The following is a 64046-nucleotide window of genomic DNA, read 5'->3' as shown; positions in this document are numbered from 1 at the left end:
ATTAAGATGCGCATACGAGAACGGAACGAGAAATTATACGTCACTGCTTTGTGCATGACATCCGCGCGAACCGATGACGTCATCGGTTGCCTGGTCGTACGGCAGTCGTTTTGAACGTGATCAAGGTGACTGACTCGTAGTTGATTTCCGAGAGCTTTTCTTGCTGTCAATTTTGATTAATTTTTACTGACATTGATAACACGTTTTATATTAGAGTGATTTTGTATATTTATGATAAAATAAGAAATATTGGATGCATTTTAGCTGATATTTATATACTTTCTGAAAACGCATGATATTGTTCTGCTGAAAGAGGTCGGCAAACAGGCTTGGGACCTCAGCAGAGTGGATGGAAATAGCGAGAGCTCTGTCAAATGTCTGGGAACTAACTACTAATTCAGATTCCGGACGTTAAATGACATAAATTTTATTGGATAGTTATAGTTGCCCAATGAGAGACGGATTTACATGGTTCTGGTTTCAGTTACGTTCCCGTTGTGGGCGCTTGTACTTAATCGTTTTCTGACACCCGTGAACGTAACGCAAACGAAATTAGAACAACACGTTACGTTCCCGTTACGTACGCAAATCTTAAACTCTCTAATGAAGACTTGTTTACGGAAAGCGAATTTTAGAATGTTTTCATATTACGTCCCTTAGTAACGTGCATTTGGGTCGGAGTCCCGGCCCAGTGGAGCAATCCTCGGGGGCGGAGCTACGTCACAGACGTTCCACGTTGCTAAGACGCGCACCACTGTACCATGCATTTCTATGGGCTCTGTGCGCGCTGCTGTGGAACGCCGGTCGAGCCGGTGAAAATTCGAGAAAACAATACAAACTCAACTTTGAAGTAATCCCGAACAATCAAATTTATATATGTTACACACGTAGGGCTAATCTTGTTGCACTGTTCAGAGGAGTCTCAACAATCATCCCAAAGTACCGTTAAATGCGAGTTTTGGGCCTTTGTTTTCACCGCCGCAGGTTGCCAGGCGGTGAAAATGCCCGGATGTCCGCCCCGAGGATATGGCAATCCTCGGGGCGGAGTACGTCACAGACGTTCTACGTTGCTAAGACGCGCACCACTGTACCACGTATTTCTACGGGCTTTGGAGCCGGTGAAAACTCGAGAAAACAACACAAACTCAACTTTGAAGTAATCCTGAACAACCAAATCCATATATGTTACACACGTGGGGCTAATCTTGTTACACTGTTCAGGGGACTCTCAACAGCCATCGCAAAGTACCGTTTTCTGTGAGTTTTTGGTCTTTGTTTTCACCGCGAGGGTTGCCAGGCGGTAGAAAATGCCCGGATGTCCACTAATAACTAAACTTTGAAGTAATCCTAAACAATCAAATTTAAATATGTTACATATGTAGGGATAATCTTGTTACACTGTTCAGGGGGGGGTGGGGGGGGGGGTGGAGTGGTGTCAACAACCATCCCAAAATACTGTTTTCTGAGAATTCATTGGCATTTGTTTTCACCATGATGGTTGCCAGGCGGTGAAAATGCCTAACCCGAGAATAAATGCGTACAGTGGAAACTGTGTTGGCTTGGATGTCGAGGCAACAAAGCTACGATATCCATACATCATGCAACTCACTGATATTCAGACCAAAGCTATTCAAGCTATAGCTATACTTAGTGCCGAGTCTGATGTGTTCGGTTTTAGTCGCACTGGAAATAGTAAATTCTTATTTTGTTATGCTTTACCGGCCTTGCGACCATGGAGCGTGGTAATAGTGTTATTAGAAGAGTAGGTGTTATACCTCAGAGCTCATGATGTCACTGCAACATATATCGACAGAAATGAAGCCGAATACATCATAAAATGCAAATCCAAGCGCTTTCCGGCAGTCATTGTGTAAGAAAGCTTTCTATATACTTTCTATCGCGCAACCACGTGACATACACGATTATGAATATAATTACCGCACGGGGTTGTAGTAAGGAAGGAATGTCCGAACGGAACAACACCGTGTAGGCGGACAATGGTGCTGGGACAGCGCTTCCTGTGACGATACAACGACCTGCGTCCTACCACTCTCACTTGCAGAGTCTTCTTGACCTAGGGAGCCACAGAGAGCTGCAACTAGACTCTGCCACAGGCGACATTTTACACAAAAATTGTTGGTATTCCACGTATTTTTTTAATTCATTTGTTTCTAAGCTTTTGTTGAAAAAAAAGTTTGTTATTTAAAATAAATATGTCAAATATGTTTACATTCAGTGCTAAAATCTTTTCAAAATCTTAAAATAATGACAAAGTAGATCGTGCGGTAGGAGACGTATGTGAATCGTCAGTTCAAATCGTATGTGCGTTCGCGTCGTTGCCTCGGGGTGACGCGGGCGCCTCGCGCCTGCTCAGTTTTCGTTCGCCTGCTATATCACAACTGGGCGATGTTAGGAAAAAGATAGCGAACTAGGAAATCGATAAGTACAAACGTGTTTAGGTAATTTTCTCAAACATAAATTTTATACAGTTTATACGATTTTCGCTTGCATAGCAACAGACCAATACATCTACTTTCTGCCACGTCGTTTGGGGAACCCCCACGGAGCGACGCGAACACATTCATGGCAAAGCAAAATGTAGGTCCGGTCATTAATATTTAAATTAGCCTGTGGCAGAGACTAGTGGGACGTTCCCTGGCGACTACCTAGCTTAGTGACCCATAGTCTCTGTGACGGAGAATGGCGTCCTACTCGCCATTCGCAGGGACGCCGGAAACCAGCACGCGAATGATACGCTATGGCCATCTGACGCATGCGCAGATGACGATTCCTCGCTTTAAATGTATTCCATTCATACTGACAGTAAAAGCGATAAATACGGCTCCAGCGTTTCAAAGTACTGTAAAATATGTTGAAAAGCGACATGCAATTTTAGCGAATTGCGGTAATTTGAAAATGATTAATAGCGAAAGGTTGATATAGCGAATCTCTCTTGTCATTGTTGTTTGGTAATTCACAATAAATTTATATTTATATTTGACCTCTTGGCAAGACTTTTTGATGACGTGGCAGATATAAAAAGACACCATCTCTTGCATGGATGAAGTTGTTACAGTAGTTAATGTTTGTATACTATGAAATGACCCCGCCCTTTTTTGAGGTACGGTAAAAATAGGTTAGAGATTATAAGCAAAGTATGTTTCATACCAGATTATTATAATGTTCGCGTGAACAAATATGCTTTTCCATGCGTCGAACTTTGGATCAACGGGCGCTTCAAAAACGTCATAAACGGATACAAATATTGAAGAAGGACACGCTGAGGTATTACAGAGCTGGGGCAGATGATGAAATCACTCTTAATGAAAACAGAACGGCGTTTAGAAGGTGAGGAATACGTTTGGAGGACGGTGTTGGTGGCAACGTATATTGTTCGAGTCGAATGTATAAAATACATTGTTTATTTAAGAATTCAAACGCCGCGCGACGACGAGTGTCAATGCTAATACTAAACTTGTACTTCTTATAACACAACGTTGAGGGCACTTCTACCTGTCACAGATAAATATAGCTACACACATGTATCTATATTTGCATACAAACGGCACTGAGTTGAATTTTATTATCATTCGAAAGCACAATTTGATCTCAAAGCCGCCATTTTACCATGATATACCACTGTACAAAACTAACCAATGGGAAACGTTCTTTTAATCCCATTTAGATTAAAGTTATTGCCAAGATTGTTACGAGATGTTTCAAAGAGAGATTTGTCAACTACAATTTTGGGCGACCGTATAGACTTCCCAGTGTGCATCGCGCCTTGCGCTTACCAACGAATGGCTTGTGGTCATGTATGTAAATTAATTTGTGCTATGTAGAATACTCAAGTATATCGTGTCGATTTTACATACACACTGGTTTCAAGAAAAAAAAGTTGCAGACTGTTGTGAACTGAAAATCATTGTTGTAGTCATGGCATCCGATCGTTTTCTATTGTTAAAAATATGAATTCTTGGCCTACCCAATAGTGGGTGTGTTTTTTTAAAATATGAGCGTGGTCATTTTTGTGACTCGATGTTTTCGTTACTCGTTACTCGTAACTCGATATCCGTAACTCGAACGATTCAGCATCTCGGTTTTGCAAAAGTGGGCGTGGTTATTTTTGTAATTTGATGTTTTCGTAATTCGACGCTCGTAACTCAATGTCCCTAACTCGAACAATTCGGCACCTCTTCATCTAGTAACTGTGAGGGCGTGCTCACCAGACGCTGTCTGGAGCCAAATGTTTAGGATTGGTGTCTGTTACTAGTAGATGAGCATCTACTAACTGTGGCAAGGCTCGTTACCGTGGCAGTGAGTTTAGAGCCTAAGTATGCGCATGCGTGTAAGTATGCGTGTATGCTTGTTTAATGCTTGCTTATTTAATACTTTCCAGTAAGTCAGTTTCTCGACATTATCGAATAAACTCACAAAAAATATGCTCATTTTGACGAAACAAAAACAATATCACTATGCAAACCATTCCAAGAATCATTGTGAACAGTGCTTGTGAATGTTCTACATAGAGATAAGATTCATTTTTGACCCCATGAAAAATTAGCTTCGTCCATAATATTAATACAACCTGCGGGTAACTTGAAGTTAAATTCAAGTTCACAGCAAAAATACACTTTGTATTATGCTTGTTTTAAACAAATGATAAGTATCACCTAGAAACCAGTAAGCGAGTTGTGCGATTGTTTACCATTTTTTTGCAAATTAAGATCATGCTCTACTAAAAATAATGCTAAGAGCATATAAACATACAATTTTTAAACATTAAAAAAATGTTGGACATTGTTTTTACTTTTGGTACCCATTTTGAATGACGTATGGTTTTTATTATGAAATTGTTATTTTTTATTACTGAGTGTAGTATAATTGTTCAAAAAATATATTGCCACATCTCCAAACAAAACAACATATCTAACCTATTCACCCCTATGAGAAAGAATGGTTCACTCCACTGCGTTCACACCAGGTCATTGAGAAATTGAGTTAGCGAGAGGGTGACACACATACCGGACACAGACACGATTTCACGCACACACGAGGCAATACATCTCGCGACACTATGGCGAATGCTGGAGACATAGACACGGAGTCAGAAGAGAATGCGTTCGAACAGCGAATGATGCAGATATTGAATAACGGGGTTATCTCACTTGGTATATCTATCGGCTCTGCTTCCGGGCTTTTCGAAACAATGGCGGAGTTGGATGAGCCGAGATCATCGTCTGAAATTGCTGAAGCAGCCTGTCTTAAGGAAAGGTAAACTATGAAATAACCCTATTGCACTTTATTTAGCCAATATCCAATGTATAGATGAGCTGTCGAGATAAACAACCAATATAGCTGGGTGTGGCTGGATCAGTGGTATAAAAATATTTTTTGTGTTGATATGTCAGCCCGGCCCTCATACACATGTGCTCCCCTTGACAGAAATATTAAAGCGTGGGAGTCGTCACCTGCGCATGCGTCAGATGGCCTTTGTTTACAAACAAACGTCTACCCATGAGCCTTTGCGTTTTAGCGTGTGTTGTTATCGTCATTTGGGACTCAATTCCCGCGCGTGACTGAAATGTCTTCCATACCTTTCAAATTCGACGGTTTCTATTGATGAGGGCGCTGTGGGTTTTACATTACTTGGGAGATTTGACAGTCAAATGCTAGTTCGATATATTTCAATGCTACAATATAACTAGCCTGTCCCACAATTCAAAACAGATACGTCAGAGAATGGCTTGGTGCTATGGTTACCAGTAACATAGTGGAAGTCGACCCCGATAGGAATACATATTTCCTTCCACTTCATAGAGCTAAGTCTTTATCAAGAAAGAAAGGGGACGGTTCTGTAGCCACATTTTCAGATGGTGTTCCGTTACTAACTGGAGTTTTCCAAGACATTTTGGATTGTATGAAGAAAGATGGACCTAAAGGTGTATATATGACATTATATTTTTCTTTATCTTGGCATGGCGTTGTATTGATCACAGTAGAAATACTCCGTCACCGTAGCCATACTTGTAGATAATCCTATGTAGACGTGTGTAGGCACGCGTGATTATAAAGTTATTATTGATGAGTTTGAATCCAAACGTTGATTCACGTTGTCGTATAGTAATAGGAGAATAATTACGTATGTTTTTTGTAGGTGTGTCATATTCTAGATATCCAACATACACAAAATACTCTGATGAAATGGCGTCACTAAAACTCCAGAAATTGCCGCAAGGTTATTTATTTACATCGGAGGAAGTCCAATCCAAACTAGGTACAGTAATACATATTTCTGTTTTTTTTTTATTCTAAGTATGTCCGAAACAAGATGTGTGTTAATAATAAATCCAATTTAATTTGTTCTTTTGTCAGTAAGTGTCCTTATCGATCAGACTTGTCTAATTGGTCGTGTTATGTTCGTTCAGTTCCAGGGGCTGTTGCTTGTGACGTTGGTTGTGGTAGCGGAATACCAGTGTGTACATTAGCACAGTTATATCCTGCATGTAAATTCTATGGTGTTGACCTATCCGAGAAGGCCATTACTGCGGCTCAGAATCGAGCACTTGAGATGAAACTCACAAACGTCACTTTTATCCAATGCGATGCATCCAGTATGGCGGAAGATTGGATTGAAAAATTCGACATAGTCGTCACCATGGCTGTTGTACACGATCTACCTCGACCTGACCTCGTTCATCACGAGATTATGCGCATATTGAAGGATGATGGTATATACATTATGGAGGATATAGATTGCCATAGCAACCATTCCGATAATATTGGCAATCCCCGTGCTGCTCTTTATTACACTTGGAGTATGTTTCGTTGCATGGCAACATCTCTGTATTTTGACAATAGTTTTGGTTTAGGAGCAATGTGGGGGAAGGAACGTGCGATAGAGTTCCTAGAAAAGATGGGTTTAGAATGTTTTTCGTCTTATTCTTTAGATAATGTAAGCAGGATAGTTTATTTGTCGAAAAAGAAAATGCTCGCTGATTAAATATTTGTTGTGGTATACACAATATATCAGTTTCAGACATTAATTAATAATAATTTTTCTGGTTATTTTTTATTGTTATATTAATATTAAAATATATTAGATTGAATCACACTACGTTGTTTTGATAACGTCATTCCACATTTAAAAGAGCGTACACTCCATGCAAGTGTCGTTTAGCTATATAATACAGTTATTTTTTCTGGGTGATATGTCATTCTAAGTTGTCAATGCCAATGTAAATCATATGCAATGTGTGAAGCATTTACATTAATACAATATATAATTTTATTGTCTATGCAAAAGATAATATTGACAGTAAAGTTGGTATAAAGTATTTCCTGACTATTGCAGATGACAATTATGTTATCCCAAACTGCTCGAATAATCCAGCGGCCAAAATCCAGAGGAGGTTTATTCAAGGATTTTTTGCACCCCTGTGAGAAAAAGTATACCACAATAAATATATATATGTGACAATTGCCATTCTAAAATTGAATCTTGTGGTACTAGGTTGATGGTAGATCTTGACCGCATATAACCCCGAAATGACGTAATTGTTTCAACTTCAACCAACTTCAGAAACATCATGTAACATATCAAATAAAAAGTATTTTTAAGTAAAATTTTTTATTTTGAAATAGAATCACTGATTATAGCCGGGGGCTTGTGAGTTATCCTTGCTTTTGTTATGAAATTTTGTCATTTTTTTTTGAATTTATGAATTACAAACGGAAATGTGTGTATGTAATTTTTATGCATCAAAATAAAATTATATGCAGAAATGTATTCTGGAAACATATTCGCAATTCAACGAAGTATTGTATGTTTCATTGCACTATGTAAAGAGAAACTGGGTTTAAGCTTTCGAATTTGTAATACTTTGTCGCTGTTATTGTCATGTAACAATATAGTACCTATTAATTAACCCTCCCCAGTATCAAATGTGAATAATCCTAGACAAAGTGTAACCATAACAGGACACATATTACCCATTTTAAATCTTACCAATTGTAGACCAAATCTAGTCCTACAACAAACATATGACGCTAGTTGTACACTAAACGTGCATATCAGATTTGTCTAATTCTAGTTCAATTGTTTTTCAATCCTAGACAATATCTGGCCAGTCATACACCATACGTGTCATTGTTTTTCATCGTTACACAGCAGAGTAACTTATCAAACCAGGTAAAGCATCTGTCAGTATTTTTCCAAAATGCCGATCACCAGAAACTTCGCATGTTACTGAAGGTCAGCTAATACCTTCTTTAATTTTGACGTCTGTGTATGACCTCGCCCACATTTGTATTTGTTGTTATTAGACGTTTTCGATTTCCCAGTGCCTGCATGAAAGATGAAATTGATACCCTAGTAAAAAATATATCGACACATGCCTTAAAGTTATATTCGTTATTCGTGTACTGTACCAAACGCAACAGCTGTTGTATTTACTTTACCAATAATTAAACATAACCGACCAGTTCTGTAGATTCGTCTGCGATTTGTTATAATTTTCGGGTGTCATACAAAATCAATATTCTTGAGTTGTTTTCAATATTTACATTGCGATTGACATTGAACATTTCGTACTTCCCAGGAATTTACACTGCAAGGCGTAACATATATATGGTAGTGAAGTCATGTAACCTTTCAGCGTCTTTAGATTCATTGATTTACATGTTGAAACACTTGTGAAAAGTTACAATAATAGTTTACAGATTAGCACGACGAAGCAATGGCTTGTATATAATTCATCTAACAGACTAGTACATAATTGTAAATATTACTACCATACACAATATGATATAAGATATGATATCATATCATTTGAATATTTTCATTTATCCTGGATAGCACACCCAGTAAGAAAATACTGGTCCAATTTATTCGCCTCTGGACATGCTGTTAGCCGGATAACTTCGCTCGCGTCTACGGCCCCCGTGTCGTTCTATGTCAGAACGATCGATACAAACCTCATTTTCCTTTTTTTGCAACAGATGTTGCAATGTCATATTCTACCCACAATTCCTTGCTGGATAATTGTGGAGCACGCTCAAAAGTTAAATATTTATAACGATTTGGTTTCAGCAATTTTGGCTACATCTTTGTCTCTATTGGACATGTGTTTTGGTGGTAAAACGTTCATCATTTCGCTGATGTGCCTGGACAGATTTTGTTTAAAATACAAAGAACAAAAAAGTAATAAAGATCACATTTGCAATTTATTCTAAATTTATCTAGAAGAGTATTGGGCATTATTGAGTTTACAGTTTCTAATGCTGGAGAAACGTTCATATTATAGCATCAATAATTTTATTCTCTGTACGATAAATATTAAGTATATGCTGGTTTTTCAGATACGTTTACAAACATGTGCTTTTCCTTCTTCTCATTTTAATACCAAGAATTCTTCAAAAGTGATAGAGAGAATTATAACAATCACAGACCGATACAGACCTAAGAAATTTTTTTGCACGAAATTTCCAGGCCCAACTGGGTAGTCTAATCTAATGGTCAACCCTGAAATGTACTAGTATGTTGCATTTCAATCAACAGCGGCCGAGAAAATAAAGACATGCATGGTGTTGAGTACTCTATCGACCTTCCCACTTGAAGATGTTTCGCGAAGTAGTCCAGATGCACTCAAGTGGTTTCAGCTGTATGTGTGGCGCTACGGCGATATTACGGTAGAAATGATTAGAAGAGCGGAACAGGCTGGATTTAAAGCCCTGGTCATCACTGTGGATCTACCATGTCCGGGGAAGCGACGAGGAGATGCCATGGCCTGTGGTAACAGTGTCCCGCCAGGTGTACGCTTGGTGCACATACCAGACAAATATAAGGTGACTTTATAAATAATCACAGTAGACTAATATTAGTTACAGTCCCGCTTTATATGATATGTATAAAACTTCTCACTCAACCCCTGTAAGCGTCACTACGACTTGGGATTTTGCAAAGGTTCATGGAAAATCTTACCTCACAGAATCCTGGAAAATAAAGTGGCCTTGAGTGATTAGACCAATAATAAATATGTTTGATTTTGTTGATTAGTCGCAAAGTGGAGTCTAGATTCAGGATTTGTTGCCAAAACAACTGATTTTATCATATTGATTAACAATTAGTGGGCGAAGTTCTGCAAAAAATACAAAGTGGGCAATCAACTCTACTTGATCCAACAATTAGAATAATTAGAATGCTACTGCCGAATAATACTTTGGAATCACTTGTTAACAGGTAGTTTCATAAAGTGCTAATGTCAATAAACTGTTACTGCCGGTACTATATAAGTTTAACATTCAGATATATTGAGTATGACTCTAAGTTCAGTGATTATTTTCCAAGGATATACTAAGTACTTGATTATGACTCGAAATGATTTCATGGCGTGTTCCACGTTTGGAGCAGGATGCACTCACTCCATACGAGTCCTTGACAACGTTTCATGTATACCATGAGGTCTATATGTGTCTTTCTCTTACTGATTTGACGACATAATATGCTGTTCCGTTCTTGTTGGTTGGTTAATTCAGAGGCGGCGGCACGAAATGTTGCATGGGTGAGCGGGATCTGCTCACCAACCTTGCACCGAAGGCGCGACTTTACTAGTGGGTCCGGGGGCATGCCCCTTTAAAAAATTCAAATGTATATCCTCTGATCAGAAACGCTATTTTCTGCCTTTTGCGAGTCAAATTTTGCTGACACAGAGAGTTTTAGCTTGATTTTGGAGGGGCCACGCCCCCTCTGCCCCCCCGTGCCAACGCCACTGTAATTGTCAGTCGGACTTTTAATAAAGTGTGTAATTTTCACCTTACAATGACTAAATTCCGCGTTGCTAAATGAGTACCTCATAATCTGATAATACTATAGTGTTATTATGAATAAGATTATACATTAGGTTATCATTTACACCCGATGTGATCACTTCTGCAGTCGACGCCATCAAAGATAAAGGCAGAGTATGGCGGTGTAGGTGGCATGTTAGACCCCTCCTTGAAGTGGGACATTATAAAATGGATGCGAAAAATCACCAAACTGCCAATAGTACTGAAAGGAATTCTAAGCCCAGAAGACGCACTGCTTGCCGTGAAACACAAAGTAGACGGTATCATAGTATCAAACCATGGAGGGCGACAGTTGGACACAGTCCCTGCAACGGTACGTATTCAAAGTAAAGCCAACACACTCATAGCATAGCTGGTAGAAGACTAACGTTTCAGTATTCCATATCTTCCATATCATAATGGATGTTTGGCACCCTGATATCCCAGTACTATACTTAAGTCTTGTTTCTAAGTTGAGTTTGACTTTGTAGAGGAATTTAATTTCGATGTGGTTGCTGATCGAATAGAAATCGACATGTCGTTAATAATACGAGTTCACCCACCCGTTACCTGTTGCCATTTTTTCGTTTAATGTCCGATATTTCAATTAGAGTAATGAAAGTCTTACATCTGAATACTCTAATGGGGTTTATTCCTGCTTTAATTATTTCGTTTTTAGATCGAAGTGTTGCCACAAATTGTTAAAGCTTTGAATGGTCAAATTGAGGTTTACTTGGATGGTGGCATACGCACTGGTACTGACGTGTTCAAGTCATTAGCACTTGGAGCAAGGGCTGTATTCATTGGTAGACCTATTGTATATGGACTTGCCTATGCTGTAAGTTAAATACGCGTGTATTACAAATACATGCCTGCACACATATTCTCACATGAAAGCTCTGTAGTAATGCGACAATACGTCATAGCCTCGCCCTGACTTTTGTTAATTTCAAGACTAATGCAATGTGTCCTGTGGCCTTAATTTCACAGGGCTGATTTGCCGTGAAGATACCGAGAATTACTTCATGGACACGTGACTAATTTGCATAGTTTTTCGTGGCTTCACACACTTGGTTGAGCAAGAATATGGAAATTTTATTCTTCAAATTACACAATTATGACAATATTTACGAGGGGCGGGGACAAAATAAACCTTGGCAGTTGAAGTGAAGCAACAAATGCCGAAACGACTTTAGAAGACTATTTTATAAATTGTATCTCATTTGCAAATCACTTGTAGACAATTTCAATGTTACTCATATATATATACACAATATGTAATAATTTAAGATATATTAAATATATAATTATTGATATATTGATAAGTAGACACTTGTTACATGATACAACAGTAGTTTAATTCAATGACGGAACCCAAGGTAACCTTGATAGTTTGTGTTTGTTCATTATAGCTTAAATTATGAATTTAACATTGCATTGTCGTTTTGTTTATATGTTGCTAGGGAGAAGAGGGCGCAGCCCAAGTCCTCGAAATCTTGCAGAATGAACTTAGCCGATCAATGGCATTGTCTGGTTAGTTTCATTTGGTATTTAAATGCTTTCATCTAGTCATTTTATATGCAAATGACCAGTCTGAGTAAACACCAGTTTGCTAGCGAATATTGTACATATATATTGTCAATGAGAAGCGTCCACGTTAACAGAACTAATTCCAACATTCACCAACATGACAATAATCAATGGATTGAGGGCGCCGGTATGAATACGTTACAACTAACAGGACTTAGTATTATTTAGAACTGCTTTATTTACCGATGGTTCTTCCAATATATTCATTACGTTCCCATGGTAATAGTTATATTGTAGTACACATTATATACTTAATTTTAACTCATCAATGGTAATTGTTGTTTCCAGGCTGTACAACGATCAGCGATATCAACTCTTCGTGTGTACGCCATGAATACTGCTTCTCAAAACTGTGACAACGTAAAGTAGACTTCAGCCCGATTGGGTCTTGGTAATGTCTGTGCATTGTCAAAAAAGTTTAAATACACTGCCCATTCATCTGCTATCGCTCGCCTTTTTTATATTCAAATTAGTTGAATACTAGTAATTCTTAACTATTCAGGGAATGAAATGGTGATATCTTCTCCATCACAATATTAATATAAATTGTATATTAGTGGAGGCAAATATGGTTGACATGGTTACTGCGACGAATAAATCTATATTTAAGCAATATGGTAGTCCATGGTAATAATAATCTTACTAATATGCACAAATCTTTCGCTCACTCAATCAAGACAAAGAATGTGAATGAAAGCAACGAAACACATCATCTGGCCAATCACAGTTTGTGTATCATTCGTTTTGTTTAGTTTTGTACGTGCATTTAGCATGTCTCTTCTCTATTGTTCCAAGTATGACGTTTGTTTTCAGTTTCTCACCCCATGGAGTACCTCACTCTATGCTCACACCTTTTCTCCAGTATCGGTCAGTTTCATTGTTGCAAAATATCCAAATTTCCTTGTTAACTGGGAAGTTTCTGACCAGACCAACGTTGTTTTCCCATGTGGAACGTGCGAGTACAACTTTCTCCTCAGTTCTTAAAAAGAGACAAATTTTTGTGAAAGACCACGGACATAAACTAACATTTCTTCAGATCAGCTAAGATGTGGAGTGATCATTTTACTGGCTCAGACAAGGAGGTGGCCATGCTCGTTAGGGTCATTTTTTATCCGTACAAAATAGAAACAGAAAATTCTCGAAAAATTGGTGAAATAGACTTTAACAATTATGAAATCAATTTTAATTAAAATATACGCATTCTCATTGGTCGATCGGTATCACGTGCGGCAGTGCCTGAACTAAGTGCCCGAGCATACGAACAAGAGTGTGTGCGTGTGCGTATTGTGTGTGCGTGTGCGAGCGAGCGCTTGTCGTTTGTGTGTCAAATAAACGTTATGACGACTTCCATTTGACTTCAAACCTACCAAGTGACCACAATTTAACCAAGAGACGACCCTCACTATTTTTCATAATGCAAGTCAAATTTTCATAGCTTATGGTTAGTAAAGGGAGTAGGTAAGGTGCACTTTATATTAAAGGGCGGTAGTCGTTGCGTCACGCATGCGCGATAAATATGGGTCTCATATAAACAAAGTCGGCGATCTTAGCTGTTTTGCAGACCAACGAGTACGAAATGAGACATTACCAAGCTTTTATAAGGTATAATTTTTTAGGTGATTGGAAGGTATCGAAGGAGTCACCGGCGGTAATTAGTGCCAATCGCGCCCAGGTCAAACCTTATACTTGTGATTTCCATTAGAACACAAATGTCGCACATGCGCGGCGCGACGACCACCGCCCTTTAATATTAATATAACTGAACCATAATAAATCCATCAATTCAAGGCTTGTGTGTCACGGTGCTGGACTACATGTGATAATGGTTGCCGAAGTGTGCGACATTAGTGTTAATAAACATCAATATTCCCATAATGCAATTCGCTTTTCTATCGAACTCACGAGTACGAGTTTTGCCCTGGGCGCCACTTGCACGCATCATCACCGGCTACTCCTTTGATACCTTCCAAACACCAAACAATATATCTCATTAAAGCTTGGTAACCTCTAAGTGTGTACTAGTTGGTGTGCGCAACAGTCAAAATCGCCTTCTTTGTTTATATGAGACCCAATAGCTCGCGCATGCGCGGCGCGACAACTAACATAATGTGTGGCGTACTGTTTAGCTGGTTCGTCCTGCGTCAGGGGATTGTGTGTTCAATTCCTGGGTGATTGACTGCTCCCTCAGCAGTAATAAAAATAGTACATGTTGCACATTTGCCGAGCTTGTGGAATTCCTAGTCAGGAGAACGGCGTCCAGTTTTAGTGGACGTCAGATTGTCGTCTCCGTGTGTTGATCATGTCCACATTGCACGTGAACAATCACAGAATCCTCGTTGTAATGAGTAGCGAATTATCACGGGGTAACTGGAACTTTGTTCTCATTTTAGATATGCAGGTTCATATGGCCATTGATCCCATTATAAAATAAAACAGTATGTGGTGGTAACCATGTGACCTTGCGAATTAGAACTCCACTCTGTGGTGTTGCTTCTAGTACTGCAACTTATAATTTTGAATTTTCATTTATTTTTATAAATATATATGGTTCACAAGTCACTGACATTTACAGTCTCAAGAAAAAAGAGAGAGATGGTTTTGCATCGTGATTCCTCGTGATCTTGCCATAAATTGAATTGAACAAAATTTGTGATTAAGCTAGAAAAGTTAATAATAGTCTTAGAAGCTAATCTTTGGGGACAATATCTAATTGAACAAAATGTGACGAATTGAAATTACATTGACAAATTTGAAACAATCATGCCTATGGTTATATTATTAGGTCTCGATATTTCTGGCATTAGCTGAGCAATTTTGTTTTGAATTGGAAAAAATAACAAGGTTCAGACCACTGTAAGGCACCTGCTCTATGGATTAATAGTTGTATTAAAACAATTTAAATTAACTTATGTACACGTACAGCTAAACACGCGAGGAAGGCTCACTTACGTAACCCAACCAATTGTATTTTACATTGACATATCTCATTTGAATAAATTTAAATACACAAATCATGCCTGAGATTACCTTCTTCTATGCTACACATTTGAATCAAAATACGACATTATCATCAAGGGAACCAGTCTGGACTACGACTGTCTAATCCCGCGAGAGTTGAACTTTGTCGCGTGAGATATTGTATGACGAACAAGTCACATAGGAGGAACACTGCCACGTCATCATAAGCATCCTAAAAATCTCGAAATCAGAAAAGGGGGATGAGGTTTAACGAAACGAAAATACTAGAGGCGTGAAAAATCAGAATGCATGTTGAGAGAGCGATAGGGTGGATACAAACTTCAGATGTATGCCCATATTCAAACTTTGTCCATGAAATCATTTACCAGTGAAATGGCTATCGTTGCAGCTGGTATCTGACATTTTCTGTCTGTTTAGTTGGAAGAAATGAATCTTTATTTTAAAGAAAGTATGACGGTGAAAGAAAATATAATACACAGCAATGTAAGGTCATATTATGTTTTTATTACAGTAGAAAATGTACAGGGAACAGTTTGTACATATAGTTTGCTAGACACAAGAGCAGGACATGTACACATCAATATTATTATGGGTAGTGTGGTTTTTCAATTCCTGGTACTTTGAGAAAAAAAATCAAAAGTGAATTACAATTGTATGTGTACAACAGTACGACAGCGGCGCTTACTCGATATTTCATGAACGTCAGGCTTCAAGGGACAATCATTCAGTTCATCAGCAAGCTCTACAATAAGCCTTCTCATTCGAGTGTTACACCAAGTTATGCCACGCTCCTGGACGAATTTGTGACGTCATGAAACTTTCGGCGAACCAAATTAATTCATGAAGTTAATCCTCGGTGATCATTCAAAAACAACACCACTTGCAGTGCGCCCACAGGCGTTCAAACCTTGAAATGGTTATACAAATAAGCAGCCATAAAGATCTCGATAGTCAGGAATACAAGACACAGTAAATCGTAGTGGCCCAAACGTAGTTAGAACATTATCGTACTTTTCATACTCGTTACCATTACAAATTACTTTGTAACTTGTTTGGCGCGTATACGACAAAATTTGGTTTAATACCCCGCACCACAACAGCTACAAAATAATTCGGAATGCATCTTAAGAAATTGACTAAGTGACTAAATCGCCATAAATACTAGTATGCCATATATATATATATGTGTTCAAACCTGGAGGAAAGTCCAGAGAAAAGTAACGTAGACTGATGTCACTTCCTTATGGCATTCTGTGTCAATAGTGTCTTTACCGTGACACCAACGGCAGACAATGATATCCATAAGGTTCTTATTCCTTAATTCACCTTCCATTAGTTATACCAGATAGAGGTAATGTACTAGCACCTCTCGTTATAAATGAGATTGTGTTTTGTATCGTGAAAACCTGGTATCGTATCGTGTCGTTGCGGATCACCTGACTAGCGAGTGCATGTATTTCCTCTTTTGTGTTGATATACACATTAATTATGTTTGCGTGATAGTATCATATCTGTATTGTGCTCGTAAATGATTGTCAGTTGTATGCTAAACAAGTTGTATTTATTTCGGAAATAAATTCGTGATTTGGCATTTTCACGAATCCTGGACTTCGGTGTGTTTATCTCAAAAATCATCCGTGTTCATAGGTCAAACTAAACTAATATTAAGTAGGGTACATCCACTAAACCCACTTCAATTCTTTGTAATATTTGACTTACATGTGCTATGTCATAGTTCTGTTTTTAGATGACCTTGGTTTTAAAATATGACCCCGAATGACGTAAAGTCATACGAAGATCTTCGTACATATATATATACAGCGGAAGTCGATTCAAATCGGCAGTTCAACACGAGCAGCGTGCAATTTTTTGTTTTTTGTTGATTTACTGAAACAATAATTTGATGCTTATCAATGGTACAGTCAGTATACTATTGTGTCAATAGAGACCTGTCGACAAACGGGTGGCGCGTGTTTATAAACACTGGGCGGCGATCTGGCTTCTAACATTTAGAGTATTTAGAGTATATTTATAATAATCTTCGGCTCTGACTTTCTTTTGAGTCAATATGTTGTACCAATACACTGCTGTATTTTGACTCATTTAATTAGAAATACAGTCGGGGTCATTATTGAATTGTCGAACTGCATATATTTTCAGTGTAAATCAAATGTTCCTGAATGGAGGTGGTTCACGTAGTCAATGAATGCACTATTATATTAAGCTAGGCAATGAGCGTCATTGTTGATTTTGGCGTTAACAGATCTGTGTTATAGCGACCTCAAGTTATGATTAGCGTGCAGCGGGTATATGTATGTATCACGCCTTAGATTATGTTTTGCGTCGAATAGAGTGCAATTATGTTGAGCAAACATTTATACTAGGGCAGTTAGTAAAAAAAGCCACGTGTATTGACTGACGCGTGTGCTTGTAGCCTTGGTAACCAAGCATAACATTGATGTCACGTGACACATGGCTTTCAATGCAGGTATCACCACCATAACGAGGTCGTGTCAAGGTGATTTAACGCAACCACAAAGTCTATCCCATGACCCCATAAGCGGAGGCTTCTCGCTCCACAGCGTTTGGTTCGAGCTATCGCTATATCGAGTAAGACGGAATAGGTGAGTTGGTTTATTTAGAAATATTACTGATATGGCAGATTACACGTTATTTGGATATACATAATATATATAATGATTCACACGACAATGAATTCGGGAATAGAGTGCAACACACGGTATATTCCATTGGTGTCACAGCGCACAGGGTGAATACATTGAATATGGACAATACTAAGCATTGTACAGTCTTTATAATTTTACTTTCACTTTTACATGTAGATCGCCTTACGGATATATGAAGAGATAAAATATGGTGTTCGGTTGATCGCAAGACGTCACTTCCGCTTCCTTTGGCTTATTCAATTACAAGACAGCCTTACGTTCCTCAACGTGGGTGGGTGATTATTTGTTGTTATATTGTCGGTATGTCCATTTCATGTAAAATGAAAGGGTCAATATAACGAATATTTAGCTTTTCAATATCGATACGCTCCCGTTTCATAACTGATTTTGTCGTTGCCAGCGAGGCCACGGCGTCATGCAAACAATTCATATACCATCACGGCGTGTCATTCTCCGTCATAAATTCCGTGTACCGTATATATTGGTAGTAAAGAAATAACTACTCATCAGGGGCAGGTATATCACGAGATTTTGACAAGTTTCACTACATGTGCTTACGAGCTAGTATAACGAGTGTGTATGTGGATTGAACTGGTCAAAATCGAGACACAGAAATGCCTTTAATGACTATGTTAAAAAGTGATACAGCATCTGAAACGTTGTTGTAATTGCAACCCTGTTAATTTTAGTTACACCGAGCGGCACGAAAATTTTGTCGTTGTGCGGTGTATTCGTGTAGTTTCTGATGGCGGCAGCCTCAGTCTGTTTATGTATCTCAATCGACATCATTTCAAATAATAGAGACGCCAATTGGCACCGTAAGCCTGATTGCGTTTTGAAGATTGAAAGAATTCCTATTTTTCTCATGCTTCTCTTTTGAACTCGAAATACCCGGGTAGCATTGTTATCCGCTACGCCTGTAGCGCACAAATATTATTTTAGCCGATTTCCATTGACAAAGAAATTCAACACTTTTGTGTTTTATTCATGTTTGGGCCTACCTCTACACACATGGGAAACCGTGGTATATATGGATTTGAATTACGGAAACCGTGGTATAAAGGGAATTGAAATACTGTTATAATAATTTTCATTATAACATTAGTTTTACAAATAAAGAACCTTAATTTTTGCTCCTTTACAGCATGTAAACATGGCACGGGGTGTACCCGATGATGAGTTAGACAAGTATGGCGAAAAACAGAAAGAAATATTACAGAAACTGTTTGAAAGAGATTGTCCAAGTTTCGCGGTAAGTTGAGAACACACATCGATCAATTCGTCTCCAATCGCGGCCATCGTGAATAATCGGTATTACATATCACATATCACCTTTTATTCTTTTGAGTGTTCTGAACGCATGGAACCGGGAACAGCCACTGGTGGCGCTGTATACAATCGAAACCTACTAGTATTTAGGCTTGCCTACGCTCATGCAGACTTACAGTGTAAGTGTGATAGAAAGCGTATACAGTCTTCAAATTACCACAATAGACCGTAGTGCACATATCTTTTTGACCACTGACTTTATGTTCGTATAACATAAATCTGGTTTCTTGCAATATTTTAATTAAGAGAAATCTACAAAAGGAGTATATTTATTTTACTGTTGTTCAAAACGCCTAAAGGGGTAAAGGGAGCGTTATGCGATATTTGATTTTAATTATTCACGTTTCTTATGCGATGGCAGCGATTGGTCATGGGTTTCGATCCGCTATTTACAATATTGTGAGCATGTTTGTGTGTGATTGTGATGTGTTCGCAAACTTGTTCATAACTACAGACATACTTGGCATTTCGTGTACAGCGTTATCTTGTTGTGAACAATGTAGTAGGAACTATATAATAAGGCCGTCCGACATGAATAAACATATCAATTGTATCGTATGTATTTTGATGGTTTTACATTAATATGTACAGGACTTGGACGATTACAGTTTTATCCCGACATGTATCAAGGCGTTCGAGACCGTAACATTGGATGAAGCATACCCACAAGACAAAGATATAGCATCACGCTGTTACTCCAACATAAGGAGCTTGTTAACAGGACTAGGGTGGGTACATTTAGGTGAAATTATGAAAGCTATTTCATACTGAACTATCAGGGGATAAATTCTTCTACTCTCGGGTTCTCCACACTTGTTAGGGGGAATCTCGTCTCGTCTCTCTATCGCGTCCCCTTGAGGTACGGGATCAGGAATGTCACTTAAGCTTTACAGTCAAATAAGACACACACAACGAAATACGTTTCAACTCTCGTCTTAGTCAGTCAGTCGAGCACTCTATAAGACACAGCGCCCTGGGGAAAAATCCCCAAAACTATCGCAAGGCTGACCCAAGACTCTGTCCAAGACTGTGTCAAGACTCTTTAGGACTGGACTCTTAGACTGCGTCTATCGTGGAGTACTTGCCAAGACCAACTCAAACTCTCTTTATTCATTTTCAAAACTCTAACCAATTACAATGCAGTAAAAAGACTCTAGGGCGTAACCTTCAATCATAAAGCCAATCACACTAAGTACTGAATACGTCATATCTTTTGATTAATCGTTCACTACATTAATAACTACGAATACCAACTGTCAGAATTAGTAGTCCGAATAGCGACGGTTATCTCGTAATTAGTTCCAAATCACTGAGCTAATTTCCGTCCAAAACTTCAAATAGGCCTAAACGATGACAGACATAACACAGCAATTCGCTAATTATCAGCTAATTAAGTCGATTAACAGATACGCGAAAACAAATTCATGACAGAACACTGAACAACACGGTTAATGTCTCTATAATTTAGATTTCAAATACGTTTCATCTAGTGATTGATATATTTATTTATTTCTAGTGAAACTTCATCTTCCAATCCAGAACAATTTGCAGAATGCATTATGCAATACTTTTTCAAGCTCTACGAGACAGACAAACCAGAATGTTTTACATTATGTGAACAGATCATTTGCTATGGCAGGGAGTACATTCATAAGGTAAGCATGTGTGCGCAAAATAATAAGTGTGATGATATAAACGAGGGTCGGCAAGGGGTATTTTCGTAAGCTGTAACCAATTGTTTCTATTTTCGTAATAATGTAATTTAAATAAATTAAAAAACGTAATTTCGTAGACATGGGCAAGGTGTAAAATGTAATCAGCTATTTTATTCGTCCGTAATTTTTACAAAGATCTTATTTTTTGTAAGCGTATAAAGCACTTTCCACATTAAATGTTGCAATTCGTGCGCAATTTCCAATTTTGTTTCTTAAACACAAATTATCAAATATATTATAGAAATAAATAATGTTATTAAGAATTTACTTTATCTGTAAAGTGTAAAACACAAATTTTAACTGTAAATGGAACTTGTATTTTATTTCCTGTAATAACGTAAAATGCTTTTTTTTTATTTCCTGTAACCTGCACCAGCTACCCCCCTTGCCCCCCAGATAAAAATACAAGGTCTACATCTTTTCGATACGCAGATGTAACGGTTATAATTAGACTGTTCTGTGATGCGTATATATCCGTACTAGTGTTAACCACTCTAAACATAACCACCCTCAAGTGCTTTAGTATAGTTGAAACTACAAAGGGGAAAGCGTAGAAAGTACACTGTCAATAAACATGGCAGTCTGCATACATTTATATAGCGTTACATGTGGGCAGTTCAAATATATCTAAAACGACAGTAAATTCGATAAAAAATCTAACTAGAATTAGAGACGATTGAAACATCAAATAAACATCGATAATGAAAATAAGCTTACATCGCTGATTCTACAATGCGTTCTAGCAGGTTGATAAACATGCCTGCTGACTAGAACTTTCATATGACCCTAACTAATACAAAAGGAACTGAGGGTGCTATATCAAATCTAGGGATACTATTGGACAGCACAGCACAATGATTCCGGGACACAACCCCTACGCGGGCATACCACAAGATATTGTAAATATCTACACGCTGTATAGCATATATGAAGCGATTTAATCTGTGAAACATCGAGTGGTATATCCGACTTGGGCCGGGATTATTACTAACATATATCAAAATAATTTTCATTTTGTCATAGAACAACACAAAACCCACAATCAAGGAAACGTTCTGAACACTTATAGATTGAAAATAAAATATTTCATTTCACAATTTGAATTACAGCAAGAGGGTAGCATGAATTCCAACATGCCATATTCCTACTACACTCGTTTGTAAATGTTAATTCTTTTCGATTACATAGATTGTATGCCTTAAAAAAAAAATTCATTTAGTGACCAATACATAGACAATTTTCTGGCTCACCGTTACATTGCGCAAGCACGATCAATTTTTTCGACGGTCGAGACGACAGTCGTTTACACTTTCAGGAAAAGTTCCCTTCAATTTTCCAATGCTTCCTATATATCACATTGTTCATAATGTTAGTAGTACAATTTTTCGTAGCGCAATTCATGTTAACGTTGCATTATGCTCTATTTAACCGCGCCTTTCATATTTAAAAAAAATCGCAGTTGACGACACTAATATACTGGTATATTTTATTATAATTATTCGTGCTGCTGTATATACTAACACAGAATACGGGAGACTTTATTGCGGAAAGAAACGACCTCATTGTTAATACCTTGCGGGAGTGCAAGCCTGAAGACCTAAAAAAGTCTAAGACCAAAGCATATGTTATGAATGATTTCGTTGATGATGTCTACGTAAAGGCAGCAAAAGGAAGGTAACACAGGCAAATGTTTAATTATCCGCGGATAATGACAATGTCAGTTTCAGTGGAACTTCGATTATTTGTATTGCTCATATAATCTACTAGTATTAAACTCCCTGTATATGTGTAATGACCCGGAAGTACATTGTCAATAACATCGTACTACTAATCTTAAAGTTTATAAGAGAATACAGTTTGTAAATTGTATGTCACAACCTGATTGGATTTACAAAACATTGAATTTATTTTGTAGCAAAGGAAAATATTCCAAACAATTCATAGATATAATAATGGTATGTATGGAAAGAATGACTACACAACACATGAGAGTTATCAAAGACATATGCTACGAGTCGGAAGCCGTCATGTGGAAGGTATGTACGTAAAATTTGATTGGGCCTCTGAGGTCTTTATATTTTATAATAATCAGTGTATTAGAGCAAAATTCTTGCTTGTGTGGTGTTGCACTGACCCTCACTTACAACAAATTTATCTTCCTTATGAGTTCAAGAAATTTAAACCAGTTACCTAGTTTTGTTTATTTTGTCATGAGAAGCAGAGCTTGAATGTATTTCATTGTTATCATTGTACAAATTTAATACTATTAAATTAAATTGTATTTACTCTTTGGGCAAACAAAAAAAACATATTCAGGAGATTCCTAAATCGGGTGTATATAAGAATAACCCTTTAGTGGTGCTAGTGTTTGTAAGTTGTAGCTCTGTTTTGTTAATAGAAAAATGTGGACAGTGCCAACAAAATAATATCAATGTGGATGGTACCAATCGAGTTTCCGCCGGAAGTGCTTAAGACAAGTGATAAACGCGACCATGCGTCGAGTTACTCCGATGTTGTTGACAAATTAGTGGATTTGTTTGAGTAAGTTTACAATTTCATTAAATAAAAAATGTTGTAATGACCATGAAAAGTAATATGACATAGATAGCCCAATGACCTTGCCCTGGCGTTTCGGGGTATGGACATTATTTTAACGAGTGATTCCGCGTAACCTGCGGCCTATTTCACGAAGGTACGTGAAAACGCAGGATGGATACCCGGATCACGAGTGATGCCATGTGCTTTGGATAGAACCATATATCAATCTGAGTCCTAATCAAATACTGGGTAACCCGTGGGTTACATCAGACACCTCAAGTGGTCATCTATGTGTATTTGTTCATAAGTATATATCAAAGAGCTTATTAAACGTTGTGACAGTGTGAGTATGAGCGTTACCAACCTCACCATGCTTGAATTTTCGCCTCCACAATTAGGTGGAGTAATATACGTTAAAAATGACTGTTACATTAATGATCTCATTGCGGTTTTCAGAAATCACAACATACTCAAGAAAGTCTCCGGGAATCTGTTAGACTTGTTGGAGTACTGCATTATACGTGACCACCCCATACACTATTCGATTGGTGGTGAAATTGTTCCGCAGATCAAATTTCAGGTAAGAACTTGTGTAGAAATATATAGATTTAACAGTAGTATAACGTATTTCTCATGTTATGTGGACATATTTATCAGATACAAAATAAGATGAAAATAATATGCCATATATCAAGCTATTAAATTAATCGTTATATTATTTGTTTAGGGACAAGACAAGAAAGTGTCAGCGGTATTCAAAGCATACGAAGAACTAATAAAGAAAGATGGTTATGAAATAGACGAAGATTGTTCCGATCAAAGTAAAATGTTACAGTATACAATTGACTGGACTACTAGACATGTAGGGTCAGTATAGCGGTCAATACAAACTTAATTTCAGCATAATTAAAAAGGTGTTACATTTGTGATCTCGTATTGACGCAAAGTTGCAAAATATGGTAATGAACCGGTGAAAGACATAATGTTTAACTTGTAAATAATTTACCATAAAACACATTCGTCTTGCATAGTAGTTGAGCTGTTAGTCATTTGTTGATTCGTGAATGTATGCATTTGGATGTTTACGCATACATATGCCTAATTTAATAGGACATTATATACGTATAATTGACTTGTACTACGAATGTTACATATTACAGAGAATCAAATACACTACACAAACATAAAGAGTACTTATTGGGTATCATCGATTTCGCAATGACACACGAACTTGATCAAACTGGTTATCAAAAGTTGTCTGTTTGGGGTGAAATGATAAGATGGATTTTACACGGAATATTTACTGCAGTAAGTATTAACTTGAATGTATTAATACCGTTGATTTGTTAACACAATCACGGATGTCGCGTGAAATATCTATCGTATTGTTGACAACGGATTTGTAATTCTTTGCTAGGGTAACTCCAAACATTTAGATCCATTCATCCCGTATCTGGTCAAGTTACTCTCCTGCGACGTGGAAGAGCTGCAAGATGGTGCTGGCCGTGCGTTTTACTCTGTCACCAACGCAGAATTATTCGCGCCATACATCAATGAATTGGTCGACGCAGTGGTTCATCACGACCAATATATGGCACTATGTAAGTTAGGCGATGTGCATTTGTCTCGCATTACTGCTATTATAATACGGAGAATGTCTATATAACTTGTTTATTTTTTCGTTGCAGCTCCGTTGAAAGGATGCTTTTCACAAGACGAAGAGGGCGTTATGAAAAGATTTGACGATCTTATGGAGAAACGTGAAGATCTTTCAGGAAATAATAGTTTCTATCTATTGCAATTAATTGACGAAGTAGCGAAGAAATACCCTGAAGTGAGAACACTTTTTATTTTCCAATAAATTCTTTTATAGTTTTATATTTAATATGTGTACAATTTTGTATTTGCTTTGAGCCATCGAAAGAGAACAAAAAGTGTCACTGCACAAGAGTAATAATTCTGATATTGACGGGTCACAACATTTCATATGCTGTTATCCTATGTATGTCTTCGTGGCTTCTAAAGGTCAATTAACGCTTTTATTGACATTTGTGAGCGTGTATTCCAACATAAAGCGTTCTGGTTCATTAACAAAAAATATCGACGTTTATGAACACATATTACCATCGAGAAGTATTGGTAATATAATTACTGATGTAAATATAGAGTCAATTAAAACCGTGGTCGTCTCACATTCCTTAAAAAATAATCACTATACATCTCATTATGTAGGCATATAATTGAAGTTTGCAAAATGTGTAGTAACCTCTCAAATATATGCAGCTTTATATCACACACTCGTTTTAGTCGACATTCGAAACTACCAGAATTATCCGAATTAATATAATTATTAATGATAATTTAAAAACAGTAGTGTGTCAGAACATTAACATCATGAAATACTGGCATATTTAGTGACATTAAGCTATGATGTCAAAAGTTTATGAACGAATGCAATTGTTGGAATTGTTATTACTCAGTATGGCGATACCTAGAAAGCTTACGTTGCTTCATAACACTGCACTGGAATATTGAAATCGTATACGCTAAATAACACGACTCGAACTGTGAAGTTAACATAATGCGCCTCATGTCAATAGATTTAATCATTCTTTTACATGCCACAGAATGACCTGCCTAATATGCGATACATAATTTATCGGCTAATGTAATATATGTATTCTATTTTAACAGAGAGTTATGCCGTACAAGGACTATTTCTTAGAAGGGTTGCCAGATACCAGCTTCATGGCATATGGATTGATGGTATTGTCATCACTATCTAACCACGAACCCAAAGAGTTCGTGGAACACGTTGACGAATTTGTTGAAATTGCAGATAACCAACCTAACTTTATTTATCATATTATTACTATCCTGGCTAACATTGGGATGCTAAATGAGGTAGCTATGACATATACTTATCAAATATATTGATAATATTAAACTGATGTTACGTCATCAGTAATCGCAGCGTAATTATTTTTAAAGTGGAATTCAATTATGCAGTGTGTTTGTTTCATCTAACAGGAAATGGCAGTGAAAATAACAGGAATCTTCGTAGAATTATTGAAAGATGGGCGACATACTGTATATCTGTATACAATTCTCGCATGTATGAAGCAAATAGCTGAGAGAAAGTACATTTATCTACTTCGAGAGAACAGAGAGCTGATCGAATCTCTGCGAGATAGTGCACCTTCAATAAATGATGTTATTGATAAGATAATTGATGTCTTAGAGGGACGGAGGTGAGTATACTTACAACGCATATAAATTTACGTTTTTGGTCCCATCATGGAAGAGACTTCCAAAAGGATATTAAGCTTTATTATACATCTGTCACCGTAACGCCATAGGTTACAGCGTGTCGTATTTTACGGGGGTATGTTCATCCTACCATATACGGAAATGCGAATTCCAAATATGGAATGATTACGTGCGTAAGCGCCTTCTAATAATAAAAACAAACATGGCTGCCACCAGGGTTTGACCGGACTCCACACAAAAAAGTTCGCTGATTCTGTTCTAAACTTTTCGGATTTCGGCATTCCCATTATGTATCCTTGGATGAAAAAGATATATAATAATGAGGTCATTACGAAGATACCTATAATAATGAGGTCATTACGAAGATACCTCAAAGTATGCACTCAGACAATACGTCGTCGCATCGACCTCCGCGTGTACTGTCTTCGTGCATACTTTGAGTTATCTTCGTAATAACCTCATATTATTAGTAGGTGGCGACATTTTAGTCGTTGTTGTAGTCGCCTGTATCACTATGTTGGCCTTATGAATTTATTTTGACTAATTGTACTGTACGGTAATGTATATACAAAATTACATTCAAATCAAACGTTATGTAAAAGCATTATGATCGCGCATTGTACACCATCTTGAAGTAACTGATACTTTTTTTCCTGACCATTTGCTTTAGTATCATTCGTGTAAAGGAGTTTCACAAACCTATATTCCTTTGACTATGAACACATTTGTGCAATTATATTTGTAAATACCAGCTGCGCAATGAAGTAACATATTTTCGTATATCAGTATAAGACATATGTGTGTTGTTTGCTATTAGTACAGCGAGGCCATGGGAATACAAATCTCACAATGGCAATCTAGATTTATTTAAAGCGGGAGGGTCGTGACCTGTGCACGCGAGGGAATAGGCTCCCAAGCGATGATAACAACACACGCTAAAGATGCAAAGGCTAATGGGTAGACGCTTGTTGGTAAACAATGACACGCTATGGTCAACTGACGCATGCGCAGGTGACCACTCCCCCGCTTTAAAAAAACGTATTCTGCTATAATACGTACGGAGATTAAAGACATTGTTTTCATTTATGTACCGTGTAGCTTGAAGGCAGTTACTGAACAAGTTGCCGATGTGAAGGAAGATGTGGATGAACTGGATGAACGTGTTACGACAACGGAACAGAATGTAGCAGATTTAGATGAGAAGGTTGATAACCAAGAGCAGGAAATAAGCGACATAAAAGAGGAAGTTACTGAACAAGGAGAACGACTCGATGAGCTGGAAGAAGTCGTAGACGAAACAGTTGAGAAAGTGGAAGAAATCGATCGAAAGGTGAGGATTATAACATGCATATTATTGATTGATGCACGATTGATTATAGATCAGAAAACGTGAAACAATATGAATAGGTAAATCATTTCAAAACACATGGCGCAGATGGTCAAAACAAGGAAACAGAATATGTGATGCGTAGACCAATTGTATTGCAGACTTTAAAAACAGCTGAAGATGCATATTGTAAACTGAGAGCCCGTGCACATATGACACGTGCACGCAGTGAAGAAAAAGATTTGAAAATGATGCGTGAAATAACCCTGCTCAGAAACAAATGTGAATATCTAGACTCGCGCCTTAGATGTAACAATGTGATGTTCTTTAATATAGCTGAGGAATCTGAAGGACGGCAATGTACTGCGTTTATCGAGCGTTTTATCGCGAATCATATGGGAATCAACATAAAGTACGACGTAGAATATGCCCATCGTGTTCCAAAATATGCCCCGGTAGTGATGAATTATGAAAGACCGCGTCCAGTGCTGGCCAGATTAATGAGTAACGGTGATAAAAAGACAATACTCTACCAGGCTGCAAGAAGGCTGAAAAATAACCCATATAAAGGACGACATGTGTTCGTAAATGCAGATTATCCAACAGACATTAGAATGCAAAGAAATAAGATGATGCATGTTGTTCAGAAAATGCGGGACGATAACGCGCGTTGTCGTGCTTTTTTGGCTTTTCCAGCAATTGTAAAATTTTATGATGAAAATGGAAAATTGTGTACTTATAATATGAGTGATAAAATATAAATTAGTAAAAACTATCAATATCAATATCAAGAATGTATCGCCACACACAAAGCGAGTGAAAATAATTTCAGACTATATTACCTGATATTTTGACTCATTGGTATTCATTTTTATAACATTTTAGTAATAATAAAGATCGTTTTAAAGATGTAACATGGTCTTTCAGGTTATACTTGTATACACTCTTTTACTTAAACCTAATAAACTTACACGTCGTATAATCATTCATTTCCGCGTGTGTTCTGTCTGAAATAAATTTACTTGCAGACTATCAGTAACGCGCCTGCGTGGTCCAGAGATGTGTCAAAACTACTGAACGAAGAAAGTGATCATGACTGGCGTTTCCTGGCAATACGCCTTGGATACAGTTCGGAAGATGTTAGAAATTGGGCCACTGCGCATGATCCAACTATGTCGTTATTAAGGTGAGCGTTTGCATCAATTTACGGGTGACGGGGTAGCAATAAAATCAATTACATTCACTTTATACCAAAACAATCAATTGTGAATACGGATAAAGTTGCAATAATGAACCTACCAGAATTACATTTTAGTGTCGCTGATTTGTTAACTACTTCATCAAACAAATTAGCATACATAAAAGCGATGTTCATCTTGTTTGCAGTGAGTGGTACACCATGCATAAAAGCAGTGAAGCAACCTATGCCGTATTGACGTCGCTGAAAGAACTTGGAAGAAACGATTGTGTTACGATTATTGAAGATGCTCTCAAAGCTGCAGGTATGCAAATTGCAATGTCTCAAACAATACCGTTACCAAAAATAATAGCTACGTGGCGAATGTAGGCTCAATGATTCATGCATTTCTCAACAGATGAAGTAATACCTGAAGCCCCTCCAGACTTCACACATCCTCCTCCAGTGTTCATAAGTTACCAATGGGACCACCAATCAGAGGTGAAAACATTAAAAGAACATTTAGAGATGGCTGGATATGAATGTTGGATGGATACTGGACAAATGGGTGGAGGCGATAAACTTTATGAAAAAATAGATGAAGGACTTAGAGGAGCTAAAATAGTTTTATCAATGTGTTCTGAGAAGTATTCACAATCTAAAAACTGCAATCACGAGGTATGTGTAAACATTGTTTAGCTGTCAGCGTATCTAGTATGGTCAATAGTCGTTCTCAGTTTGCTCCGGTAACACGATTCCATCATTATTTTACATAACGTAATTGCATACAGCCGAAGATTAGATCAGATGACGTGGTTACATTTTGTTTCAGATAAACCTCGCAAGTTTACTGAACAAACCAATCATACCGTTATTATTGGAGGAAATTGATTGGCCTCCACCTGGACCAATGAGCGTACTCTTCTCCCAACTGTTGTATATTAAATTCTGTCCCGAAAAAGAATACAGGAAAGGAGAGAAATTCTGGTCTGATTCGACATTTGCTGAATTACTGGGACAAATAAATTACCACGCTGCACCAGATCCAGAAAAGATATCAGATGGTAAGCGATGTAGTATCAATGTTTTGTTTTTTATCTCTATCAACGTATTCTGTCAAATGAGGCAGTTGTTGATTCCTTTTTAATGGAAACATTGTCTAATTTGTCCACGCCGTACAAGAACGCACATAAGTGCATGTTAGATCAAACAATATACGTGAATGGTATATCAAATGCCAATTATCCAATTGTATTCATCAGAATATAAGAACTACGTTCCACAAGTTGATGACACCCCGATCGTTAAACCGAAAAAGAAGCAACAGACGGAGACGAAAGAAGACAGCCCTCATAATGAGGAGGTAAGAATAGATTTTAATTTCCTGCCCGTCAATAGTAGGCTTATAGATAATAAAACACATCGTTTAATAACATCAAACCTAACTGGACTAATCGTATTTTTCAGAATATAGAGGATCCTGATGTGTTCATTTCATACCAATGGGGTGTCCAGCCACAGATCAAGAATCTCTACTCAAAGCTGACGTCATTAGGGTATACTTGTTGGTTAGATATTATGCAAATGGGAGGAGGTGATGCTTTATATGGAAAAATTGACCGAGGAATTAGGAAAGCTAAGGTAAATAGTGTCAACTCTTGGACAACCGTACCTTACGTTGCGTTATTGTCTATTTGATAATATTTATGCACATCAATTAACTGCCTTGCATTAATTACAGGTAATAGTGTCTAGTTGTACACCGAAATATGCACTGTCAACAAACTGTCGACGTGAAGTGAGCTTAGCAGATACGTTGAAGAAACCAATGATACCAATATTATTGGAGAGTATGGAGTGGCCTCCAGAGGGTCCAATGAGTATGCCATTTGCTCAATTACTGTACATAGATTTTACTAATAACAATAGTCAGAAGTTTGACAACGACAAATTTGAAGAATTAAAACAACAGATTGATGGTTATGGAGTGGAAATTCATCTAGAAATAATCGATAATGGAGAGGAAGATGGGGAAGGAACGGAGCCAATCAGTGAATCACAACAGTCTAATACTCCCACGGACGACAGAGTTTCAAATGAACCAATGTCAGATAAAGCAGTCCCACCTGCTTCTTCTCCTCTTTCGTCAGAAGGAAAGGAAAAATCGAATGTCACTTCTTCAAAATCTCCCCCACCGATCAATAAACAAATGCCCCCGCCACCAAAACGAAAGGACAATTCCGGGCCAAGTACACAGGGTAAACCAAAAGCAGAGGTGATACGGCAGAAATCAGTGTCCTGTATACTTATATGATTTTGTAGTAATAATATTGCACAAAGGTCAATATATATATATATATTTTTCAATGTTAAAACAATAAATAAATTTTATGTAGTCGATATAATTATATTTGTTGGCTATAGTTCGGATAACAAATGTAGAAACGTTCCAAAGATATGCCAACTATGACGTTGTCATTCGACACAAAAATACAAAAATTATACTTCGTAGTATTGAAATATGTATATGGGTATTTGTTTGAATTGATCGTGTGAAGAGAATATATATAGTTACATATTATAGGTTATAATAAAGTGAAAGTAGATTTTTACCTGTATATATTCCTTTCCAGTCCACAACTGCTTTCAAATGGTTTTATCAACAATAACACATTCACGGAATTTAAAACTTGAACTTGTAAAGATAGTACATCCGCAATTCCTAATTACATACATTGACATGTGGTTTGGGACTCGATCTGAGGGCTCGTGGGATAACATAATGGTATATAAGCTATTGACCTAAATGGGATGGTCATGACATCACCTTATTCAGAAAAGTTGTATAATGTTCCAATCATATCAAATTCAAATATTTCACCAGTGAGGCTCATATCAGTAGCGTTCCAGGTTGAATCAACGTAACAAGAGATTAGCCTTATTTACGGAATAGGTATGGTTCAATGTAAATTCGAAATATTAGATTTACTCTGTTGCAGGCGAAAACAGTAGCCCTGAAACGTACTATTGGCAAGCGTGATTGCTTAAAATGATTTCTTTTTATTTTATTTCAGCCATTCACTTGATAGTGTACGTCCAAATGAACAATTCTTTCATTTTCTTCTCTCGCTGCATAAACAACATACTTCAAGGTACTATCGCGCGCGTCTGCACGTACGGTAGAGTGGGAAATGCCTGTTTTCTGTTTCAAATGATATTTTGTCAATCAAAATCTACTGGTAAATACATAATACCGTACTTAAACACTGTGTAAAATAGATATATCAGTCATAAAACGTGGAGGGCGTTTTCAAGTCACTGAAGTCACGCTGTGGATATTCATCCACGCACAAAACACAATTGCTACACATCACCTGGCTTCCCAATAATCTACTCAATAGCAGTCATGGCAACGGATCATAAATATTGTATAACTTGTTCAAAGACAATGTCCAGCCTTATAATGCCTTAAACAAACAAAAAAATATTGCCTACGCGTTCCGAAAAAAACAAATTGCGCACAGATAAACCATAACTATAATACCGTTTATGTACTACTACGCGGGTTGACGATTGCATTACAGAGCACATGTAGTTGTAGCGAGCTAACGTCGTATTAATTCGATTTAAATTACTTTAAACGCAGTTCAGTTATTTCAACAGACACGTCACTCTACCGTAGGACACAGGCAATCATCTCATTTATATTTCAAGTGTGATTGCCCTGGTGTACACTAGTGCTGCAAACATTATTGTTTGTATAAATAAAGTTGCCTCGTTATACTCGCTCTAACACGTCGTCATAATTTCAGCCAAGAACAATTTTACGTGGGCACTTATTTGAAGAGAAAACATTAATTAAGGCAATGCGTGTATGGTAATTATATTAAAACCATGCGCTATTTAATAAACAAAATACAATTAAAACACGATATTGTATAACTTATATTCAGTCCTTGGGAAAAATAAAGCAGAAGGGTTTAGTTAAAAGTTAATTACAAACCCCACGAGACATTATACAGCACATATAACAATTTAGTTATGAATAGCTTCTCTGTGTGCGTACAAACACGTATTGTTCCGTTAACAATGGAACTGTCTAGTGATCACCGTGTCACCACTCGTATAATACACGTATACAGCTTTGTATATAGGTATATATATCACTTTCCCCATTTTAAATACAGGTAGTATGTTCAGTAATAGAGGACGCTTATTCCCATACTTAATCGTGCCCAGAATCACCATTGATCACAACACAGCTATGAATATGTAGCGATGACTAATAAAACAACAGCTTCTAGTTTCTCACGTCACTGAATCTTCATGGCAGCAATCATCAATTCCAACGCTTTACCCTAGCATGACGTCACATCTACCTGTATAAAGTGGGTGAATTATACGCAATCTATATGGTAAACATAATAATATAAGGAGTACTTTTCTTGACCACACACTATAAATATGTATACACGGAATGGGCAATCAAAACGTCGAACAATCGATTTAGATATTGTAAAGGGTTTCTACTACTCAGATAATCTATAAGATCAATAAATCAATAAATAACAACTGACTTGGCCTATTTTTACATTGCTTGAATAGTTTTCGATTTGGATCAAAAATCGTATCAAATTACCAAACCCCCTCTCCCCCTGTCTGATATTGTAGGAGTTTTGCCGAGGCTTAACTTTTAACCTTTATTAAATTAAAATGGTAAAATAAACAATTTGTGTATATTATTATCAACGAAGAACACGTTCAAATCACTGTACAGTGATAAACAGAGTGAGATTGCTGTATAATATGATCTTATGAACGTGGTTGTCATGGAAACTCAACACAGCATTGATACACATTCACGTAATGTGACGACTGACGACCTGTATGACGTGTACATTGCATTGTCAATTGAGCAAACAGTTTTGGGTCAATAGGTCGAAGAACTGAGGCTGTGACGACCGGAGATATACACATTCAGTGCGTAAACAAGTTGACAGGTAGGTCTACAACAACTATTTGTGTTTACTTATGGGAAGTAACATATCTAAGGCAACGCCACGTGACTTGGACGTCTCCTGGCATGTCGGGTTAAATTTGAGAGATGACAGCTGACTCAAACAGATGAGATAAGTATCTTCGTTATGACAATAAAGTAAACCAACAGCAAAGGTTGCCAGTATTTTATGTATCACTGGTAGTTATTTAAATCACGTGACACTTAACTGTAAATAAGATCACTTTACCGTTTTAGCGGCAATCCAGCTCTATCATGGCGCTCGGGTGTTGCCTGAAAATTTAAAAATGTGTGATGATGAGCAAAAACAAATTCTGCGGAATTTATTTACAGGTGAAGTTGAATTCAAGGTAAAAACGTTCAGTGCTAATATTATCGACAGCGAGTTGCTTATTCGCCATTTATTGATTCTCGCCTAATTAGGTCGTAGATGGCGCTTTACACTTCTGCTTTATTTCAACGTCGTCTCAAGTTAACTATATCTTTATTGTATCTCATAGAATGTAGATGATTATAGTTGTATATCACTGTGCATCAAGGCATATGAAGAAGTTACTCTAGATGGTCCCCATCATACAAGCGATGTTGTTAAAGTGAAAACAAAGAGTAACCTTAATAACATGATGAAACGTCTCAGGTGCGATCGACTTCACTGATCTGTAATCTAAACATGTGAACAATATCATATACAAACACATTAATGAACTTGTATAAAAGGGCAAATGTATGAAAACATTACTTTATAATAATATGTATAAAATATTACTTTATTTCATCATAATTGTACATTTATTACAGAAAGATAAAATCAACGAATGCTGCTAAATATTCAGAACCTCTCATGAAATATTACTTTAAGCTCTACGAGACAAAAAAAAACAAAAAAACACTATCCTCTCAAATGGCTGTGATTTCATAACTATGATTGTAAGTTGTGTTGTACATAATTTATATTTTGTATTTTATCACGTTTTTTGCACATTACGTGACATCATGATTGAACTCACACTTAAACGTTCAAATAATTTTATTATAAGATTTTACTGATTATATCACTAAGAGAGTTGATATGGCAACAAACATTTGGTACCACGTGATCAGCAGGTTGCCTCGTGCGTGTTTTGTGAATTTCAAAATTAATTTTAGCCGTAACTATGACTTTTCATATTCCACCTAAATCAATGGCAAAAATCAACATAAAATTTGTACGAGGACTTGATTTATATAACTACAATGGATTCTGTTAGTCTTAATGTATATTTCAACAAACCGAGGCAAAAGTTGAAATTTTTGCACCTTTTCCTAACGCGCTGTGATATCTCCACGGGGGCGCTGTTACCTTTTGTCACATTCAGCACACATCATTGCAGAACACACTCAACAATGGAAATGTTTTATTAAATTATAAATGCTATTGCTAAAATGGAACTCTATAATTTAATATTTATATAATATATTATTGCCTAAGAACGATTATTATAAAAATTATAATCACTCATTTATTTATATATTTTATCTCAACACTTTACAGGGAAAATCGATAAAGTCAATGAATTCATCAGGGCATGGATAACATCGATAGACTTGGAAGAATCTGATGTCAAGTATTCAATTGAATCACTGTAAGATGCCATAGTGTAAGTCTGTATTATTGTAATAATACTAAATGAACTATTATTATAATGCAAATGTAACTGCTGCTATGGTGCGGTTGATTATTATCATCGGAGTTTTACACATCGTCCGAATCGGGTGGTTTGCAAGCTCGATGTAAATATCCTTCCCTACGAACCCGTGCTGTGAAATACATAAATGTGATTTGAAGCGCCTCTAAAGCAGGCGCCCATCGGAGTAAAGAAAATGTGCGTGTTGCCGATCGCGAAGAATCCCACTCTTGCCAGGATTGTTTTCGGCATCGCTAGTACTGAACAACCATTTGATCCGGTTACAATGCGTATTTGTCACAGGCATCGCAGTCTATTCTTCCGTTCATCCACGTACAGCACGGAGCCCGACAGGGAGTTGGGCACGGAACCTCCGCCTCAAGCATGGGTCGGTGTGTGCAAAATATTTAAATAATAGTTTTAACTCCTAAATTCTTATCGTGAATATAGTTGCTATGTTTTCAAACGTGTAATGGTTGAAAATCTATTTTCATGTTATACGGATAGCATATAGCACACTAATATTAGCGTGCATTTCACGGTGGCCGTATTTCGTAGCTGTGTTTCTTTAGTATAGTATAGTGAAAATGGGGAAAACAATTTAATAGAATGAATTGTTCTAATCAGTTGGAGTTTTAGCCCTCAAGTAACAGATAGTAAATGTAAGCTCAATCTCTGACTGAGAAAAAATCTTGTACTGCACAATTTTGTCCGTGATGCAGCGAAAATGCAAAATTTTACTGGGCCATGCAATGAAGAAATTATCTATAGTATTGCCATAGAGGGCGCACTTAAATATGGCAAAGCGATGACTGAGTAAACAAAAATTGGCTGGCGAAGAATGTGTTTACAGCCGATATTGTTTTGAACAGTGAGAGGACGAAAATAAAAAAATAATGACCGCTTTGTTTTCATAAATATACATTAATTATTCACACTTTCAATATTTATTTCTAAGTTAATGTGAACTTTAGTTTAATTACAAATGGTTGGGGGGGGGGGGTTAGTCGCATAACAAGTGTTATCTTCGACGCACATAGATACATAGTGAGGTTACGCATTCTATACTTCGATTTGGCTGTCATAATAACTGTACATACACACGCACTTACTCGCTCCCAAGCACACATACAGGTCTTACCGTAGTTGTAACGCCACACATTCGATTAACTTTTAATATAGTTGAATTAACTTGTTGCGATATTAAATCGATTAAACGCGTTCCTATATAGGATTGCGTTTTAATTGGAGTTTAATTAAACTCAATTACAATGCAATACAACGTAGAATTGCGTTTTAATTAAATAAAAGTTGAATATCCCGTGACTGAACAGAGAAATGTTTGCGAAGCTTAGGTTTAGTAAAGGGGGAAGGTATGGTACAGTTATATTAATATTGATATAATTTAAACCATACCTTTCCCCTTTACTAAACCTAAGCTACGCAAACTTGACTTAAATTCGATTAAATATTAATATAAATTAAGAAAAATTGTGACTACTCATGTTTGAGGCTCCACTTGTACATAAAGGCTCCACTTTGTTGGTGTGTATCCGGACCACTGGCCCCACTTCTACTTCTATGCAAACACACACGCACCAACAAACCTGCACTTACTCGCTCACAAGCACACACCGTGACACATGCATATGGAAAGCCACAGCTATCTTAAGTCGTAAAATATTATGTTGTGTAGTGCATTTACCTTGTGATGTGGTGCATTTACCATGTTGTGTGGTGCATTTATCATGTTGTGTAGTGCATTTACCTTGTTATGTAGTGCATTTACCATGTTGTGTAGTGCATTTACCTTGTTATGTAGTGCATTTACCATGTTGTGTAGTGCATTTACCTTGTGATGTGGTGCATTTACCATGTTGTGTGGTGCATTTACCATATTATGTGGTGCATTTACCATGTTGTGTAGTGCATTTACCATGTTGTGTAGTGCATTTACCTTGTTATGTAGTGCATTTACCATGTTGTGTAGTGCATTTACCTTGTTATGTAGTGCATTTACCATGTTGTGTAGTGCATTTACCTTGTGATGTGGTGCATTTACCATGTTGTGTGGTGCATTTACCATATTAGGTGGTGCATTTACCATGTTGTGTAGTGCATTTACCATGTTGTGTAGTGCATTTACCATGTTGTGTAGTGCATTTACCTTGTTATGTAGTGCATTTACCATATTGTGTTGCATTTACCTTGTTATGTAGTGCATTTACCATGTTGTGTAGTGCATTTACCTAGTGATGTGGTGCATTTACCATGTTGTGTGGTGCATTTACCATATTATGTGGTGCATTTACCATGTTGTGTAGTGCATTTACCATGTTGTGTAGTGCATTTACCTTGTTATGTAGTGCATTTACCATGTTGTGTAGTGCATTTACCTTGTTATGCAGTGCATTTACCATGTTGTGTAGTGCATTTACCTTGTGTTTGTGTGCATTTACCATGTTGTGTGGTGCATTTACCATATTATGTGGTGCATTTACCATGTTATGTAGTGCATTTACATTGTTGTGTAGTGCATTTACATTGTTGTGTAGTGCATTTACCATGTTGTGTAGTGCTTTTACATTGTTGTGTAGTGCATTTACCATGTTATGTAGTGCATTTACATTGTTGTGTAGTGCATTTACCATGTTATGTAGTGCATTTACCATATTATGTGGTGCATTTACCATGTTGTGTAGTGCATTTACCATGTTGTGTAGTGCATTTACCATGTTGTGTAGTGCATTTACCTTGTTATGTAGTGCATTTACCATATTGTGTTGCATTTACCTTGTTATGTAGTGCATTTACCATGTTGTGTAGTGCATTTACCTTGTGATGTGGTGCATTTACCATGTTGTGTGGTGCATTTACCATATTATGTGGTGCATTTACCATGCTGTGTAGTGCATTTACCATGTTGTGTAGTGCATTTACCTTGTTATGTAGTGCATTTACCATGTTGTGTAGTGCATTTACCTTGTTATGTAGTGCATTTACCATGTTGTGTAGTGCATTTACCTTGTGATGTGGTGCATTTACCATGTTGTGTGGTGCATTTACCATATTATGTGGTGCATTTACCATGTTGTGTAGTGCATTTACCATGTTGTGTAGTGCATTTACCTTGTTATGTAGTGCATTTACCATGTTGTGTAGTGCATTTACCTTGTTATGTAGTGCATTTACCATGTTGTGTAGTGCATTTACCTTGTGATGTGGTGCATTTACCATGTTGTGTGGTGCATTTACCATATTAGGTGGTGCATTTACCATGTTGTGTAGTGCATTTACCATGTTGTGTAGTGCATTTACCATGTTGTGTAGTGCATTTACCTTATTATGTAGTGCATTTACCATATTGTGTTGCATTTACCTTGTTATGTAGTGCATTTACCATGTTGTGTAGTGCATTTACCTAGTGATGTGGTGCATTTACCATGTTGTGTGGTGCATTTACCATATTATGTGGTGCATTTACCATGTTGTGTAGTGCATTTACCATGTTGTGTAGTGCATTTACCTTGTTATGTAGTGCATTTACCATGTTGTGTAGTGCATTTACCTTGTTATGCAGTGCATTTACCATGTTGTGTAGTGCATTTACCTTGTGTTTGTGTGCATTTACCATGTTGTGTGGTGCATTTACCATATTATGTGGTGCATTTACCATGTTATGTAGTGCATTTACATTGTTGTGTAGTGCATTTACATTGTTGTGTAGTGCATTTACCATGTTGTGTAGTGCTTTTACATTGTTGTGTAGTGCATTTACCATGTTATGTAGTGCATTTACATTGTTGTGTAGTGCATTTACCATGTTATGTAGTGCATTTACCATATTATGTGGTGCATTTACCATGTTGTGTAGTGCATTTACCATGTTGTGTAGTGCATTTACCATGTTGTGTAGTGCATTTACCTTGTTATGTAGTGCATTTACCATATTGTGTTGCATTTACCTTGTTATGTAGTGCATTTACCATGTTGTGTAGTGCATTTACCTTGTGATGTGGTGCATTTACCATGTTGTGTGGTGCATTTACCATATTATGTGGTGCATTTACCATGCTGTGTAGTGCATTTACCATGTTGTGTAGTGCATTTACCTTGTTATGTAGTGCATTTACCATGTTGTGTAGTGCATTTACCTTGTGTTTGTGTGCATTTACCATGTTGTGTGGTGCATTTACAATATTATGTGGTGCATTTACCATGTTATGTAGTGCATTTACCATGTTATGTAGTGCATTTACCATGTTGTGTAGTGCATTTACCATGTTATGTAGTGCATTTACATTGTTGTGTAGTGCATTTACCATGTTATGTAGTGCATTTACCATGTTATGTAGTGCATTTACATTGTTGTGTAGTGCATTTACCATGTTGTGTAGTGCATTTAAATTGTTGTGTAGTGCATTTACATTGTTGTGTAGTGCATTTACCATGTTGTGTAGTGCATTTACCTTGTGTTTGTGTGCATTTACCATGTTGTGTGGTGCATTTACCATATTATGTGGTGCATTTACCATGTTATGTAGTGCATTTACATTGTTGTGTAGTGCATTTACATTGTTGTGTAGTGCATTTACCATGTTGTGTAGTGCATTTACATTGTTGTGTAGTGCATTTACCATGTTATGTAGTGCATTTACCTTGTGATGTGGTGCATTTACCATGTTGTGTGGTGCATTTACCATATTAGGTGGTGCATTTACCATGTTGTGTAGTGCATTTACCATGTTGTGTAGTGCATTTACCATGTTGTGTAGTGCATTTACCATGTTATGTAGTGCATTTACCATGTTGTGTAGTGCATTTACCATGTTATTATGTAGTTCATTCATAATTTTGTGTAGTGCATTTACCATGTTATGTAGTGCATTTACCATGTTATGTAGTGCATTTACCATGTTGTGTAGTGCATTTACCATGTTGCGTAGTGCATTTACATTGTTGTGCAGTGCATTTACATTGTTGTGTAGTGCATTTACCATGTTGTGTAGTGCATTTACCATGTTATGTAGTGCATTTACATTGTTGTGTAGTGCATTTACATTGTTGTGTAGTGCATTTACATTGTTGTGTAGTGCATTTACATTGTTGTGTAGTGCATTTACCTTGTTATGTAGTGCATTTACATTGTTGTGTAGTGCATTTACCATGTTGTGTAGTGCATTTACATTGTTGTGTAGTGCATTTACCATGTTATGTAGTGCATTTACCATGTTGTGTAGTGCATTTACATTGTTGTGTAGTGCATTTACCATGTTATGTAGTGCATTTACCATGTTGTGTAGTGCATTTACCATGTTGCGTAGTGCATTTACATTGTTGTGCAGTGCATTTACATTGTTGTGTAGTGCATTTACCATGTTGTGTAGTGCATTTACCATGTTATGTAGTGCATTTACATTGTTGTGTAGTGCATTTACATTGTTGTGTAGTGCATTTACATTGTTGTGTAGTGCATTTACATTGTTGTGTAGTGCATTTACCATGTTGTGTAGTGCATTTACATTGTTGTGTAGTGCATTTACCATGTTGTGTAGTGCATTTACATTGTTGTGTAGTGCATTTACATTGTTGTGTAGTGCATTTACCTTGTTATGTAGTGCATTTACATTGTTGTGTAGTGCATTTACCATGTTGTGTAGTGCATTTACCATGTTATGTAGTGCATTTACCATGTTGTGTAGTGCATTTACCTTGTTATGTGTTGCATTTACCTTGTTATGTAGTGCATTTACCATGTTGTGTAGTGCATTTACCTAGTGATGTGGTGCATTTACCATGTTGTGTGGTGCATTTACCATATTATGTGGTGCATTTACCATGTTGTGTAGTGCATTTACCATGTTGTGTAGTGCATTTACCTTGTTATGTAGTGCATTTACCATGTTGTGTAGTGCATTTACCTTGTTATGCAGTGCATTTACCATGTTGTGTAGTGCATTTACCTTGTGTTTGTGTGCATTTACCATGTTGTGTGGTGCATTTACCATATTATGTGGTGCATTTACCATGTTATGTAGTGCATTTACATTGTTGTGTAGTGCATTTACATTGTTGTGTAGTGCATTTACCATGTTGTGTAGTGCTTTTACATTGTTGTGTAGTGCATTTACCATGTTATGTAGTGCATTTACATTGTTGTGTAGTGCATTTACCATGTTATGTAGTGCATTTACCATATTATGTGGTGCATTTACCATGTTGTGTAGTGCATTTACCATGTTGTGTAGTGCATTTACCATGTTGTGTAGTGCATTTACCTTGTTATGTAGTGCATTTACCATATTGTGTTGCATTTACCTTGTTATGTAGTGCATTTACCATGTTGTGTAGTGCATTTACCTTGTGATGTGGTGCATTTACCATGTTGTGTGGTGCATTTACCATATTATGTGGTGCATTTACCATGCTGTGTAGTGCATTTACCATGTTGTGTAGTGCATTTACCTTGTTATGTAGTGCATTTACCATGTTGTGTAGTGCATTTACCATGTTATGTAGTGCATTTACCATGTTGTGTAGTGCATTTACCATGTTATGTAGTGCATTTACATTGTTGTGTGGTGCATTTACCATATTATGTGGTGCATTTACCATGTTATGTAGTGCATTTACATTGTTGTGTAGTGCATTTACATTGTTGTGTAGTGCATTTACCATGTTGTGTAGTGCTTTTACATTGTTGTGTAGTGCATTTACCATGTTATGTAGTGCATTTACATTGTTGTGTAGTGCATTTACCATGTTATGTAGTGCATTTACCATATTATGTGGTGCATTTACCATGTTGTGTAGTGCATTTACCATGTTGTGTAGTGCATTTACCATGTTGTGTAGTGCATTTACCTTGTTATGTAGTGCATTTACCATATTGTGTTGCATTTACCTTGTTATGTAGTGCATTTACCATGTTGTGTAGTGCATTTACCTTGTGATGTGGTGCATTTACCATGTTGTGTGGTGCATTTACCATATTATGTGGTGCATTTACCATGCTGTGTAGTGCATTTACCATGTTGTGTAGTGCATTTACCTTGTTATGTAGTGCATTTACCATGTTGTGTAGTGCATTTACCATGTTATGTAGTGCATTTACCATGTTGTGTAGTGCATTTACCATGTTATGTAGTGCATTTACATTGTTGTGTAGTGCATTTACCATGTTATGTAGTGCATTTACCATGTTATGTAGTGCATTTACATTGTTGTGTAGTGCATTTACCATGTTGTGTAGTGCATTTAAATTGTTGTGTAGTGCATTTACATTGTTGTGTAGTGCATTTACCATGTTGTGTAGTGCATTTACCTTGTGTTTGTGTGCATTTACCATGTTGTGTGGTGCATTTACCATATTATGTGGTGCATTTACCATGTTATGTAGTGCATTTACATTGTTGTGTAGTGCATTTACATTGTTGTGTAGTGCATTTACCATGTTGTGTAGTGCATTTACATTGTTGTGTAGTGCATTTACCATGTTATGTAGTGCATTTACATTGTTGTGTAGTGCATTTACCATGTTATGTAGTGCATTTACCATGTTGTGTAGTGCATTTACCATGTTATTATGTAGTTCATTCATAATTTTGTGTAGTGCATTTACCATGTTATGTAGTGCATTTACCATGTTATGTAGTGCATTTACCATGTTGTGTAGTGCATTTACCATGTTGCGTAGTGCATTTACATTGTTGTGCAGTGCATTTACATTGTTGTGTAGTGCATTTACCATGTTGTGTAGTGCATTTACCATGTTATGTAGTGCATTTACATTGTTGTGTAGTACATTTACATTGTTGTGTAGTGCATTTACATTGTTGTGTAGTGCATTTACATTGTTGTGTAGTGCATTTACCTTGTTATGTAGTGCATTTACATTGTTGTGTAGTGCATTTACCATGTTGTGTAGTGCATTTACATTGTTGTGTAGTGCATTTACCATGTTATGTAGTGCATTTACCATGTTGTGTAGTGCATTTACATTGTTGTGTAGTGCATTTACATTGTTGTGTAGTGCATTTACCATGTTGTGTAGTGCATTTACATTGTTGTGTAGTGCATTTACATTGTTGTGTAGTGCATTTACATTGTTGTGTAGTGCATTTACCATGTTGTGTAGTGCATTTACATTGTTGTGTAGTGCATTTACATTGTTGTGTAGTGCATTTACATTGTTGTGTAGTGCATTTACATTGTTGTGTAGTGCATTTACATTGTTGTGTAGTGCATTTACCATGTTGTGTAGTGCATTTACATTGTTGTGTAGTGCATTTACATTGTTGTGTAGTGCATTTACATTGTTGTGTAGTGCATTTACATTGTTGTGTAGTGCATTTACATTGTTGTGTAGTGCATTTACCATGTTGTGTAGTGCATTTACATTGTTGTGTAGTGCATTTACCATGTTGTGTAGTGCATTTACATTGTTGTGTAGTGCATTTACATTGTTGTGTAGTGCATTTACCTTGTTATGTAGTGCATTTACATTGTTGTGTAGTGCATTTACCATGTTGTGTAGTGCATTTACCATGTTATGTAGTGCATTTACCATGTTGTGTAGTGCATTTACCTTGTTATGTGGTGCATTTATCTTATTATGTAGTGCATTTACTGGTATATCATTATGCCATGTGGTGCATCCATCATGTGGTGTATTCATAATGTTATATATTTTGTTTTATTTACTTTTGAATAAATTAACAGTTGTGTCCCAGAATGCATCTAATGTGAGCACACTCCATGTTCTAAAGATGGCTGCATCTATGTCCAATATACTGGCTGTAATACGTCTTGGTCATCTTGTTCCAAACTTTGAAGCTCAAAAAGTATCCCCAGACTTGGTATGTAAATTAACATTTGTGGAGTTGGAACAACTTGGGGTGAATAGTAGACACGACATGATGTCACTTCGGCTAGCTTGCGCTGCACATGGGGGTCATGCTCCAACCAAACAACTCAGAGGTCAAGGTGGTGCACCAGCGTTTGTTATCCCGCGTAGCGTGTTGGAAAGCTTCATTATCGAAGGTTTTACTGTCTCAGAGATATCAAATATGTTATCAGTTTCTGAGGCGACTGTCTATCGAAGAATGGGGTACTACGGATTGAGTAAGATGGAATTCAGTGATATATCAGGCATTGACCTAGACACGCATGTCCGACAGCTAGTTACAGACTTCCCTTATTGTGGTGAGAAACTGCTGAAAGAGCTACTCCACGAGAAAGGTGTAACAGTCCAGCGGATTAGATTAAGAGACAGTATTCATCGTGTTGATGATGATGGTGTGGAATCACGCAAGAAGGGTCGTTTACAACGGCGAGTATATAATGTAAAAGGTCCTAATCATTTGTGGCATATTGATACCAATCATAAATTGATTCGATGGCATTTCGTTATATTTGGCTGTATAGATGGTTTTAGCCGATTACCTGTCGTTCTACAATGCACTGATAACAATCAAGCAGCAACACTCCTTCAATGTTTTGAGACTGGTGTACAGAAGTATGGTCTACCCAGTCGTGTGAGATCGGATAAGGGAAAGGAAAACGCTGATATTGCGGATTTCATGATATCACAAAGAGGCGAAAATCGTGGGAGTATCATCACTGGCAGAAGCGTCCACAACCAGCGAATTGAACGGTTATGGAGAGATGTTTACGAAGGTGTGTTGAGTCTGTACTCACAGCTATTTTACTTTATGGAAAAAAGCAATATTCTTGACCCATTAGACGAACAGAACATTGCCGCACTCCACTATGTGTATATGCATAGAATAAACAAGAAGTTAGAAGTCTGGCAAAAGGCAAGGGCACGACACAGAATACGCACAACAAGGTCATCCCCGATGCGTATGTGGCTTTCAGGTCAATGGCAAGATCCTGTGGGAATAGACTTGACGGATACCATGGGATATGGCATTGAAGGCGTTGTGAATGAATCCGAGTCCGGTAATGGCAGACAGGAGGTTGATTCTAGGCCTGTGATCAGTTCGTTAGCATACGAGATTAGTCAGCCCTGCATAGATGAGCTTTCAGTGCGTGTACCTATTGACTGGGCATCTATCAATTACGGAATTGACATTTACAACACCGCACTCGATATTATTAAATCGTATTAATTATAAACGCATTTAATTTGAGATTCCTTGTGGTTGCTGTAGATTTTTGTCAACATTTATAAATGCAGTTGTATAGATTCGAAACCAATGTACGAAACTGTTTGGAGCCTGAGGGTGCTCAGATCAATGCCATGTCACATTGAAAGCTGATGTCGTTTGTTGGATGGGTTCCAGCCGCTATTTTGAGTTCCCAAATATTCTTTAAACATCTTGTTGTTAACCTGAAATGATTGTAAAATAATGATAATATATAAAATCGATATCTTGCGTTTTTATTTCACTCAGCGTGAGCTCTTTTCTATATTTATTTATAACTTATTTATTACTTTCAAACCTACAATGCGATGCGGAGTATGATTTCACTACGGACGGAAATGAACAATGTGTTCAACCATTACCTCCATGGTTCAACCATGTATTGTTTAGCGGCGATTAGATCGATACAAGATTGACTTGGTGCCATGTCGCACATAGTGCCTCTAACACTAAACTAAGATTTAATTCTCATAAATGATTATAGAATTCAATAGAAAATATACACGAATAATGCTCTAGACTGTTAGAAAACTATTTATTTCACATCGCATGGTCAGCAAATTGAATATACAATGGCACAACAACTATGTTGATGAGGTGTAGCCGTTATCTGTAATATACATGCAATATATGAACTATACTCAAAATGGTATGTCAAAATGGTATGTGCCTTATGTCACGACTCGAAACAGCCTTTTTTGCCTGATGTGTTCATTTGCCTTCAATAACGTTTCAGTGGCTGTCATACTCTGGATCTTGCCGATAACATTTTGGTCCAAATTCACGTATCTATCGTCTAGAAAACTCAAATTTACAACTAAAGCTAATTTGCATAACAATGTTTTGACATTGGTCGCTATATTGGATACCGCATACAACTAAGGAAATTAAGTAGGGAAATTCACTCGCATTAAATTGCGTTCGCCGTGATAAGCAAAAATGTATTTCCACTAAAATACGTTCAAGATCTGCACTCTCATAGCATAAACATGGGTTTACCCTAGCTTACTAAAATAAAAATATTATTGGGGTCGCAGTCACCATAGCTGCATGTCGCTGCGGTAAGTAGTCTCTCACCTCTTGGTTATAATTGTCGTCCAAATAATTCACGTCCAAAATTTTGGTTCCCTGGCGCCTCTAATAAATAAACTACACTACTGCTGGGCTGAATCAATGATATATCACCCCCAAAAATGGATGAATGGGCGAATTTTTTTTTTTTTCTTTTCTTTTTTTTACCCCCAACATTTTTCGCTCGGAAAGCAATTCACGCTAAATTTCACGACGAACTTTTCAATGTTCTGGTTATCTCTGTGTGACTGCAGTCTTTGAAACAATTTATAGCACAACAAAAACGCAATGTAATGCAATATCACGACGAACGTTTCAAATGTTCACCCAATCCTCCATGTTTATTTGGTGATAAGAATGATTCAGCCCAGCGCTTAGATTTAGCGTGAATGGCTTTCCGAGCGGAAAAAGTCGAGGTTCTCTGCAAATAATTGAGTTCGGGTTTAAAAAATAGATAAAAATTGGACCAAGAAACCGCCGATTTTTCGGCAGTTTTTTAAGGTGTTATTTTAATCTTTTCTAATGACTGAAAGTTTAGCCGCAGTCAATAACGCATATTCAAGAGTATTGATATTTATTGCGACTAGCGTGAATGGGTAGCTTCGTTTCGACAATGAGCTGTTATCGCTGTAAACAATGTCAGTTAAATTATTCTTCAAATGCCCAGTTTATCTTTTTTTATTTGAAAACAAATCATGTCGCTTTCCCATCAAAATTCATTTCTACAGCATCGAGTGTTGAAAATGCGATCGGATTCATTCATTCGCTTCCGTTGAAATAAGTTGAAATTTATTTGCATTTCAACAAATTTATTTTGTTTCACGTTATTTTAATCATTGCTAGGTAATAATCAATAATCGTAAAACGCAGCATGACCGGATTGCGCTATCGCGATCATTTGCTACTAAGTAATGCAGTTGGTTCGTTTTTATTTGAAACTTTTTTTAGAATATACCTTTGTTATAAAATGAAACAAAATAATTGTATTTGGCGCACGAGGTTCGTTAATGTGAATTTTTGGGAGAAAGATGCGCAGTCTACTTTTTAATTCAGCAAGAACAAAATGTATAAAATTTAATAAATTGCAATAGTCTCATTCGTTTTGGGTGGTCCAACTGCCGGCGTTGAAAATCGACGTAGGTGGATTTTTCAATGAAATTATAAGCCTCTAAAAATATTTGATGATAATTTTTTGAAAATTTGAACCCCAAATAAGGGCCCACCAGCCGTCAAACCGCCCAGGGCGATTTTTTGGATGGGCGAATTTACGGCAGAATCCGGTATTTGTTCCCCGGGAATCTATAATCAAGTAATACAAATGGTGTCACTATGCAGTATTTTTGGTTTCATTTTACATTTACAAAACATTGTATTGCAATGCATTAGTAATAATGTAAATATATATAATACATTCCTTTATTTTATTGTTGAGACTGAGTTATACAGTTTGTTACTACTACAATTTATCTATATTGGAAAACGGTTATGGGGATTATTAATTTCAATAAACAATATTCAACTATCCTTTGCAACACCAATAAGATCATAATGGTAATGTTTATTGCTCTTTGAAACTAGAGGCATTATCAGAGCATGGGTCTTATTTTGGAACTCCTGCCAGAATGGTATTCCCAGAATAGAGCCAGTTGTTAAAGAAACATAAACCTTTAATTCTCAACAAGGATGAAAAAACAGTTATTGAGACAAAGCCCTACTCCCCGCGACACCCACCAGATACGAAACCTGCTTACCGCGAAAGCCCCTCACCGTGAAGCTACTAGTTAGTACTCTAAATATCCAAACATATTTTAGTATAAGGTAGTAAAAAAACACTAAAAGAATAAACGAGACTGTATGCAAATCTAAATCATATCGTAAAAATGCATACTATCCGTCATGATATGCTGTGATTTCATCTTGTTGTGATGTTCTTTCGTCTTGTTGTGTGGTGCGTTTGTCATGTTATCTTGTGGTACACTGTGTTATGATGTCCATTCGTCTCGTTATGTGGTGGTGCATTCATCATGTTGTGCTGTGAGTCGTAAAATGAAATACGGCAATGAATATTTTGCGACGCCGTATACCGTCCTGCGCATGACATCATAATTCTCTCATTTCGCGCGGTATTTTGAAGCAGACATCGTTAAATCAAGCATGGAAGCCATACCGTATGACCTCGAATTAGGTTCAATACTACACAATTTCCAGGCAGAAAAAATAGATCCGCAAATAGTATCTGGCATGACTGACGCGGAACTTATGAGGCTTGGGGTCTCAACAATTGGCGATCGCGTTCGATTGCGTGAACGGTGCAAGGTTGTTGACCACGACTCGCCATCAGCAAGTGGAACTCCAGCCGCGAACGTACGTCGCGAAAGATACCGTCTTTTCAGCCCAGGCAGATCTAGCCGACAGATTGGTGAACGTCGACCCACGAAAAGGGCGAAACAAACTCGAACATGGACAATGAACTTTATATGTTTGTCCGACTGTCATGCGCACAGAATCCCCAATACGACAGAAAGAGGGGTACTTTCCAAGGCTGGGCTTGGACTCAAAAAGATTAGTTTTTACGCAGATGACGACGAAGATGAAGTTATGAAAAAAATAACAGCAGAATATCCGCAACTCCAGGGATGTGGTGGATTTGAAATAATGAATTGCACTGGAAACTGTCGAAATTTATTAGTTGTTCAATGTGCTTGGAGCGTAGCTGAATTGAAAAGTAATGTTGGGTCACAAGCAAAGCTTTACCTTCGACCGATACAAAGTAACCTTAGCATGAAACAATTGAATCATTGACGTCCGCGTCGAGTTTAAGGGAAACTTGCAAAGATTGTCACCAGACATTTCCATTGTGTGATCTTCGTTGAAGTGTACCAAGGATTCTTACCTGTCGCAAATACATGTATACATTGTATGATCCTACCACGACCAACTATCAGCGACACTTTACCAGAGGAGGATAGGTTGTTTAATGTTTATGACTTTGCATTCTCTAATACATACTTTGGTAAAGATTAAAACTGCTGTATAAAATAACTTTTTATTTGGTTCTGTTTTGTTAATACATCTATGTAATTCAAGTTGATGGCCTATATTGATATTTTACTGTTGGGTGCAAAGACAATATATGATGCCATATAGTCCGCTACAATTTGCCCTTTGTGGTGGCAGATTCCATATACTGGTACTAGTATATGCATGTAAAGTTACGTGTAGGGAGACATTATACATGTTTACAGTATTTGTTCAATTAGAAGGACATTTCAAATAAAAGTGCCATGTTATTACCGGTACATCGCCCTTTATTGCACCTGGTGATAATGAACCCATAATGCATCTGTTGAAACTTGAACCCACAGTGCACCTTTATATACTGTGTGCAACTCCAGAACCAAACAAATTCTTGTTGTTTTGCCTACTCCTTAAGTTCAATTTCATTTTTCAAATCTGGACAGAGTGATATGCTCATGACATTATAACTGTATCCCGTTGTATTCCATTTAGTTGTAGTCCTAATTCAATATTTGCACTTTCATTTTTTGATATACTGAGAAATACTATATTTTCATGCGAAACAGTGTCATGATTTCTTTCGTGCATAGATTTTGTTGCTTTTCATTGGTACCTGACTTTTCAGTGTCAAAATACACAAACATAAAATCCTTGATAAAATAAATAAAAATATCATGGGAATTACACCAAATTTGGCAAAAAGATTTTGTTTTCAAACAAAAATCTGCACTTTATTCTTGTTCACCTTGATAGGAATCTTGTTTATCTCCCAGCATGTATCAGTCGTTATGTCACAAAGTGTGCTGTATACCCATGATTGCCAATCTCCAGTTCTAAATCACTGTATAAATGAGGTATTTACAGAGGTCAGGTTAGACTCATTTTTATCGGCCCTTCGCCTGCAGGTGGGATAAAACCTTTTAATTTACAGTAGTTTTCTAGCTAATGCGACATCATTTTTTTCTGTCTTTGATAATTTTTCTCACCAGCAATTAAGAAGTAAAAACTGCAAATAACAGATGTTTGGCAAATAAAGTAGATCTTCATGACTTGCATTGTAAAATTTGTTTTTGTCAAAGTTTTGTCCTTACTTTCTTCCAATTGATTACTGTCTTTGCATTTTATTTTTAATTTGGGCTCGGTACGTCCATCCATCTGTACGTACGTCCGAGGCTATATCTCGGACACCCATTGACGGATTTCATTCAAACTTTACATGAAGACAATACATAATGTCTTACGTGTCAAGTTACTTTATGATCGGGGTAAAAATGGTCGACTGGCGGCCATTTTGGATGTTAAATTTGCTATTTCTGATACCTAAACGTGTCCGCAGCAGTTTCTTGGAGATGAGTGGGCTGATTTGGATCAAAGTTGGTATGATGATCATACATATTGGGTTGTAGGTGCACATCATTTTTTTTTTCGTGATTCGAGCAAATATGGCCACCTGGCGGCCATCTTGTTTTTCATGGTACCCATGCTACTTTATCTTGAATACAATGAACGTTTCTGTTTAAATTTTGTACAAAGATAGTATACCAAGAGATACATCTGCACCAACATGATTTTTGTGATTCAATTCAATATGGCTGGCCGACGCCCAATTTTAATGTAAAAGCACTAAAACGTCATTTTTACATGTCCGGAGCTGTTTCTCAGAGATAACTGGGCCAATTTGGATCAAAGTTGGTATGGTGATCATTCATATCGGGTTATAGGTGCACGTCATATTTTTTCTGTGATTCAAACAAATGTGGCCGACTGGTGGCCATTTTGTTTTTCATGGTATCCATGCTACTTTCTCTTGAATGCAATGAACGTTTCTCTTTAAATTTTGTACAAAGATAGTATACCAAGGGATACATTTGTAACAACATTATTTTTGTGATTTGATTCAATATGGCTGGTCGATGCCCAATTTTCATGTAAAAGCGCTAAATCGTCATTTTTTACATGTCCGGAGCTGTTTCTCAGAGATGACTAGGCCAATTTAAAACAAAGTTGATATGGTGATCCTACATATTGGGTTATAGTTGCATGTCATATTTTTTCTGTGATTCAAACTAATATGGCTGACTGGTGGCCATTTTGTTTTTCATGATACCCATGCCTACTTTCCCATGAATGCAATGAACATTTTTGTTTAAATTTTATACAAAGACTGTATATCAATAGGTACATCAACATGAACATTATTTTTGTAATTTGATTCAATATGACTGCCCAATGTCCAATTCTCGTGTAAAAGCACTAAATCATAATTTTTTACAAATCCATCTCCATTTCAATCTAATCTCAATGACTTCATCAGCATCAAATTGATATGTCAGATCACAAAATTTTGAATGAGGACTGTGTCATTAACAATGTAATTTCGTAAATCAAGCAATTTGAGTATCACTGGTTAAATTTCACGTATTGCAGGCGAATGTCCAAGTAATGATTGATATTTATATCTTGTATTTCGATTTTATTCAAGGATTGTTTACAGGTATTCTTTAGTTTGTTTTGCGTCTACTCTATCGTCTACTGTATTGTCCATGACACTTTGTGAAATTCATGGTGTGAAATTTATTTCTGTACAAAGTCACCTGCGAAAATAAGATCTGTTGAAATTAAAGTATTTCATAGTAGTAGGCTACACACAGTTATAAAGATGTTTTCTATATTAAAAATATTTTGCTTTTTATTCAGCTTCTATAGTGTGTTGACTTTTGCATCAGTTTTGTGATTTACACTAGTTGTAGCACTATTATGAAAACAGTATTGAAAACATTTTTTAACATGTTCTTTTTAACACCTGTTCTACAAGTTCTGCATTAAAAATTAAAGTAAGCTAAGAAAAATGTGTCATCTGTGTTCATTATTCCATATTTTCATCAAATATTGGAGTAAGTTTCTATATATTTTTTATATAGTATATCCCACTGCAAAATTTGTGCTTTAGAACTGTTGCTTTTCAACTTTCAGTTTGTTTTTCAGCAGGCAACTCATAACAAATTAAGAATTTGTCGTAGAATCACTCATACAGCCATCTAGCTAGTTGCCAGTGCAGTGTCATGAATTTGTTTTCGCGTATCTGTTAACCGACTTAATTAGTTGATTACGAGCGAATTGCTGTGTTATGTCCGTCATCGTTTAGGTCTATTTGAAGTTTTGGACGGAACTTGGCTCAGTGGTTTGGAACTAATTACAAGATACCGTCGCTATTCTGACATCCGTAGTTATTAATGTAGTGAACGATTAATCAAAAGATATGACGTATTCAGTACTTAGTGTGATTGGCTTTATGATTGAAGGTTACGCCCTAGAGTCTTTTTACTGCATTGTAATTGGTCAGAGTTTTGAAAATGAATAAAGAGAGTTTGAGTTGGTCTTGGCGAATACTCCACGACAGACGCAGTCCGAGAGAGTCCAGGGGCGAGCCTTGAGGCAGTCCAGTCTTGGGCGAGTCTTGGTTCAGCCTTGTGAGAGTCTTGGGGACTTTTCCCCAGGGCGCTGTGTCTTATAGAGTGCTCCAAAAGATCGTTGTGTGTGTCTTATTTGACTGTAAAGTTAAAGTGACTTTCCCGATCCCGTACCTCAAGGGGACGAGATATAGAGACGAGACGAGATTCCCCCCTGACAAGTGTGGAGAAACCCGAGAGTAAGAAAGATTTCCCCCTGATAGCAGTCTGGCAATGCTATTTGGTGATTCGTTAGAGTTAATGAATGAATCCCCATCATCTGTCAATACTGAAATATATATTTTTAGTTTTCAAACCTAAACAGTTCCCTGTTCCTGTAACTGATTCTAAAGTTTTATTTTCAATGTAAATAGTATTCTGAATTCAATTGGAAGGAAACTACTAATCAAGGAAGTCTGTACAGGCCAAATAATAACTGACTAAAGTACATATTTCTTCACAATTATGTGAATTAAATTGATTTTAGCAATTTTTGAAATGTTAGCCTGGTTACAAACTAATTCACACTCGGATAAACTGGAAATGGCCTCATGGAAATCACACTGGCCAATATTTAATATATTGAACATTCCATAGTTCTATCTAGAATGTTTTCACTGACAGCCTATATTTGTTACAAAAATGCACTACATAACATATAACATGGTAAATGCACTACACAACATAGTAAATGCACTACATAAAGTAAATGTACTACATAACATATAACATGGTAGATGCACTACACAACATGGTAAATGCACTACATAACAAAGTAAATGCACTACATAACAATGTAAATGCACTACACAACATAGTAAATGCACTACATAAAGTAAATGCACTACATAACATATAACATGGTAAATGCACTACATAACATGGTAAATGCACTACACAACATGGTAAATGCACTACACAACAATGTAAATGCACTACATAACATGGTAAATGCACTACACAACATGGCAAATGCACTACATAACATTGCGAATGCACTACATAACATGGTAAATGCACTACACAACAATGTAAATGCACTACACAACATGGTAAATGCACTACACAACATGGTAAATGCACTACACAACATGGTAAATGCACCACATAATATGGTAAATGCACTACACAACATGGTGAATGCACCACATAACATGGTAAATGCACTACACAACAATGTAAATGCACTACATAACATGGTAAATGCACTACATATCATGGTAAATGCGCTACATAACATTGCAAATGCACTACACAACATGGTAAATGCACTACATAACATGGTAAATGCACTACACGACAATGTAAATGCACTACACAACAATAAATGCACTACACAACAATGTAAATGCACTACATAACATGGTCAATGCACTACATAACATGGCAAAATGCACTACATAACATGGTAAATGCACTACACAACATGGTAAATGCACTACACAACAATGTAAATGCACTACATAACATGGTCAATGCACTACATAACATGGCAAAATGCACTACATAACATGGTAATTGCACTACACAACATGGTAAATGCACTACACAACAATGTAAATGCACTACATAGCATGGTAAATGCACTACACAACATGGTAAATGCACTACATAACATTGCAAATGCACTACATAACATGGTAAATGCACTACACAACATGGTAAATGCACTACACAACAATGTAAATGCACTACATAACATGGTAAATGCACTACACAACAATGTAAATGCACTACACAACATGGTAAATGCACTACACAACATGGTAAATGCACCACATAATATGGTAAATGCACTACACAACATGGTAAATGCACCACATAACATTGTAAATGCACTACACAACATAATATTTTACGACTTAAGATAGCTGTGGCTTTCCATACATGCACTCAGTGCTATGCGGAGTTTGCTTATCAGCCAAATATGTGCTGTTGCCTCTCAGAAAAAATAGATTGCAAGATAAAGTTGGTGGTAGTCTATCTGACCAAAGACATTAGAAGAGAAAAACAAGTTCAGGGGTACCAATGAAAGTGTAGCCTTTTAATGAAAATCACAGCTTTGACACCGTGCAGCATAGCTTGGTCAGGAAAAGCTTAGCTGCAGGAATGAAATCCGCTAGTTTTGACATCGAGAACTCAAGCTTTGAACATATTTTGGTGTTGAGGGCGTAAACAACATGGCTGCCTCCGAAAGCAGTATCAGCAACGGTAAGTAATTTACCCGTCTTCTCAACAAAATCACCAAGTTATGCTGTGTAATATGCCGCGAACAGTGAGGTTCAGACTCAATTTCATTTCTAGAAAGTTCCAACCACCATTTTACGAAACTTGCAGAGAAATCTCAATTCCAATTTTCGAAGCGAACAGGCTAGCAGGACGTCCCATTTTAATACATGTAATGTTGTACATGGCCGTTGTTCATGTATCTGATATACAGTCCGTCACCGACCATCAGGAAATCAGCCAATCAGTTACCAATCCCCCATCCCACCCCGGAGTAATATGGGATTTGGAAATAATTCTCATGAAATGTTCAACTTGACTCATCCTCTGGTGCAGGAAAAAAAATCACAAAACATGAGGACCAGAGTAGTTCATCCATGATAGCCTCAACAAGGGAATTGTACCTTTACCAGAATATTTTGGGACATTCATCCATTTCAAGTTTTCTATTTTATGTCCAAGGTGTGACTGACCTCATTTCATCGTCTACTCGTCAAATTGCTGGGGGTGCCAACATGTCAACGGGGGGGGGGGGGTCACCTCATTGCGTTGTCTACAGCAAACTGTCGACGTGAAGTGAGCTTAGCAGATGCACTGAAGAAACCAATTATACCAATAATATTTGAGAGTATGGAGTGGCCTTCAGAGGAACCAATGAGTATGCCATTTGGTCAATAGGAATACATTTACTTTACAGACGATGTGAGTAAAACATTAGTAATAATAATTTTATTCAGCTGAGACAACAAATTAATAATACGGAGCGGCGGTACCTATGTTTGGTGGATGATGTCACAGACGACCCTAATGATGGGTTGCTAAATGTAAGTGAAACAACGGCTGCAAATGCACAGGACTCCGAAGCATCAGAGTGCACTGTACTTACTAAATTGCGCCCTCTATCGTCAATGTGAATTATGCGGATACCAACCCATCCGAAGGCAACATTTATTTCTGTGTTCCTGTTAACGTTGTATTACACCACAACCGAGCAGTAGATTCGTGATCAACTTTCGATTCGATACAGCTGATTGTGACAACTGTGTAGAAACTATCTCAATTAGCGCCGATGTTCGCCCGAATTGCAGAGGGACCGTCGAGACTTTCATCGTACGCTACAATGCAACAAGCCTGCCACACGACAAAAATCGCAGTGAATTACCTCTTTACAACCCCATCGTTTCAAACACTTCTTCGTGGAAGTTTGCAACAGGAAATTACACGACGATTGAACTGACATCGGAACTTTTATGGTCAACTTTTCCAGTGTGAACATACGAACATATTACATTGCAATAGAGATCATTCAACAGTATGCAATGAAGCAAGTGTGATATAACTGATGAGTCGATGCTTCATCTAGTGGTTAAGTAGCATGAGTATCGAAATTTAATTGGTTGGAGATAGATTTATGAAATATAGTATGATTTGTTACCAAGGATGCAGATTAAGAAATGCAAACTTAGTAAAAATAAGCATGACAATGATATTTAGCACATTACATATGTGTTATGTGTATTTGCATAACGACTCGATCCAACTTACGCAGTATGGAACAATGGCGGTAGTCGTGAAAAGGGATTATGGAGTACATTGCCAACTTTTGGAGTGACAATTATGGTTTGGTCATCCTCAATTACAGAATTTTGCCCTGCTATAATTAAGTTTGCCATGAAATAACAGCATTTTGTCGTCAAATTGTGGAATATTTCTATTGAATTGTGGAGTTTTTTGGTCTTATGTTGGAGTCTGTGAAATTACTAGTTTTTCGGTTCAATATATGATCTTTGCCGCAAAGTAATAGTTTTGCCAAAATGAATTAAATATCTGCTGTCATTTGTGAGCCAATGTAGTATACTTATCTATTGCTAAAACAATTACACGCAAAAAGTGAATGGTGAAAACTTGTGTGGGCAATTATTGTAGTGTAGAACAAAATCAATCATCTTTCTGATGCATATCACCAATATTTATTGAACAATATAATTATTTTCGACATGAATAATTAATTGTAAATCTGTTTTAGTTAACCTACACCATAGATGTTTTGTATTACCAGTATAACCTCCACCATAAAATGTACTTTCGATATTTCCTCATTCAATTGCTTCACAGAATACTCGCTACTTAAATTTGTCGGTTTCAAGCAAGACGTATATTACTTCTGCATGAATTGGATTTCTTCGGCCGTGACATTCTCATTGCAACTATGAAACATAAATAATAAATACAATAATTACCAAAAAATAGAAATGTACATGATAAAATATAATATAATATAATATAATATAATATAATATAATATAATATAATATAATATAATATAATATAATATAATATAATATAATATAATATAATATAATACAATGTAATATAATACAATGATCATTTTTCAAAGTAGCTGCATCCAGTATCTTATAAGTTTTTGCTTTTTATCTTAAATCATTCCAATCAACATTTCTGATTGTAATCTATTACTACAAAACACGTATGAATTGGGTTCCAATATAATGTGATCCAATGAAAATAATAGCACAATTTGAAAGGGAATATGTGTATGTGCATTTTGTGATGATAATAATGTGGAATATATGTGGTTATTGTATTCAATGATACTCTTGTGTTCACTGGTAGCGAATTCTAGTTGATCGATCAAGTGATATATTCTGCGCATTACGTTTAAAATTCACACAACTATATATTTATTTATGAAGATAAACACACCTTCAAATTATCTAGATACAAGCTGTATGAAATAGCTATGATAATCCGGTGAATAATCGAATGACATTGTGTCTTATCAAACTTCCGTCTTACCTTCCTGGTATCATCCAACTATCTCCACTTTTTTCACCATCATCAATCAGGCGCAAAGTCCCATCAGGCATTTGAAGTTGCAGGTCATTTTCAGGGTTGCCATCAGCGTCTCCTAACAATCCGCATACTTTGCCATATAATGAAGGATCAATCTCTGTAACCAGGTTACCAAATCCATTCCAAGATAAACTGAATTTATTAGCGACCTCAACTTTTATGTGTCTGCTATCCTTTTGCTTAATGTTGATTTGGTCACCATCTGTCCAGGGAAGTGAATTCGAAACGTGTTTGCCGTTCACCTGTAATATAACGTGATAAGTAAGTTCAATATTTAATTATATGTGTAACCTATAATAATTAATTTTATATCCAAATCCCATCGTTAAAAAAAATATTTGTAAAACTGTCCAGTCCATAATACATTGATTGAAAATGTTGATGACGGATATAATAATGATTACTCTGAACAGACTTTATTCTAAATTGTATAATGTACTTACGTAAACGTCATGTCGTTGTGCTAGCTGGATCAAGTGGGTCTTGCTCTTAATCAGTACATCTGAAACCTGACTACGAATCTTGCCTTTTTTATCGACAAAGCTCGAATATTTTGTAGCTACTATGAACGACGGATACTTTACGCATTCTTTGAATAGTATGTAGGTGCAGTTGTGACCAGTATGAGTATAACTAAACAAGTCGAAAGTTGTGTAATGAGGATCTCCTTTATCACCTGTGAACGATTAGGGAAAAAAAGATCAATTAGTCTGAATTCGATGCCAAACATATAAGTAATGCTAAAAGTTTGGGAGCATAAAATCATAAACAACACTCAAACACCAGACATACACAACATAACACTATCATTCGTAGAACGTGCGTGTTCGAGTAGACCATTTTATCCCAGGCAACACAAGAGTTTGTATTCAACAAATGTGTTATCTGATACATGTTTTTATTATTACGCTCACAAAACGTCAACTAAATTGTGTTTAAATATTATTCATGAGTTAAGAAATGTATGCACCAACATTAGCCATTCAATTAATATCACATGTATATTAAAATCGGAATAACTGTTCGTACAATATTACAAATTTTAGATAAACAGTCAATAATTTCGTAATGGAATACGTTATCTAAACCTGGAAAACTAGTTCAATAATGGTATATTAAAAACTCAGATTAGATTTCTTGTTTTTTCTATTTTGTAGATCTTATCATTCATTCATTCCATGAAAGTGTGTAACTGATTGAACTAACTTACCCGGAAGCACTATAATAATGAGGCATAGATCAAAAGAAAATGTATTATTAGTCGACAGAGTTGATGAAAAAAATGAACATAATTACTTGCAAAATTGCAGAAATTTAGCGAAAAGTTATATATTGCGCCCAGTTCATGTTCACGTAAATCATTAAAATTTGAACGAAATTATTTCTTACTTGGATGTGGTGGTGGTTTCACTGTGTTCAATATAATACACATGTAAAACATAATAATAAGAAAAATGATTGTCAGTGTTAAATATAAAACAATTTCCCACAAGTGGTGATTTAATACATTGATAATCTAACAATATAATTGTATTCTGCTACGTTATACAATGAAAAGTGAAGAATTCGCCATACATATCAATTGAAAGTGCAGTACGACCTGAAATCACTGCCAATAACATATACACGAATAAACATCTTACACCAATCTATGCAATCTCACTGGCCAGCTATCCGGGTTCATGTGAGCTTAACTTCTGAATCATCTTATATTCAGAACTCAAAATAGAAAGAAAACAAAAAGCTAGAGAAACAAAGAAATGCAAACCCATATCACAAACCCTCATATTCACTGAAAGTTTGGAAAAACTATCGTCGTCAGAATGTCATCTTTTGCACTTGTAGAGACAACGGTCACAGTCAGCTTCGAAAAATGTAGCCTGGCACACACATATAAATCACATATAAAATTGCATTGAATATCCGTATCTTCATTGAAATATCTCTAGGATAAGACTTAGTACTGTACGGTAAACACTCAACATATTTAGCGAACATTAATAGCAAATACTACTGAACAGTGGTGTGAGAGACTGAATAAGTACTGAATAAATTATTATGTTAACAGGTGAATCAATGTATCCTGTCGTTTAAGTATGAAAGATTATTGTGATTGCATTGGTCGAAAAAACAAGACATATACCAACACTATTAGCATCTTTGGTTATGATTGTTGTTTCACTAATGTCTGGGAGGTAGTTCACTGGTACAGAACACTAAATACACCATTGTATTCAATAAATTCTTTTAAATATTCAATTCGAACATTAAAATCTTTCAGTAAAATAATATTATCCAAGGATGACAAATGTTGAATTTCAATTTGTAAAGTTTCGAAATAATCATTCACACAATATGCTGCAAATAGGAGTATTACGGTGTTTTTGAATTGTAACACTGTTAGGTGATGTTCATTAACTATGCAATACAATAATTATGTTTTGGCGTATTTCACACGTGAATATGTTAGAATGATAATCATCTCCATAATTATCTTACAAAGTGGCGTACTGTTGCAGCGTGATGTAGTGCGTATTGTTGCGTTCTGAGAGTTTTGCAGTGTTCTTCTGTGCTGTGCTGTGTAGTAAAAACATACATACGTACCTGGTACACAACACTTGCAATTGACAGAACATAGTTCCGGTTTGTCTTGCCATTTTTCATTGTCCAAACAGGTTTCTTTACATGTACCACCATACTTACAAAAACAATCATCCGTGTCTGCTCGCATCACATCATTTCATCAAACGTCATCCGAAATAAAATTGAAACAAACAATAAAAAATAGAATTGATTATTTAGATTTTATATTACTCCTTTATGTGGATCTATGCAAGTAATCAGCTTGGAAATACTTCGCTTGGTGATTATGCTTACGCTCTCCTGATTCTTCCTCCAGACAATAATTAGAATCCGTAGATCGTGTTTGAATTACTGTTCACCCACTGTTCCAAACCAACCAATATTTTTCACTTACCCTTGCTAGCGACGCATTTGTATCCAAGCATTTCGAGAGTGTTCTTAGCTGCAAAATAAATTCTTCAAGTTAGCATAATTGTACAAGTATAACTATAAAAGTGAATAAAAAAATTAAAACTAAGAAACCGATAGAAGGAATTGGTGAAAAATTACTTCTTTAATTAAAAATTAATTATTAACGGTCTATTCCATATTGCAAGTACCAAAAATATAATAATAGATGCACTAATAAACCAAACTCAGATCACACTATCACATGTACGTAAGCCACGATAATGCGTCTTAAACGCACCCGTTCCTTAACGGTACACTCCTGATGTTTAATATATGATTTAATATATGTATATCAAAAGTGTTTTTTCATAAATATGCACAATTTTGTTGTATGCTGTCCTAAACGTTTTATCAATTTTCGTACTGTGTACTTCAGATTTCATCTTGTGGGTCAGTCCTATGAGTTATAATAAATACTAATTAAATTAGTCTGTCATCCATTCAGAACAGATCAAGACGGCACCATATGTACTGATATAATGTAGTGTACAAATATTTTAATATATATGATACTTACTCGCTGCACTGGCACAACATTTGCAGTTACAGCCTTTTACAACATCACACATTTTACTTTTGCTTCCAATTAGATTCATTTGGAATTCAGAATGATTTTCATCAGGATTACATCGTTGCCTGCACGATCCTACAAATTGTCTTGTTTGTCCGCCTATTTCTGCCTCAAAACTGCAAACGTCCCCTAAATTAAAATGTAGTAAATGACGCTCAAGTTTTAAAGAAGAAATTTAGAATTAACAAGCAATTCTTCAAAAATTGTACTCATTTTGTCCATTAATCAACTTAACGAATATGCTTGATGTGACGATTAATACTATACTAACAAAATATAAAAATATTTTAGTAGTCCCCCATTGAACAAATTAAAGTTAAAAGCGAGAACAAATATTTTGATCTCCGCTCGATGATCTATGCATGTATCGTGTGCTTGCCTGACAGACATAATTTGTTTACATCTATCTAAACTGAATGTCTGTTGTCACTTTGATCACCTTTGGCGACAATTTTATTACCCATAACAATACTTGAACATGACATGAACGCATTGACACTGTAGGTCAGTGTCTTGTTAACACCTCTCAATATGTATATCGCGCAAAGTGTGTCTGGAGTTTGTTCAACATTTGAAAATCATCATCAGTCGCCACGTATAATCAATTTTAATTATTTCTTTACTGAATAATGATAAATGAAACTTGAATACATTGTATTAATAAACTAATCCTAAAACTGTGCAATCATCAACAAGTTTACGCTGCTAGTGTCTAGTTCTCGCAGTGCGTTTTACGCGTGATTTTATTGCGTCCAATGACGTTCTATTTTCAAATCTATTATTGTTAGATTTTTTGTTCCAAATACTTAATTATGTATAACATTATTATTTCACTCACAACATTTTAACGAGATTTGACCAACTAGTGTAAATATGTGTTAAATATTAATTTTACGTATTCTTAATCGTTTTCGGATAGGTACTTGTTACTTATAAAGTAATGATTCGTATGGAAAATGCCAATACATCTTCATACATTTTAACATACAAGCTTTGAATGACATACATAAATATTATATTGTAACTGTCATTTTCAATTGCATAAAATCACAAACACACACAATTCAACCTTCACATTCTTAAATGCGTTAAATTTGAAAAATAGTATTATTTTGAACTGCAATTTTCAATAATTTGTATATTTATATATAACATTGTATCAATGCAGATCACGTCACTGTGGTCATTACTTTGTTATCTAAAACAAATCGGGAAAGTGAATATATTACTGACTTTTGAAAAATAGTTTATTTATATGTAAATGGAGTAAATTTTCGCATTGTATGTTGGAATACTAAAAATGAAATTAAATTGTAGCTGAACTTTCTCTAATTTTATATGAAGTAGCAAACAAAAAGTAAACAATAATAGCGGCAAAGTTATACTTACCATTGTTGCATATTGCAGCGAGATCACGGTCATCTCCTGAAAATATGTGATAAATACTCAGTTTAATAGATGCAGTGCGGTAGAAGTCACACTGACAACAAATGTTTTCCCTAGTTTGTCACCCAA

General features: G+C 36.5%; 4 protein-coding genes and 2 long non-coding RNA genes across 6 annotated transcripts in view; 4 read left to right on the top strand and 2 right to left on the bottom strand.

The window, feature by feature from the left end:
* Nucleotides 1–4996: 4996 nt before the first annotated feature.
* LOC100370288 (uncharacterized) lies at nucleotides 4997–7809 on the top strand. The gene is made up of 4 exons (XM_002740872.4): nucleotides 4997–5274; nucleotides 5731–5942; nucleotides 6158–6277; nucleotides 6429–7809. Exons 1-4 carry the CDS (start codon nucleotides 5078–5080, stop codon nucleotides 7001–7003), a joined length of 1104 nt encoding a protein of 367 aa, XP_002740918.3. The 5' UTR covers nucleotides 4997–5077; the 3' UTR covers nucleotides 7004–7809.
* Nucleotides 7810–9123: 1314 nt separating this feature from the next.
* On the top strand, nucleotides 9124–13030 carry LOC144341625 (2-Hydroxyacid oxidase 1-like). The gene is made up of 6 exons (XM_085495824.1): nucleotides 9124–9136; nucleotides 9560–9846; nucleotides 10937–11161; nucleotides 11507–11665; nucleotides 12291–12360; nucleotides 12706–13030. The coding sequence occupies exons 1-6, from the start codon at nucleotides 9124–9126 to the stop codon at nucleotides 12771–12773; spliced, it is 822 nt and encodes a 273-aa protein (XP_085351950.1). The 3' UTR covers nucleotides 12774–13030.
* A 4755-nt stretch (nucleotides 13031–17785) lies between these two features.
* LOC100370439 (uncharacterized) lies at nucleotides 17786–32057 on the top strand. The gene is made up of 23 exons (XM_078005299.2): nucleotides 17786–18020; nucleotides 18240–18354; nucleotides 19228–19335; nucleotides 20004–20140; nucleotides 20929–21067; nucleotides 22653–22801; nucleotides 23043–23163; nucleotides 23526–23668; nucleotides 24122–24245; nucleotides 24393–24532; nucleotides 24826–24973; nucleotides 25083–25266; nucleotides 25354–25499; nucleotides 26360–26569; nucleotides 26696–26916; nucleotides 28034–28265; nucleotides 29291–29448; nucleotides 29649–29764; nucleotides 29858–30117; nucleotides 30272–30503; nucleotides 30702–30802; nucleotides 30907–31080; nucleotides 31181–32057. Exons 3-23 carry the CDS (start codon nucleotides 19237–19239, stop codon nucleotides 31751–31753), a joined length of 3807 nt encoding a protein of 1268 aa, XP_077861425.2. The 5' UTR covers nucleotides 17786–18020; nucleotides 18240–18354; nucleotides 19228–19236; the 3' UTR covers nucleotides 31754–32057.
* Nucleotides 32058–34356: 2299 nt separating this feature from the next.
* LOC144341626 (uncharacterized) lies at nucleotides 34357–35342 on the top strand. The gene is made up of 3 exons (XR_013418588.1): nucleotides 34357–34439; nucleotides 34957–35093; nucleotides 35255–35342. It is a non-coding gene; the product is annotated as an uncharacterized LOC144341626 (long non-coding RNA).
* Nucleotides 35343–58000: 22658 nt separating this feature from the next.
* LOC146729185 (uncharacterized) lies at nucleotides 58001–59616 on the bottom strand. Its single transcript, XR_014928172.1, has 3 exons — nucleotides 59371–59616; nucleotides 58871–59169; nucleotides 58001–58260 (listed from the first exon to the last, which is right to left on the bottom strand). It is a non-coding gene; the product is annotated as an uncharacterized LOC146729185 (long non-coding RNA).
* A 474-nt stretch (nucleotides 59617–60090) lies between these two features.
* LOC144357719 (uncharacterized) overlaps nucleotides 60091–64046 on the bottom strand; it is a 6858-nt gene continuing 2902 nt past the window's right edge. The window contains exons 3-8 of the mRNA XM_078011774.2: nucleotides 63921–63956; nucleotides 62478–62660; nucleotides 61905–61952; nucleotides 61532–61648; nucleotides 60317–60337; nucleotides 60091–60146 (exon numbers count right to left, since the gene is read on the bottom strand). Coding sequence (XP_077867900.2) covers nucleotides 60091–60146; nucleotides 60317–60337; nucleotides 61532–61648; nucleotides 61905–61952; nucleotides 62478–62660; nucleotides 63921–63956 — 461 coding nt within the window. The remainder of the gene's footprint in view (nucleotides 60147–60316; nucleotides 60338–61531; nucleotides 61649–61904; nucleotides 61953–62477; nucleotides 62661–63920; nucleotides 63957–64046) is intronic.

This window comes from Saccoglossus kowalevskii, chromosome 22, assembly GCF_978046115.1.
Source record: "Saccoglossus kowalevskii chromosome 22, keSacKowa6.1, whole genome shotgun sequence".
Taxonomy (NCBI): domain Eukaryota; kingdom Metazoa; phylum Hemichordata; class Enteropneusta; family Harrimaniidae; genus Saccoglossus; species Saccoglossus kowalevskii.
Note: the sequence above shows the minus strand (reverse complement) of the source record. Positions and strands in the feature narration are given on the sequence as shown.

Excerpts from the sequence above, each read along its gene's own strand:
- LOC100370288 (XM_002740872.4), top strand. The coding sequence starts at position 5,078 with ATGGCGAATGCTGGAGACATAGACACGGAGTCAGAAGAGAATGCGTTC. Across the intron at positions 5,275-5,730 it reads GCAGCCTGTCTTAAGGAAAG|ATACGTCAGAGAATGGCTTG; the intron begins GTAAACTATGAA and ends AATTCAAAACAG. Across the intron at positions 6,278-6,428 it reads GGAAGTCCAATCCAAACTAG|TTCCAGGGGCTGTTGCTTGT; the intron begins GTACAGTAATAC and ends ATGTTCGTTCAG.
- LOC144341625 (XM_085495824.1), top strand. Across the intron at positions 11,162-11,506 it reads TGGACACAGTCCCTGCAACG|ATCGAAGTGTTGCCACAAAT; the intron begins GTACGTATTCAA and ends TTTCGTTTTTAG. Across the intron at positions 12,361-12,705 it reads CCGATCAATGGCATTGTCTG|GCTGTACAACGATCAGCGAT; the intron begins GTTAGTTTCATT and ends TGTTGTTTCCAG.
- LOC100370439 (XM_078005299.2), top strand. The coding sequence starts at position 19,237 with ATGGCACGGGGTGTACCCGATGATGAGTTAGACAAGTATGGCGAAAAA. Across the intron at positions 30,118-30,271 it reads CTAAAAACTGCAATCACGAG|ATAAACCTCGCAAGTTTACT; the intron begins GTATGTGTAAAC and ends ATTTTGTTTCAG. Across the intron at positions 30,803-30,906 it reads ACAGCCCTCATAATGAGGAG|AATATAGAGGATCCTGATGT; the intron begins GTAAGAATAGAT and ends CGTATTTTTCAG.